This window comes from Bos grunniens, chromosome 1 (genome assembly GCF_055505025.1).
Source record: "Bos grunniens cultivar Pamir isolate PY7600 chromosome 1, Bosgru_T2T1.0, whole genome shotgun sequence".
In the NCBI taxonomy this organism is placed as follows: domain Eukaryota; kingdom Metazoa; phylum Chordata; class Mammalia; order Artiodactyla; family Bovidae; genus Bos; species Bos grunniens.
This window is the reverse complement of record NC_141165.1, coordinates 114,955,281-115,027,369: the sequence shown is the minus strand read 5'-3', so window position 1 is coordinate 115,027,369 and position 72,089 is coordinate 114,955,281. Positions and strand designations below refer to the sequence as shown.

The 72,089-nt window shown below is 37.9% G+C and overlaps 3 protein-coding genes and 2 pseudogenes across 3 annotated transcripts; all 5 read left to right on the top strand.

Moving 5' to 3' along the window:
- Positions 1-17,736: 17,736 nt before the first annotated feature.
- Positions 17,737-18,669, top strand: LOC147380138 (olfactory receptor 5AC1-like). The gene has a single exon (XM_086410861.1). The coding sequence runs from the start codon at positions 17,740-17,742 to the stop codon at positions 18,667-18,669; it is 930 nt and encodes a 309-aa protein (XP_086266987.1). The 5' UTR covers positions 17,737-17,739.
- A 14,487-nt stretch (positions 18,670-33,156) lies between these two features.
- On the top strand, positions 33,157-34,107 carry LOC147380137 (olfactory receptor 5H2-like). Its single transcript, XM_086414401.1, has one exon. It carries the CDS (start codon positions 33,178-33,180, stop codon positions 34,105-34,107), a length of 930 nt encoding a protein of 309 aa, XP_086270527.1. The 5' UTR covers positions 33,157-33,177.
- Positions 34,108-45,503: 11,396 nt separating this feature from the next.
- LOC147380136 (olfactory receptor 5H2-like) lies at positions 45,504-46,424 on the top strand (annotated as a pseudogene).
- An 11,007-nt stretch (positions 46,425-57,431) lies between these two features.
- Positions 57,432-58,373, top strand: LOC147380135 (olfactory receptor 5K1-like). The gene has a single exon (XM_086410845.1). The coding sequence runs from the start codon at positions 57,447-57,449 to the stop codon at positions 58,371-58,373; it is 927 nt and encodes a 308-aa protein (XP_086266971.1). The 5' UTR covers positions 57,432-57,446.
- Positions 58,374-60,789: 2,416 nt separating this feature from the next.
- LOC147380134 (olfactory receptor 5H1-like) lies at positions 60,790-63,989 on the top strand (annotated as a pseudogene).
- Positions 63,990-72,089: the final 8,100 nt, after the last annotated feature.

The following is a 72,089-nucleotide window of genomic DNA, read 5'->3' as shown; positions in this document are numbered from 1 at the left end:
AGACCACAGCCTTCACCACATGGACCTTTGTTGGATAAGTAGTGTCTCTGTTTTTCAATACACTGTTTAGGTTTGCCATTGCTTTCTTGCCAAGAAACAGTTGTCTTATTTCATGGCTGCAGTCAGTCTGATGTGATTTTGGTGCCCAAGAACAATAAATCTATCACTACTTCCACATTTCCCCTTCTATTTGCCATGCATAATGGGGCCAGATGCCATGATCTTAGTTTTTTTAATAGTCTTAAGCTGGCTTTTTCACTCTCCTCCTTCACCCTCATCAAAAGCCTCGTTGGTTCCAGGGAACTATATTCAATATTTTGTAATAAAGTATAATGGAAAAATATCACTGATTCAATGGATATGAATTTGAGCAAACTCTGGGAGATGATGGAGGACCAAGGAGTCTGGTGTGCTGCAGTCCACTGGGCTGAAGAGCTGGACAGAACTTAGCGACTGAACAACAACACAATGGAAAAGAATAATAATAATAATAATAAAAGACTATTTCACTGAGTCACTTTGCTGTACACATGAAACTAACACAATATTGTAAATCTACTATGTGAGTGTTCAGTCACTCAGTTGTGTCTAACTCTCTGTGGCCCCGTGGGTTGTAGCTGACCAGGTTCCTCTGTCCATGGCATTTTCCAGAAAAGAGTACTGGAACAGGTTGCCATTTCCTCTTCCAGGGGATCTTCCTGACCTAGGGATTGAATTCACATCTCCTGCATTGCAGGGGGATTCTTTACCACTGAGCCATCAGGAAACCCCCAAATATTAATAGTTAAATCTTGTCTTTTTTGTCTTTTTGATTCTTTCCTGAGTTTGGTCAACTCTTATCTCATACCTTAATTTTAGTCCATATCTGTTCTTTTTGTCTTAGACTTAAAAAATTTTTAATATATATGTGCTTGTTTAAAAATTTGAGTTGGTGTCCTATGATACTATGTTACAATGATATTCTGTTCTCTGAATGTTTTTAGGTGGAAAATGTAGAAATGCATTGGTTTTCATTTTGTTTTATTCTTGTAATAGCTTACTATGGATATTTGCAATTGCTTTCTGGTCATTTGAAATCTTAAATTTTCCAGGACCATCAATTACAGTTATAGAGAGACAAGTAGGAGGAGTATGAATAGTTTATACTATTTATATATATATATATATGTTCACTATGTTCTTCTTCTTTTAGTCCATAATGTAATGAAAGTTTCAAATCTCTAGGACCTTCCTTGGAGGAGTATTTGAAGTGTCTTCTGATTTTGTGATTCTCTTTTGTTTCTTTTCTTTTTTCTTTTTACTATTTACTTACTTATTTTTATCTATTTGGCTGTGCCGGATCTTAGCAGGTGGGATCTTTTAGTTGCAGCATGTGGGATCTCTTAACAGCTCCCTGAACAGGGATCAAACCTGGGCTCCCTGCATTGGGAACATAGAGTCTTAGCCATTGGTCCACTGGGGAAGTCCCTCTTTTGTTTCTGTAAGACCCTAGTTTCCTTCTCTTTAATGCCTTTCCTTTCTTTTGACAACCAAGCTTGCTAGGAGTTCCTTTTTCTTCCATGTCCCTCCTTCCACAGAGGTGATGCTTTCACTGAGACTACTTATTTTACTCTGCATACTTCCAGGTCCCTTCCTCTCAATACTTCATAGCCTCTGCTATGTTTCAAGATTCTCTAGATAAGTAGGACAGTATGGAAGTGAGTCAAATCTGCTTTAAGATATCAGGATAGAAACTACTATATTCTTCTGAAAGATAAAGATGGTTAGGACATTTTGATCTTTGCAGATCTCCATATTTTTAATATATATTCTTTACAGAAATTTAAGGACTTCTTTACATGCTTGATTATCTGAACAGAAATTATGTTAAGCCCTGGGTTCATTATTTCTCATGTCTGTGTCAACTATGATATTCCATTCACAAAGGCCATGGCCAGAATTTACTTTACCCTTTATAGAATGTTTCTCTTATTAATTGAAGCTCAATTAAAGAGATGTTGAAGTTATGTTGCTATGTGAGAAAATTTTGAACACTTGTCAACTGTTTCTGAATCTAGCTTAAAAATCCACAGTAATAATGTTTATGCAATGTTATGTTAAATACCTCAGACACTGTTAACCAAGAATCATAGAACTAAATCAATATGGTGATTATCCTCTTATTGAAGTGGATAATAGTAGATAGAACTTGGTGTCAGTATGACATTAAAGTCCAAGCTAAGGCCAAAGAAGTCAAGCATGCTAATCTCTACAACCATAAATGTTGAAATTTCAAACACTATCATACTTGGATTCTACAGCAAGGTTGATCCATGTCATCTATAAATTTTATAAATATTTATTCACACTAAACGGCACATAGGGATATCATTTGCTTGCCAGAATTTTTGTGCTGGTTACTGTTTGGCCAATCACAGAGGACTGGTTACCATGAAAGAATAAAAAGCCACCACACTATTTAGGATAACCTGAAAAGGGTGTTAAACAAAAGCAAGAAGGACAGATGGAATACTGAAAATTTGCAACTGTAAATACTTCTTTAGGACAAATTAACTACTACCAGATTTCAGTTCAGTTCAGTCGCTCAGTTGTGTCCGACTCTTTGCGACCCCACGAATCACAGCACGCCAGACCTCCATGTCCATCACCAACTCCCGGAGTTCACTCAGACTCATGTTCATCGAGTCAGTGATGCCATCCAGCCATCTCATCCTCTGTCGTCCTTCTCCTCCCTGTCCCCAATCCCTCCCAGCATCAGAGTCTTTTCCAATGAGTCAACACTTTGCATGAGGTGGCCAAAGTATTGGAGTTTCAGCTTTAGCATCGGTCCTCCCAACGAACACCCAAGACTGATTACCTTTAGAATGGACTGGTTGGATCTGCTTGCAGTCCAAGGGACTCTCAAGAGTCTTCTCTAACACCACAGTTCAAAAGCATCAATTCTTCGGCACTCAGCTTTCTTCGTAGTCCAACTTTCATATCCATACATGACCACTGGAAAAACCACAGCCTTGACTAGATGGACTTTTGTTGGCAAAGTAATGTCTCTGCTTTTCAATGTGCTATCTAGGTTGGTCATAACTTTCCTTCCAAGGAGTAAGCGTCTTTTAATTTCATGGCTGCAGTCACCATCTGCAGTAATTTTGGAGAACCAAAAAATAAAGTCCGACACTGTTTCCACTGTTTCCCCATCTATTTCCCATGAAGTGATGGGACTAGATGCCTTACAGTTACCTGTTTAGTTGTGTGTGACCTTATTTTTGTTTTCTTGAAGTATTGAAGACTGTAAATTATCATGTTTCCAATAAGGGGAATTGAAATAAATTGGGGATAAAAAGGTAAAAACTTTCTGTCTCCTGGTTTAATGGGTTACACAGGTGGAGTTTTAAGCTTGTTTTTAAATGTTTTTAAATTTTGGAGCAAGTCTTTGGGAATAGTTATAAGGCCCTCGGAGGAGGGAATGGCAACCCACTCCAGTATTATTGCCTGGAGAATCTGCATGGACAGAGGAGTCTGGCAGGCTTCAGTCCATGGGGTTGCAAAGAGTGGGACATGACTGAGCGACTAAGCACAACACAGCATAGCTGTCCTCTTAAGAGGCAGTTTTAGATCAATATCCAAGGCGGGTAATTAAGTGAGAAGAGACTGGTCCAGGGAAAAGTCTCTTCACACTTAACTGAGGAGATGTGACACAAGGGAGCTTTCCTTTCAATGTAAACTCATTTAGGGCTTTCAGAAAGCAAGGATCAGGCCAGCTGCGATCTGAAATACGCCCTGTATCAAGTCCTGTGTTACACTTGACTTGGGAGTGATCATCTTTGCTCTTATGAGGAAAAACAAAACAAAGCAAAAACCTAACAAGGTGCCATGAGAATGGTAATTATCTGAGATAATGAGAAACTGCCCAAGGGAAATTAGCAAAAGTTTGGTTTGTTGACAGGAAATTACATGACACTTTCATTAAGTAACTTTCCAATTCTCATATGAGGAGGAATGGGCATTATGAGTAGATGTTTCCATCAGTCCCTAAAATATCTCCTCTAAAGGAGTGCTAATAATGAGAGACTTTAAGATTCGAATTATATAGGGTACTAATTAATTCATCTCTTATTAAATCTGATTCAAATCAAGGCCTTGTCAGGTAGGGATTCTTATTGCTTCTTCCTTTCCAAGCTCCATCAATGCCAGGATCCCTGGCTCTTTAAACTTCACTAATAATATGAATTGGTGGCAATAGGTGACTTATTACCAAAATATATTTGGAAACAAGCTGTTCTCAATTTTTAATATGCACATGCTATTGATCTCTTATTATTGACTTCAGAAAATTTCTTGGTCCTTTGAATCACCAATATTGCTTCCTCTAAAGTTTCAAAAATGAACTTTTTCATAGAGCCACAAGAGACTCCAAATAACCAAAGTAATCTTGAGAAAAAAGAACAAAGTAAGAGTAATTCTCCCTGACATCAGACTATATCTCAAAGACACAATAATCAGAACAACATGGTACTGGCACAAAAACAGAAACATAGATCAATGGAAAAGAATAGAGAGCCTATAAATAAATCCATGCACTTATCATAAATTATCATCCATGACAGAAAAGGCAAGAAGATACAATGGACAAAAGAAAGTCTCTTCATTAAGAAGTGCTGGTAAAACTATATGTGAAAGAGAAGTTAGAACATTTTCTAATAGCATATATAGAAATAAACTCAAAATTAATTAAAGGCCTAAACATAAAACCGGAAACCATAAACCTCTCAGAAGAATACACAGGCAGAACACTCTTTGACATAAATTGTAGTGATATTTTTATCTGTCTCCTAGTGCAAAGGAATCACTTCCCTGGTGGCTCAGACGGTAAAGCATCTGCCTATAATGTGGGAGATCCAAGTTTAATTCCTGTGTCAGGAAGATCCCCTGGAGAAGGAAATAACAACCCACTCCAGTACTCTTGCCTGGAAAATCCCATGGACAGAGGAGTCTGGTTGGCTGTAGTCCATGGCATCACTAAGAGTCAGACACGACTGAACAACTTCACGTTCACTTTCACTTTCATGCATTGGAGAAGGAAATGGCAACCCACTCCAGTGCTCTTGCCTGGAAAATCCCAGGGACAGGGGAGCCTGGTAGGCTGCCGTCTATGGGGTCTCACAGAGTTGGACTCAACTGAAGTGACTTAGCAGCAGCAGCCAGTACTCTTGCCTGGAAAATCCTACAGAGGAAGGAGCCTGGTAGACTATAGTCCATAAGGTCGCAAAGAGTCGGACACGACTCAGCAACTTCACTTTCTTTCAATGCAAAGGAAGCAAAGCCAAAACAAACAGATGAGACCAAATTAAATTTAAGACCTTTTTCATAGAATATAAAACCATTGATAAAATGAAAAGAAAACCTATTGAATAGGAGAAAATATTTGCAAATGATATAAATGATAAGGAGTTAATATCCAAAATATATGAATAGTTCATACAACTCAATATAAAAAATATAGGCGGAAGATCTGAATAAACAGTTTTTCAAAGAAGGTATACAGATGACCAACAGGCACGTGAAAAAACACTTAACATCATTAATTATCCAGTTCAGTTGAGTTCAGTCTCTCAGTCGTGTCTGACTCTTTGCAACACCATGAATCGCAGCTCGCCAGGTCTCCCTGTCCATCACCAACTCCTGGAGTTTACTCAAACTCATGTCCATAGAGTCGCTGATGCCATCCAGCCATCTCATCCTCTGTTGTCCCCTTCTCCTTCTGCCCCCAATCCCTCCCAGCATCAGGGTGTTCTCCAATGAGTCAACTCTTCGAGTGAGGTGGCCAAAGTATTGGAGTTTCAGCTTCAACATCAGTCCTTCCAATGAACACGCAGGACTGATCTTATTTAGGATGGACTGGTTGGATCTTCTTGCAGTCCAAGGGACTCTCAAGACTCTTCTCCAACACCACAGTTCAAAAGCATCAATTCTCCGGCACTCAGCTTGCTTCACAGTCCAACTCTCACATCCATACATGACCACTGGAAAAACCATAGCCTTAGACTAGACGGACCTTTGTTGGCAAAGTAATGTCTCTGCTTTTGAATATGCTGTCTAGGTTGGTCATAACTTTCCTTCCAAGGAGTAAGCGTCTTTTAGTTTCATGGCTGCAGTCACTATCTGCAGTGATTTTGGAGGCCTCCCATATAAAGTCTGACACTGTTTCCACTGTTTCACCATTTTTTTGCCATGAAGTGATGGGACCAGATGCCATGATCTTCGTTTTCTGAATGTTGAGCTTTAAGCCAACTTTTTCACTCTCCTCTTTCACTTTCATCAAGAGGCTTTTTAGTTCCTCTTCACTTTCTGCCATAAGGGTGGTGTCATCTGCATATCTGAGGTTATTGATATTTCTCCCAGCAATCTTGATTCCAGCTTGTGCTTCCACAGCCCAGCATTTCTCATGATGTACTTTGCTGCTAAGTCACTTCAGTCATGTCCAACTCTGTGCGATCCCATAGACGGCAGCCCACCAGGCTCCGCTGTCCCTGGGATTCTCCAGGCAAGAACAGTGGAGTGGGTTGCATATAAGTTAAATAAGCAGGGTAACAATATACAGCCTTGATGTACTCCTTTTCCTATTTGAAAGCAGTCTGTTGTTCTGTGTCCAGTTCTAGCTGTTGCTTCCTGACCTGCATGTAGGTTTCTCAAGAGGCAGGTCAGGTGGTCTGGTATTCCCATCTCTTTCAGAATTTTCCACAGTTGATTGTGATCCACATAGTCAAGGGTTTTGGCATAGTCAATCAAGCAGAAATAGATGTTTTTCTGGAACTCTCTTGCTTTTTCCATGATCCAGCAGATATTGGCAGTTTGATCTCTGGTTCCTCTGCCTTTTCTAAAACAAGCTTGAACATCTGGAAGTTCACAGTTCACGTATTGCTGAAGCCTAGCTTGGAGAATTTTGAGCATTACTTTACTAGCGTGTGAGATGAGTGCAATTGTGTGGTAGTTTGAGCATTCTTTGGCATTGCTTTTCTTTGGGATTGGCATGAAAACTGACCTTTTCCAGTCCTGTGACCACTGATGAGTTTTCCAAATTTGCTGGAATATTGAGTGCAGCACTTTCACAGCATCATCTTCCAGGATTTGAAAAAGCTCAACTGGAATTCTGTCACCTCCACTAGCTTTGTTCATAGTGATGCTTTCTAAGGCCCACTTGACTTCACATTCCAGGATGTCTGGCTCTAGGTCAGTGATCACACCATCGTGATTATCTTGGTCATGAAGATCTTTTTTTTTTACAGTTCTTCTGTGTATTCTTGCCACCTCTTCTTAATATCTTCTGCTTCTGTTAGGTCCATACCATTTCTGTCCTTTATCGAGCCCATCTTTGCATGAAATTTTCCCTTGGTATCTCTAATTTTCTTGAAGAGATCTCTAGTCTTTCCCATTCTGTTGTTTTCCTCTATTTCTTTGCATTGATCACTGAGTAAGGGTTTCTTATCTCTCCTTGCTATTCTTTGGAACTCTGCATTCAGTTGCTTGTATCCTTTTCTCCTTTGCTTTTCGCTTCTTATCTTTTCACAGCTATTTGTAAGGCCTCCTCAGACAGCCATTTTGCTTTTTTGCATTTCTTTTCCATGGGGATGGTCTTGATCCCTGTCTCCTGTATAACATCACGAATCTCTGTCCATAGTTCATCAGGCACTCTGTCTATCAGATCTAGGCCCTTAAATCTATTGCTCACTTCCACTATATAGTCATAAGGGAATTGATTTAGGTCATACCTGAATGGTCTAGTGGTTTCCCTACTTTCTTCAATTTAAGTTTGAATTTGGCAATAAGGAGTTCATGATCTGAGCCACAGTCAGCTTCCGGTCTTGTTTTTGCTGACTGTATAGAACTTCTCCATCTTTGGCTGCAAAGAATATAATCAATCTGATTTCAATGTTGACCATCTGGTGATGTCCATGTGTAGAGTCTTCTCTTGTGTTGTTGGAAGAAGATGTTTGCTATGACCAATGCGTTGTCTTGGCAGAACTCTATTAGTCTTTGCCCTGCTTCATTCTGTACTCCAAGGCCAAATTTGCCTGTTACTCCAGGTGTTTCTTGACTTCCTACTTTTGGGTTCCAGTACCCTATAATGAAAAGGACATCTTTTTTGGGTGTTAGTTCTAGCAGTTCTTGTAGGTCTTCATAGAACCATTCAACTTCAACTTCTTCAGCAGTACTAGTTGGGGCATAGCCTTGCATTACCGTGATATTGAATGGTTTGCCTTGGAAACAAACAGAGATCATTCTGTCATTTCTGAGATTGCATCAGGTACTGCATTTCGGACACTTTTGTTGACCATGATGGCTACTCCATTTCTTCTAAGGAATTCCTGCCCACAGTAGTCGGTATAATGGTCATCTGTGTTAAATTCACCCATTCCAGTCCATTTTAGTTCGCTGATTCCTAGAATGTCGACATTCACTCTTGCCATCTCCTGTTTGACCACTTCTAATTTGCCTTGATTAATGGACCTAACATTCCAGGTTCCTATGCAATATTGCTCTTTATAGGTCAGAGCTTGCTTCTATCACCAGTCACATCCACAACTGGGTATTGTTTTTGCTTTGGTTCCATCCCTTCATTCTTTCTGGAGTTATTTCTCCACTGATCTCCAGTAGACTATTGGGCACCTACCTACCTGGGGAGTTCCTCTTTCAGTATCCTATCATTTTGCCTTTTTATACTGTTCATGGGGTTCTCAAGGCAAGACTACTGAAGTGGTTTGCCATTCCCTTCTCCAGTGGACCACATTCTGTCAGACCTCTTCACCATGACCCTCCCATCTTGGGTGGCCCCACATGGCATGGCTTAGTTTCATTGAGTTAGACAAGACTGTGGTCCATGTCATCAGATTGACTAGTTTTCTGTGATTATGGCTTTAGTGTCTGCCCTCTGATGCCCTCTCGCAACTCCTACCGTCTTACTTGGGTTTCTCTTACCTTGCATTGGACTTGGACCCATCCAAAAGTCTTTATTTTACCTTAACTACTTCTCAACAAGCTCTATGTCTAAACAGAGTCATATTCTGAGGTATTGAAAGTGAGGATTTTTATTTATGATTTTTTTTAGAGGCATAATTAAGGAACAGGATACTGGTAGGAATGAGTATGGGTAGTGACCTAACAAACTTTACATTTAATAAGATTGTTCTTGGGGCAGTGTGGAGAATGAACTGGATGATAATATTAGTGGATGAAGATGGATTCCTTAGGAGGTTATTTTAGTAACTCATGCAAAATTTCAATTGTGTCTATACAGAATGTGAGGAGTGGATGAATATGGGAGACTTTAGGAGACGAAATGTACAACTTAACAGTGGGTGATGCACAGAATCAGAGGGAGAGTGCAGTGTCAAGGATTTCTGCTATATGGTTTGCATAACTGATTGTTTAGTGGTGTTACTCCTCAAGACAGAGAACATTGCAAGGTAACTATACTTGAAGGTGGGACTTACAGAAGACCCTAATTTCAAATTTGGACTTGATGACTCTAAAGAACCTTTGAGACTTTCAAAGGAACATGTAAAGTAGGGTTTTGGATGATGATATCATCAAAAGAGAAGGGAAAACAAATATTTCCTAAAACCTGTTCATTGATGATCTGTGTAGATGATCCACAGTAATCCCTGTGGATTATAAATGTACGTTTGTATGTGTATGTGCTCAGTCACTCAGCCATGTCTGTCTCTTTGCAATCCCATGGACTGTGGCCCACCAGACTCTTCTGTAAATGCAATTTTCTAGGCAAGAACATTGGAGTGGGTTGCCATTCCCTACTCCAGGGGATCAGATTATAAATACAGTTTTTAATTATGACAGCTAGTTGTTGTGGTGAATGAATTTGACTTTATCCTACAGGGAATCCTTTGGAAGTGTTGAAGGAATATATTCATATTGTTTTCCTTTGTTTTTTAGAGAACAAATTTGGAAATAGAGGTAATAAGTATTATCTTCATTCATTTTGAAGTTACTGATGAAAATCAGTGTGCCTGTAATCACTGTCTCACTTCTGCATTTTTTACCTTGGAAACTATCACATTTTCCAATTTTCTAATGTTTTGTAGACAATAGGTGAGAGTTCAGTGATTTCTACATTTTCCATTACTTAAGAGTTTTGCAGTTGTCTTAAGATAACAAAATATCTATGTAAGATATTTATATAAGAAATTAAAATTCCAGTGTGACACTGAGATTTTTCTCAGTCATCAAAATCTGGGTTGGGAAGGATGGCTCACTGTAAAGGAGACACATCTGACACAAAATTTAGTAAATAAGCCTTAATAGAGGAATGAAGTAAATGGAAAAAACAAAGTAACCACAATATGATATAGAGAATTTATTGAACTAAAAGAGCCATGAAGCTTATATATACCTTATTTTTAATTTTGAAGAATGAAGATAACCCTAGTCTTTAAATTTGGTGGCTGTCTATAATATACAGCTTTTAAAGTTTCATGGAATCATAAGAATAAGGGCCTAAGTAATACAGCCTTTTATACTATAAAATAGGACTTCCCTGTAGATCAAACAGTAAAGAATCTGCCTGCAATGCAGGAGACTGGGGTTCCATCCCTGGGTCGGGAAGATGCTCTGGAGAAGGGAATGGCAATCCATTTCAGTATTCTTGCCTGGAGAATCCCATCAACCAAGGAGCCTGGTGGGCTACAGTCTGTGGGGTTGCAAAGAGTCAGACAAGACTGAGTGACTAACACACACATACTATAAAATATATAATATATAGCTAGTGGCAACCCACTCCAGTATTCTTGTCTGGAGAATCCCATGGACGGAGGAACTTGGTAGGCTACAGTCCGTGGGGTCACAAAGAGTCAGACACAACTGAGCGACTTCACTTCACTTCTTCTCAGCACTGTCTCCTTTAATCTGGAGGTGTTTCTTTCCTATTACTTTTGAATAAAAAAAATCCCAAAGCTTTCTACTTCTTGGCTTAATTATGCGGAATTCATGAAGTGAAATTAGAAATGTCTATTATTTGATGATTTGGATTACAAAGAAAGCAAAACACTTTATTTAGGACAAAATCTCCACTTTGGAAAGAAAATGACATTTTCGTAACATTCACATGATCAATTTTCAGCAAATTACTCCAATGAATCTTACTAGGTGTATATATTATAGCAGGGACCGCTGTGGGTATGTGTTTAGTAATTTAAATCTTTTTTTTTTTTTTTTTTAGCTCAGTGAAGATGGAGAATAACAACTTGTTTTCGCCACTGGTTAAACAGTTTTTTTTTTTTTTTAATGCATTTTCATTCAATGTCTTTATGTATTATAAACATCAAGAGGTATTGCTATAAAATTATGAAATGGATTTTTAAAATGTTATTTTCATTTAACTGCTATTATTGTGGTAAACATTTATTTGTTTCCCTTTCAGAGAGCATAGGAGGTTACACTCACTGAAAACATTTGGGAATTTCTATTCTAGATTTTATTTTGGGTATAGTTTATAAGTATAGAAGAAAATCGATCTTATTACTTCATTAAATATCTGATATTATAGTCATAATAGCAGTAAAACCTATAACCGACTTAGGAATAAATAAGAAAAATGCTGAAATTATATGAAGAAAACTGTGAAAGTGACTACTATACTTGGACACCATCTTAAACAATTTCCAAATGCCTTTTGATTATTTCAAAGACTAATGCCTGCTCTCAGTAGTCTGTTATTGAATATTTAAATGGAAAGTATCTTTAATAATTAAACTGTTTTTCTATGAAAAAAGATATTTTCATAGAAAAAATTAAAGATTATTTGTTCCTAACTTTAGTTAAAGTTTTCAGTGTCACATATTTCTTATTAAAAGTAACAACATTTTATTTTTTCTGTTTCTGTTAATATACCATGGACCATCCTTTTCTATATCTGTCTAGGCATATACATGCATACAGACAGATACAGAGGCATAAACACAGACACATATACATACATATATGAGAAAATTGTGTATTAAAGGGTGTCTATGTTTTTATCATAACATTTTTTGTCTGTGTGGGGAGGGGAGTGAAGTATCTCTTCTCTCCTTTTGCTGTTCCTACCATTACATCTACTTCTGCACCAGAAGACCACTGTTAGCAACTTGGTTATTATTCCACATTTATCCATACTCATATTTATTTATATTTATAAACAAAATTTTTTAAATTAATTTATTTTTTATTGAAGTATAATTACTTTACAGAATTTTGCTGTTTTCTGTCAAAACTCAACATGAATCAACCATTGGTATCCATTTTCCCCTCCCTTTTGAACCACCCTTCCATCTCCCTCCCCATCCCACTCCTCTAGGTTGATACAGAGCCCTTGTTTGGGTTTCCTGAGCTATACAGCAAACTCCTGTTAGCTATCTATTTTACATACAGTAATGTAAGTTTCCATATTACTCTTTCCATACGTCTCACCCTCTCTTCCCCCTCCCCATGCCCATAAGTCTATTCTTTATGTCTGCTTCTCCATTGCTACCCTGTAAATAAATTCTTCAGTACCATTTTTCTAGATTCCATATATTTGTGTTAGAATACCATATTTATCTTTCTCTTTCTGACTTACTTTACTCTGTATAATAGGTTCTAGGTTCATCCACCTCATTAGAACTGACTCAAAGCTGTTCCTTTTTATGGCCAAGTAATATTACATTGTGTATATGTACCACAACTTTATCCATTCATCTGTTGATGGATATCTAGGTTGCTTCCATGTTCTAACTATTGTAAATAGTGCCACAATGAACAATGGGATACATGTGACTTTTTCAGTTTTGGTTCCCTCAGGGCATATGCCCAGTGGGATTGCTGGGTCAAATGGTGGTTTTATTCCTAGTGTTTTTAAGGAATCTCCATACTGTCTTCCATAGTGGCTGTATCAATTTACATTCCCACCAACAGTGCATGAGCATTCCCTTTTCCCCATACACTCTCCAGCACTTATTGTTTGTAGACTTTTTGATGATGGCCATTCTGATTGGTGTGAGGTGATATCTTATTGTAGTTTTGATTTGCATTTCTAAAATGGTATGGACCTAACAGAAGCAGGAAATATTAAGAAGAGGCAGCAAGAAGACACAGAAGAATGGTACAGAAAAGATCTTCACAACCCAGATAATCATGATGGTGTGATCACTCACCTAGAGCCAGACATCCTAGAATGTGAAGTCAAGTGGGCCTTAGAAAGCATCACTATGGACAAAGGTAGTGGAGGTGATGGAATTCCAGTTGAGCTATTTCAAATCCTGGAAGATGATGCTGTGAAAGTGCTGCACTCAATATGCCAGCAAATCTGGAAAACTCAGCAGTGGCCATAGGACTGGAAAAGGTCAGTTTTCATTCCAATCCCAAAGAAAGGCAATGCAAAAGAATGCTCAAACTACCGCACAATTGCACTCATCTCACACGCTGGTAAAGTAGTGCTCAAAATTCTCCAAGCCAGGCTTCAGCAATATGTGAACTGTGAACTTCCCGATGTTAAAGCTGGTTTTAGAAAACGCAGAGGAATGAGAGATCAAATTGCCAACATCTGCTGGATCATGGAAAAAGCAAGAGAGTTCCAGAAAAACATCTATTTCTGCTTGATTGACTATGCCAAAGCCTTTGACTGTGTGGATCATGATAAACTGTGGAAAATTCTGAAAGAGATGGGAATACCAGACCACCTGACCTGCCTCTTGAGAGTCCTGTATGCAGGTCAGGAAGCAACAGTTAGAACTGGACATGGAACAACAGACTGGTTCCAAGTAGGAAAAGGAGTACGTCAGGGCTGTATATTGTCACCCTGCTTATTTAACTTATATGCAGAGTACATCATGAGAAACTCTGGGCTGGAAGAATCACAAGCTGTAATCAAGATTGCAGGGAGAAATATCAATAACCTCAGATATGCAGATGACACCACCCTTATGGCAGAAAGTGAAGAGGAATTAAAAAGCCTCTTGATGAAAGTGAAAGAGGAGAGTGAAAAAGTTGGCTTAAAGCTCAACATTCAGAAAATGAAGATCATGGCATCTGGTGCCATCACTTCATGGGAAATAGATGGGGAAACAGTGGAAACAGTGTCAGACTTTACTTTTGGGGGCTCCAAAATCACAGCAGATGGTGATTGCAGCCATGAAACTAAAATACACTTACTCCTTGGAAGGAAAGTTATGACCAACCTAGAGAGCATATTAAAAATCAGAGACATTACTTTGCCAACAAAGTTCCGTCTAGTCAAGGCTATGGTTTTTCCAGTGGTCATGTATGGACGTGAGAGTTGGACTGTGAAGCAAGCTGAGTGCCGGAGAATTGATGCTTTTGAACTGTGGTGTTGGAGAAGAGTCTTGAGAGTCCCTTGGACTGCAAGAAGATCCAACTAGTCCATCCTAAAGGAGATCAGTCCTGGGTGTTCATTGGAAGTACTTATGCTGAAGCTGAAACTCCAATACTTTGGCCACCTCATGTGAAGAGTTGACTCATTGGAAAAGACTCTGATGCTGGAAGGGATTGGGGGCAGAAGGAGAAGGGGACGACAGAGGATGAGATGGCTGGATGGCATCATCGAGTGATGGACGTGAGTTTGCATGAACTCAGGGAGTTGGTGACGGACAGGCGTGCTGTGATTCATGGGGTCGCAAAGAGCTGGACATGACTGAGTGACTGAACTGAACTGAAAAATGCCTCAGAAGCAATTAGCTGCCTACAGAGTAAACTCTAATGACACAAAGTGTGGTTCTAATTGTTACACTTGGGTATGTCTGGGGTGATTTGCTCATGGATTAGCTCATAATGCCCAGCAGAATGACTTTGCCTTCATCCTACAGGGAATCCATTGGTAACTTTCACTGAGGGAATTCCAAGATTCTTTTTGCTTTGTCAGGAACAGATTTGAAAGTGTACAAATAAATATGTTCGTGCAAGTAAGGCTTTCAAGGAAAATCTTTTCACAAGTGAACACTGTTTCATTCTATACCTTCTACTTTCTTTCTTTAAGAAGAGATGAAGCCATACTTGTGAGAATGTGTGCTCAGTCGCATCCGACTCTTTGTGAGCCCACGGACTGTAGCTCACCAGACTTCTTTGTCCAGGAAATTTTAACTTGGTATCTGAAATATATTTTTCCATGCTAAGATGCTTTAGTCATGTCCTACTCTTTGCAAGCCTATGGACTGTAGCTTACCCGGCTTTTCTGTCCATGGGATTCTCCAGGCAAGAATACTAGAATGGGTAGCCATTTCCTTCTCCAGGGATCAAACCCGTATCTCCTGTGTCTCCTGCATTGGCAGACAGATTCTTTACCAATGTGACACCTGGGAAGCCCACATGTGAGAACAGTGGTGGCCTAATCAATTTGGCATTCATAAAGGTGACTCTGACTCTAACATAAAGTATGGTAGAGGGAAATATACATTTTTAAATGTTATTTGAAAAAATCACCATTTTTTCTTAAAGAGCACCATCATTTTCTCATTCTCCCCAAGTCTTACAGAAACTGAATGATGACACCAGGATCTGCCTAATTTTAATTATTTGTAGTTTTCAATCTGTCTATCTGATAAATAAACATCCAGGTAAGCGATCAAAATCCTGGCAATCCTATGAGATTTTCTATTTCTCTTCAAGACAAATAATTCCATATCCCTGTAATAAACACTAGATGTTTTACTGCTGAGAAAATAAACTTAATAAAATTTATTTTTAACAGTAAATTTGAAGAAATAGAAGAATAAACAAATGGGGAAATAATTATAATGTTTCAGATACTATATCAAAGTTTCAGATATTATTTCATCATCTATATAAAATTTTCTAGTCAGGGTATGGACAACTAAACGATGCTGTTCAAACTTGTTAAAAGTTATTCATGGAATCATGAAAAGATGAGATAAAATCACCAAGTGTATCTTTATTCAGATCAGATCAGTCACTCAGTCGTGTCCAACTCTTTGCCACCCCATGAATTGCAGCACACCAGGCCTCCCTGTCCATCACCAACTCCCAGAGTTCACTCAGACTCACGTCCATGGAGTCAGTGATGCCATCCAGCCATCTCATCCTCTGTCGTCCCCTTCTCCTCTTGCCCCCAATCCCTCCCAGCATCACAGTCTCTTCCAATGAGTCAACTCTTCGCATGAGGTGGCCAAAGTATTGGAGTTTCAGCTTTAGCATCATTCCTTCCAAAGAAATCCCAGGGCTGATCTCCTTCAGAATGGACTGGTTGGATCTCCTTGCAGTCCAAGGGACTCTCAAGAGGCTCTTTAATTCCAAATGTATGAGGATTATCTATCTATCTATCCATTCATCTATCTATCATCTATATCTTAAGGTGAAAGATCCAAAATTCTTAATAACTTTTGACCTAACTATGAAATTTGGAAATATCAATTATAGGTTGAGAGTTGATAAGAAATATAGATAGGGTTAGTCAGAACAAAATGTCCACTTTGGAGGTGAAACAATCTGAATCTGTACTCATTGTCCATATGGCCAGTTTTCAGTGGAGACATATCATTCAATCTTCTTGCTATTTGTATTGTGTTTCCATGTCTCTTTGCAGGTATATACTTTAAAAGATATATTCTTAAAACTAATATTTGTTCATGTAAGTGAAGATGGAAAATAACTAAGATCTATCTTAAGATTAAATTAATACAATTTTGGTAAATAGGTAAATTTTTGTATATATCTTAATCAACAAAAATATGTATATAAATTGTGTTATTTATTTCGAGAAACAGCTTAATTTTCACACTAAATTATAGGTGGATTTTCCCCTTCTAAGTAATCTAAGAATCTCTATGTTCACTTCCAAATATCTTAGTATCTTTTTTTTGGATTTACTTTTAGGCAAAATTTATATGTCACAGAAGAAAGTATAGTTATTTAAAGATCATGTCAAATATTTCATTTGCATTATTGACAAAAAATTAAACACATCAATATATCCAAAAAGAAAAGTACTTAGTTATAAAAACAAAACAATAAACTTACTGTACTTTATTTTTTTTTAATTTTATTTTATTTCCAAACTTTACATAATTGTATTAGTTTTGCCAAATATCAAAATGAATCCACCACAGGTATACATGTGCTCCCCATCCCGAACCCTCCTCCCTCCTCCCTCCCCATACCATCCCTCTGGGTCGTCCCAGTGCACTGGCCGCAAGGATCCAGTATCGTGCATCGAACCTGGACTGGCAACTCGTTTCTTACATGATATTTTACATGTTTCAATGTCATTCTCCCAAATCTTCCCACCTCTCCCTCTCCCACAAAGTCCATAAGACTGTTCTATACATCAGTGTCTCTTTTGCTGTCTCATACACCGGGTTATTGTTACCATCTTTCTAAATTCCATATATATGCGTTAGTATACTCTATTTATGTTTTTCCTTCTGGCTTACTTCACTCTGTATAATACTGTACTTTATACCTAATTTTATTCATTTAGAAAATATTTTTTGAGTATTACAAAAGAGAGAGAGAAAGAGAAATCACTCTCAATGGTTGAAGTCAAATATCACTGAAAATATTGAAAAGTGTATCTACATAATCCAAAACAATTACTGAACTGAAGATATATTTTTACAAATGTCCTGATTAAAGGGGATATATAAACAAGGAAGATGCATTTAAAAAAAAATAAAATAGAACTATTTTCATGGTCTTTTATGACTATGTTCTTCACCTACTCTTTTCACCACAGTGATAGTCTGAATGGATATGACGGAGGCAAACAAGACTCTGGTGATGGAGTTTGTTCTCACAGGACTCACAGATCTCCCAGGGCTGCAGGTCCCCCTGTTCCTGGTGTTCCTGGTCATCTATCTCACCACCATGGTGGGCAACCTTGGACTGATTTTTCTCATCTGGAAGGACCCCCATCTTCACACCCCCATGTATTCATTCCTGGGCAGTTTAGCCTTTGCAGATGCTTGTTCTTCCTCTTCTGTGACTCCCAAGATGCTAATTAATTTCTTATCTGTGAATCACACGATATCCCTGGTTGAGTGCATCTCCCAATTTTATATTTTTGCTTCCAGTGCAAACACAGAATGTTTTCTCCTGGTGGTGATGGCCTATGACCGCTATGTAGCCATATGCAATCCCTTGCTTTACCCAATGGTGATGTATAATATCTTCTGCACCCAATTAATAGGTGTTTCGTATATTATTGGGTTTCTTCATCCCATGATGCATGTGGGTTTGTTATTCAGATTAACTTTCTGCAAATCCAATGTAATACATTATTTCTACTGTGAAATTTTACAACTATTTAAGATGTCGTGTACTGACCCTAGAGTTAATATGCTCCTGATCTTTGTATTTTCAGTCTTTATACAGTCTTTCACATTTATGAGTATCATTATCTCTTACACCCATGTTCTCCTTGCCGTCCTGAAAAAGAAGTCTGCAAAGGGCAGGAACAAAGCCTTCTCCACCTGCAGTGCCCACTTGCTGTCTGTTTCCTTGTTCTATGGCACTCTTTTCTTCATGTATGTGCATCCTGGGTCTCGATCAGCTGAAAAGCAAGATAAACTATATTCTTTATTCTATACAATCATAATTCCTCTGCTAAATCCTTTTATTTACAGTCTGAGGAACAAAGAGGTTATAGGTGCTTTGAAGAGAATAATACATAAATAAACAGATTTTAAGGCAAAATTCGAACTGTTCTTTTCAAACTTTGCAAAATCAAGGGGTCTGCCTGCAGTTAAGCAAATTGGCCTTGGCTTTATCATTTAAACAGAGGGTAGTGTCTAGGGCAGTGTCTAAGTACTGTGTGATGAAAGTTAGCTTCAACGGCAAGAGGTGTTCATATCACAGAAAACTAATTTTTAATGAAAAATTAAATCCTTTACATTTGAGTCAGTTCTAATGAGGTGGATGAAACTGGAGCCTATTATACAGAGTGAACTAAGCCAGAAAGAAAAACACCAATACAGTATACTAATGCATATATATGGAATTTAGAAAGATGGTAACGGTAACCCTATATGTGAGACAGCAAAAGAGACACAGATGTATAGAACAGTCTTTTGGACTCTGTGGGAGAGGGGGAGGGTGGGATGATTTGGGAGAATGACATTGAAACATGTATATTATCATTCATGAAACGAATTGCCAGTCCAGGTTTGAAGCATGAGACAGGGTGCTCGGGGCTGGTACACTGGGATGACCCAGAGGGATGGGATGGGGAGAGAGGTGGGAGGGGGGTTCAGGATGGGGAAACATGTACACCTGTGGCGGATTTATGTCAATGCATGGCAAAACCACTACAATACTGTAAAGTAATTGGCCTCCAATTAAATAAATTTATATTAAAAAAATAAAACTAAGGATTTAGGGTTTGCAGTGTTTCACTCTGTAAATTCCATCTAAATTAGATACAGTAGTTTGCAATTTTACTGTGGCAGACATTTGCATGTTTCTTTATTTGAGACTGGAGTGAGTGAGTGAAGCTAATTCTCTAAGCTTGAATATCAAAATTCTGGCTGTTTCTCAACTGTTCAGAGACTCAGATGAAATGACTTCTTGTAGGAGATTGTCCCTGAAGAGGAAAATTTCTTTGAATGAAGAAAAGGTTTAAAAATCACAGAATACAAGAGATTGGTGTATTTTACTGGAGAATAATGGAAGTCAGGATAAAATTAAAAACGGACATTGAATTTGGCTCAAATATATGCAGATATATACTGCATTTTACTGGGAAATTATAGGCAATAGTGATATTCAAGAATTTTCAGATATTACAAGATTTCAGAATATATTTCCTCAGATATTAGTAGTCTACTGTATTAATCTTTACATGTTTAATAAAGTATAAACATAAATTCATATAATTTTCATACTTCTTATATTCTTGTATGTTTACTATTTAAGTAAAAATATATGATGCAATTACACAATGCAACATTTCTTGTGTAAGTGCCACGCTGGAATGAGTCTCATTTCCAAAATGATTGTAAAACCTGTAATATAATATTTATTGTTCTTTCATTGATCACTCTGTATGGAATGTGTAGTGACTTTCTCTATTGGCCATATTCTAAATTTAATGGAATTCTAAAGTAGTAAATGTAAAATTTGTTTTCACTTATAATAATATTGCTAGCTAACCACTGCTGTTGCAAAATCCTCAGGTGATGACCTGGTATTGATGATCAATAAGGAAGAATTAAGAGGAAGAAATATGTAGACAGAAAATCTGATGTGTGGATACAACAGGTATGCAGGGTAGGAGGATGCAAGGCTGAGAACTGAAGCCAGCAATGCAGCTCCTCTGCTCTGTCTTAGACTATCTTCAATCTTTCACAGGGCACCGAGAATAAGTGAGCTTAAAATGATTATGTGAATGTAGTCAGCCATCCAAACAGGCAGTGACAAGAAGAATGAACACACCGAAGGCAAATGAATTAGAAAGTTCTACAAATCAAATCAGTACTGATGGTTAGCATATTCTTTAGTACTACCGTTCTTAGGAACTGGGGTGAGGATTGACCTTTTCCAGTCCTGTGTCCACTGAGGGGTCTTCCAGATTTCCTGACATAATGAATGCAAAACCTGCTTCTTGGCAGGAAACCCATGACAAACCTAGACAGTGTGTTGAAAAACAGAGACATTACCCTGCCAACAAAGGTCTGTGTATTCAAGACTATAGTCTTCCCAGTGGTCATGTACAGTTGTAAAAGTTGGACTGTAAAGGCATAACGCTGAAGAATTGATGCTTTCAAACTGTGGTGCTGGAGAAGGCTCCTGAAAGTCCCTTGGGCAGCAAGGAGATCAAAACAGTCAATCTTAAGGGAGATCAACCCTGAATATTCACTGAAAGGACTGATTCTGAAGCTGAAGCTCTAGTATTTTGGCCATCTGATGTAAACAGACAACTCACTGGAAAAGTCACTGATGCTGGGAAAGATTGAGGGCAGAAGGAGAAGAGGGCATCAGAGGATGAGATGGCTGGACAACATCATCAATGCAACAAACATGAACTTGGGCAAACTCTGGGAGACGGTGAGGGACAGGGGTGTGCTGGCGTCCATAAGGTCGCAGAGTCAGACATGACTGAGTGACTAAACAACGACATTTCCATTTTTACTGTCCTACATATGAATACCAGCCTTCAGTTAAAACTTGTGAGACAAATAAGCAAACAGCAACAACAAACCAAGAAAGAAACAACCCAATATCAAAATAGAAAACACTAAAAATAACTAGTGTCAGATATGACTCAGAAGTTGGGATTATCAATCAGGAAATTTAAAATGGCCATGATTACTATGTCAAAGTTTCTATGCATTAAGAGATTTTAGAGAGAATTTAGAGAGAGAGAGAGATAGCATTTTTTAAAAGTCAAGTGAAAGTGCTAGAAATACATATTTTTTAAAACATGAGAACAAAGGTAAGGATATTTTTGGGGAGCTCATCAGTAAATAAGACATGGACAAATCTATGAACTTGAATATACATCAATGAATATTATCAAAATTAAATATAAATAAGAAAAGAGTAAAAAAAAAAAAAAACAACCCAGGACATTCACATACCATCAAGTTATCTAATATGTGTGTAACTGGAAACTGAGAAGAAAAGAGTAAGAGTGGAGCTAAAGAAATATTTGAAAACATAATTGTCAAGAATTTTTCAAAGATAGTGAAAGTCACCAAACCAAAGATTCAAGAAGCACACAGAACCTGAGACAGAATAACCGAAACAAACAGAAACCAAATCACAGCAAAATAAAAATGCAAAACAACAATTATATTAAAGCAGCTAAAAACTAGAGATAAAAAGAAAAGTTTGAAGGTAGCTAGAGGGGAAGAAAAAGTATGCAGTCAGAAAATAACTGAGTATTGAGTGACATATTTCAAATTGTGGGGGGGGAAAGACCTGCCGACTCAGAATTTTACCTAATAAAAAATAACTTCTAAAAATGAATGTGGTCCCAGTCCCCAGTTTGGGGGAATTTCCTCCCCGCTGAGGGACATGCACGTGCTTTTGAGATCTGCCTCTTTACTCCCACAGATGTAGGGGTAGGTTTAGATGATGGGCCAGGAAGCTTGGAGCTGGGTGGGTTGACCCTCTTACCTGGCTGGGCCTCCAACACCCCTCTTCTGTGTCTCCTTCAATACAAACCAGGAACGGGGCAGGGGAGGACAGTGGCTGACGTTTCTGGGTTCCTGGGTACTCAGTGCTCTGTGAGTTGTGCAGAGGAATGGCATGGTGGGCCCTTTAGGGTGCAATGAAGTTGGAACCTCAAGGCAGCTGGACTTCTCAGCCTGAGGGCTAGTCTGGGGCCAGGGTGAGAGTGACTCTGAAGGGGCCACCCCCAAGCCTTAGGCCGTCTTCTTGGCGCAGCAAACAGGACAAGGTGAAGCTGAGGCAAAACCCAGAGGGGTTCCTGGATATCAGAATTTCTAGAAGCTCGGAAGCAGAAGAGGATCACCCTCTGGGAAGGTGTTTTAGGATCTACTGTCTTGAGACTTTGCAGCTCAGTGTCAGTATCTGTGTAGCTGTGTCCCCTGCTGCAGAAGTAGGTGGGGGAAGCTGACAACAAGAAGGATCTTCAGGGGGAGGCAAAGAGGAGTCCTTCCTGTAGCAGGCTCGACAGGGAGAGCAGATGAGCACTGAGAACTAAGCGGCTTGGCATTGACGAGCACGTGGTCTGAGTGTGGCTGTGTACCTGCTGCTGGAAGGAAAGTCAGTCAAGCAGGAGATATGTCCAGTGAGATGCTGCTGAGTCCCCTTTTATTGGAGCACCAGTATGCTTCCCTGTGCACCAGAGCCCATTGCAGTAGCTTAGACTAGGGGCTCCCACTTCACTATTCCGTACTCCTTGGTCACTTTGACCTTTGGGTGTGAAATGGTCCCCTTTGTCCAGGTCACCACTCTGGGTTTTCCCATACTTTCAAACTGAGGTGGGGAAAGAGGAAAGGCAGGGAAACAGGGAACAAGGCCCTGGGATTTGTGCTAGGGCTTTTGGAGTTAGGTTTTTCATTTTATACATGCTACTGCTGCTAAGTCGCTTCAGTCATGTCTGACTCTGTGTGACCCTATAGACAGCAGCTCACCAGGCTCCGCCATCCCTGGGATTCTCCAAGCAAGAACAGTGGAGTGGGCTGCCATTTCCTTCTTCAAAGCATGAAAGTGAAAAGTGAAAGTGAAGTCACCTAGTCATGTCTGACTCTTTGTGACCCCATGGACCACAGCCTACCAGGCTCCTCCATCCATGGGATTTTCCAGGCAAGAGTACTGGACTGGGGTGCCATTGCCTTCTCTGCATTCAATACATAGGAAACAGTAAATTGGGGACAGGAAGAATGGGGGCAGAGAGTTTTGAGGAAAATGGCTGGAAGGAGGGTAAAATTCATTAACACTCTTGATTTAAAACCCCATGCCAATCATTGCTTTGTTCTTAAACAAAGAAACCTGGGACACAATAAAAAAATAGAATATAAAATAAAAACTTTTGTGACAAAAACTGAAAAAAAATCATTATCTGAAGTCCTAGAGGAAAAGAAAACATTAAAGGAAGTTTTTTAGGCAGAAGGAGTATGATACCTAAGAGAATCTTGGTGGTACACAAAAAAATATTACTGAAAATGGTTAAAATGTTCATATAAAAGGCTCTTTCTTATTTTGGATTAATCTAAGATGTAACTGAATGCCAAAAAAGAGTAGCAATATATCATACTTTTACAGATAAAATATATGACAATATAGCAAAAAGATTGGAGGGAGAATTTGCAAGTATATTCTTGTTAGATTATTACCCTACAAATATAGTGGTATAATAATATTTGAAGGTAGATGTGATTAAAGTAATATATTGTATATCCTAAGAGAATCACAAAAATAGACAATGTATAAATAATCCAAATAAAGATATAAAATGGAGTGATAAAGTTTCTATACTCCAAAAGCAGGCAAGGAAAGAACAGAAGAATAGACGATAGAATAGAACAGAGAATAGAAGGATTGACCTGAATCTCCTGCGGGTCTCACGGTGGCAGGTGGATTCTTTACTACTGAGCCACCCGGGAAGCCTCTTGAGAATAACTAGATAGCCTGAATATTTGTACACTTTAAAACATTTTGAATTTTTAGTTAAAAGTTTTCAGAAAAAATCCAAGTACATATATTTTATATAAAACAGATAAGCAGAAATAGCTAAATCATCTTCTAGGAATTTTTTGAGAGAAGTATCCAAATATTCTTTTAGACATTCTAGGGAAAGATATAAGTGCAGGGAAAGGACAGCAAGGTAAAATATACAGCTGTCTGAGCTTTGGTCAAAATAAGACAATATTGTGGCTTACACTAGAGGTCCCAGGAATTTTTCTCTACTAAGCTCAATGTGAATATTGATTTCCAGTACTGGAAGAGATGGAGTCAAAGGTGTGCAAAAGTTAACCCTTGGTGCACAAAGCTGGCCTGCATTGGCCAGACCAAAGCCTGGTGGCCAATTTGGAAATGAGAGTGAAGTGGAGTTGGCCATGTTTGGAAAGAAAATCCAGGGTGAGCTTATTTCTCTAGTCAGGAAGAAAAGATGACTAGACGTTTTTAAAGGGAGCATGCCCAAGAACTACTTAGCATTGCTATTAAAAAAAGAAAGAGACAAATCAGACTGTCATAATCAAAGTCCACAGTCTGAAGTTTAGATACCCCTTAAGCCCATATTTGTGGTCCCATCAGAATCTTGTCATTTCATACATCACATTAACATCTCCTTACTTTGGGAGAAGGACAAAGGTAAATGAAAAGGGAATCAGAGTAGGAATTTAAACTCCTTTCTCTAGAGTTACTACTCCAAACATATTAAACAGGAAAAGCAGGTTGCAAAACTGCATAATTTTCTTATCTGCAAACATGCAGATGTATGTGTATTTGTATAATACATGATACAAAAATTTTAAAGATTTATACTAAAATATTAAGAAATCTGTATGCAGGTCAGGAAGTAACAGTTAGAACTGGACATGGAACAACAGACTGGTTCCAAATAGGAAAAAGAGTATGTCAAGGCTGTATATTGTCACCCTGCTTATTTAACTTATATGCAGAGAACATCATGAGAAACGCTGGGCTAGAAGAAACACAAGCTGGAATCAAGATTGCTGGGAGAAATATCAATAACCTCAGCTATGCAGACGACACCACCCTTATGGCAGAAAGTGAAGAGGAACTAAAAAGCCTCTTGATGAAAGTGAAAGAGGAGAGTGAAAAAGTTGGCTTAAAGCTCAACATTCAGAAAATGAAGATCATGGCATCCGGTCCCATCACTTCATGGGAAATAGATGGGGAAACAGTGGAAACAGTGTCAGACTTTATTTTTGGGGGCTCCCAAATCACTGCAGATGGTGACTGCAGCCATGAAATTAAAAGACGTTTAGTCCTTGGAAGGAAAGTTATGTCCAACCTAGGTAGCATATTCAAAAGCAGAGACATTACTTTGCCAACAAAGGTCCGTCTAGTCAAGGCTATGGTTTTTCCAGTGGTCATGTATGGATGTGAGAGTTGGACTGTGAAGAAGGCTGAGCGCCGAAGAATTGATGCTTTTGAACTGTGGTGTTGGAGAAGACTCTTGAGAGTCCCTTGGACTGCAAGGAGATCCAACCAGTCCATTCTGAAGGAGATCAGCCCTGGGATTTCTTTGGAGGGAATGATGCTGAAGCTGAAACTCCAGTACTTTGGCCACCTCATGTGAAGAGTTGACTCATTGGAAAAGACTCTGATGCTGGGAGGGATTGGGGGCAGGAGGAGAAGGGGATGACAAAGGATGAGATGGCTGGATGGCATCACTGCCTCAATGGATGTGAATCTGAGTGAACTCCGGGAGATGGTGATGGACAGGGAGGCCTGGCGTGCTGCGATTCATGGCGTCACAAAGAGTCGGACACGGACTGAGCGACTGAACTAAACTGATTAGTCGTATATATTTTTGTGCTGTAGTGTGCTTAGTCGCTCAGGTCGTGTCTGACTCTTCGCGACCCCATGGCCTGTAGCCCGCCAGGCTCCTCTGTCCATGGGGATTCTCCAGGCAAGAATACTGTAGTGGGTTGCTCTGCTCTCCTCCAGGGGATTTTCTCAACCCAGGGATGGAACCCAGGTCTCCTGCATTGCAGGCAGATTCTTTACTGTCTGAGCCACCAGGGAAGCCAGTATATATTTATAGATGATTATAAAATATTTTATTTTCCTATGTTTATCAACATTTTCAAATATTTCTGCAATGGACAGCTGTATTTGTGAAATAAAATAATTTCAGAGTGAGTGAATGAAAGATACTGATAACGAGTCTGTCATTGACCAAACTCTATTCAGTTTACTTTGAGTTCTTTTTCAACCAGGCTTGATTTTTGAACTTTCATGTTCATCCCTGAATTGTCCAGTTTTAGCAAGAATCCTGCTAAGTCAGTTGGACCAGTACCGCCCCTACCCTTGATATCTGATCATCCTTGATACATAGTTAGGTTCCTTATCCTCCACCATCCCCCAGGTGAAGTCTGATCACTCTAATCTGCCTTCAGCAATACTGTGAAATAGCTTCAGCCAAAATTCCCCTTATTCCTGATGTTTCCTCTTGGTAATTTTTCACCCACTGCCTCCCTCCCCACTCCTTGGCTGTAAGTACTCACTTGCTTATGCTATATTCAGAGATGAGCTCAACATTTCTCCCCTATTGCATGATCCCATTGAAGTGGTCCCTGTATCTATTAAAATGTGCTGTTTCTTAGTTACTAAGTCATGTCCAACTCTTTGCAACCCTATGGACTGTAGCCTGTCAGGCCTCTCTGTCCATGGGATCCCCCAGGCAAGAATACTGGAGTGGGTTGCCATTTCCTTCTCTAGTGCATCTTCCCAACCCAAGGATTGAACCTATGTCTCCTGCATTGGCAGGCGGATTTTTACTTCTGAGCCGCCCAGCCACCCACATATCAACTAAAATATTCTACCCTTGAATAAGGTCTTCCTTATCAGCTTCAGCAAGTGTCATTAAATTATTTTTTCTTCATAGCATCCAGATTGGAGAAGAAGAAATAAATATATTTTAAACAGATGGTTTTTCTTTACTTCTTTGCCTTTCACTAGCAAAATTCTAAGAAAGCAGAATATGGATTAGTGAGTCTATCAAACAATATGCCTTTTTCCCTCCTATGTTGCCAGCCACATTTGAGTTTTTTTAACCTTTTAGATATAAAACCAAGATGTCACAAGTAAGTAAATTAAGGTTTATTATATAATATATAAATGTTCATGGATAATTCTCTCTGTTAATGCACAAAAAGAAAATCTGAACTTGTTACCACTTTGTTTAAACTCCTTTAATAGTCACTGTTTAAGTTGGGGGTGAAGAACAAAGTCCCTCACCTTCCCTCCAAGGCCACATGTTACCTACATGTACCGGCCTCTCTGACCCCACGTGGCTCCTCCTCGCTTCTCTTTTTGTAAACCACATTTGCCATGTTGTGATTGTCCAATTATCTAGGCTCTTTGATAACCTGACAGTCCCTCCAATGATGAAGGCACTGTGGACGGCACCTGTCTACAAGCAATAATCACCTTGCTGCAGATGAATATCCCTAGGCCCCACACAAACCTACTGAAACAAAATCTGCATTTTAACCAGATTTCCAGGAGATTCACAGGCAATAAAGTTTGAAAAGTACTGTCTAGGTCTCCTCCCACTGTGGTCTTTTGTTTTGTTTTTCTTTTGCTTCTCCTCTGAACATTGCTTTGTAAGATTTCTCATCAAATTCCAGCTTAAAGCTAGAGGTTAGGTGTGATTCTGGAATGTGAGCTACAGTTAACACGAGGAGGACAACTTGGGGTTTGCCCCTTAATGGAATCTAGAACTTCAGAATCATTAAAATCATATCTGATTAGCTCAGACAACAGGATACTAAGCAGAGCATCAAAATTTATAGATAAATGGAAATTTTCATAAACGTATCAGAAGCGTTACCTGTGGTGGAAGGTAATGGCATAAAGTATGATTTTTATTGTTAAAACTAGAGCTATCTACAATGATTGACGTTTGTAATTGTAAGGCCTACAATGCTCCATGGGACAACTGTATTTCTCATACATGTCCATGTCCACCATACACAGTAAATGCTTTGTCCTAAAGGAAATCCTTGGGTGGTATCAGGGGAATTTTAGTCCTTCATTCCTCCTTCTTCTGGCAAAAACATACACCTGTATAATTGGTTGACCGTTCTGACCAGAGAAATTAATATCAACCATAATTTCTTGAGCTTGGGAAGTGAAGTATTCAAAATGAATCAGTGTGCAAAGAATTGCTGTCTGTGTTATTGTCATTTCTGTGCTGTTGTAGATTTTTCTACTCTAGAAAGCCAAAGTATTGAAAGGATATCTACAATTTCTCGTAATTTATGGGTAAGAGAGCAATGATTTGTATAATAATAGCTATTCTTTGTATAAAAATACTGTTTAATTTATAATCATTTCAGATTGGGTTCAAAAGATGTCCAAGTAGCCAGGTAGAGAGGAAAAAAATTAGTGAATTAATTGTGTATTTTTGTGACTAAAAGTTAGATATGTAAAATAGCTCTTAGAATTGTTCCTTTTAAATTAAATGTTTTATTATTTTTTAACTATAAAGATTTTATAAGGTAAATTTTGGTGAGCCAGAAAGTTAAATAATTTAAAATTAGGTTTAATGTTTCAGGTCATATGTTTCTTATATAAGAAATCATTTTAATGATTCCGACAAAAAGAATCACTCTGATTAATTAAATGCTGATTAAAACTTTTAAGGTAAATCACTTAAACATTAATTCCTCTATTCCTTCACCTACTTATAAGAATAATTTTAATATATATAGTATAGAAATATATATGTATTCAAATACAAATGAAAAATATATATCATATATGTATGTTATAAAATATACATAAATATATGTAAAATGTTTTTACATATGAAAACATATGTAAAACATGTCTTCATATGAAAAATATAAGTAAATCATATATAAGTATGTTATAAAATACATAGACAAAATTTCCCCATTGTGTTTTCTAGTATTTATGAATTAATAAGTACTTGTGGGATGATTCAATGGTAAAAAATCTGCCTGCAATGCAGGAGACACGGGTTCAGTCCCTGGGTTGCAAAGATCCCCTGGAGTAGAAAATGGCAACCTGCTCCAGTATTCTAGCATGGAGAATTCCATGGACAGAGGAGCCTGGCGGGCTGCAGTCCATGGGGTTGCAGAGTTGGACATGACTGTGAGGCTGAGCAAGCATGCAAAGTACCCCCACACATATTAAATTTGATAATTCTCAATTACTTATTGATTAGGATTGAACGAGGAAGGAAATTTTGTATACAAATCTACTTAACTGAAATTATTGGTGATCATTATATTGCCTGTATTCAAGATCCAGTTTTTTGGCTGTTTTTGATTCCCTCTCAAAACTAAATACCCCACAACTGATAGAGAGTAAAGTGCTCTCAAGTTAAATAAACAGGATTTCTAGATAAGGTCAGTTCTAATCACCCTAATAACAAAGAGAAAGCAATTTTCAATATGGAATTTTCTGACAGTACCAATATATTTATGATCAATACAAAATTTGTAAAATAAAATACAAAATTTGTAAAATAAAATTTAAAATTGAAGTCTCTTTTTCATACACAAAGTCTATAGGAAAATAAACTTTGAATAAAAATAGGTTTTCAGGACAGATAGCCTCAGGGCACACCAGTTAAAACACTCACTCCTGAGTCTCTGAACCTTTCTCTTTACAACTTCCCCTCGCTATCCGAAAGTTGAACATTCCTATGAAACCTTTTAAAAGCTGAAATGGCATAAACAGAAGAAGCTATTACCTTAGGACCTAAGATGGACAAAATAAATCAAGATAAAGTACAGATGTTCACAAACACAGTTCAGAGCTATGATGACTTGATGATAAACAGATAAATATAGTTCCCTGAGGAAGGAGCTTGGTGGCATCACTGGCTGCTGGGGGTATGTGTTGTCTCTATAATTGCTTGCTGCAAAAGAAATGCTGAGCACTGCTTTTGCCTTTTTATTGGTAATAGCAAAATTCCTCTTCAGATCTCACTCGGTTATTAATATGGTTCTTTCACACAAGAGAAGTGGCAGTAAAGCAAACTTTTGAATAGAGAGGCATACCTGTATTTCCTCTTTGGTCTTTCTTGGATACTGCCTCTCTCAGATACTTCCTTGTCAGCTCTTTGGGTTGTCTTTCCTATACTTATCCATCTATGTCTCTGATATTTTCCATCTATTACCACCTCTCTGCTGTTTTCCTTTCATCAATATATACTGCCTTCCCACTTTTCCTGTTTCTTTTCTCCTCTCAATTCCTTCCTTTCCCATTTTTGGAAAACTTTCATTAAAATGTTCTAGAGAAAAAAGAAAACCCTGTAAGTGTCTAGAAGTACAGAAAAGCCAATGGTTCTCTACCTTTCTTGGGGTACTCCGTACCCTTCCCAGAGAAGGCAATGGCACCCCACTCCAGTACTCTTGCCTGGAAAATCCCATGGACGGAGGAGCCTGGTAGGCTGCAGTCCATGGGGTCATGAAGAGTCGGACACAACTGAGCGACTTCACTTTCACTTTTCACCTTCATGCATTGGAAAAGGAAATGGCAACCCACTCCAGTGTTCTTGCCTGGAGAATCCCGGGGACATGGGAGCCTGGTGGGCTGCCGTCTATGGGGTCGCACAGAGTCGGACACGACTGAAGCGGCTTAGCAGTAGCAGTCTGTCCTTCATGTAGTTCTCTTTGAGTATCTTTTCTCTCTTTAAGTTCACAACACTCAGCTTTCCAGTTTCCATCCTGCTTTTCGGCTTAGAACTCTTTTCTGGTCTCTCCCTAGTCTTTCTCTGTTGTGAACTAGGACTCTTGGTTACCACAGGAAGTGAGTTAATTGAATGGAAACGGCTCCAGCATAGCAATGCAAGAGAGAATGGAGAAATTGGGTGAAAAAACAATCTGGAACAGAAGGAAGGAAGCAAAGGAGCCAATCGACAGCCAAAATCATGTCCCAACACCAGCTCAATGAGACCTGCTGTCACGACTGTTGAATTTGGAATGCCAGCTGACACAATGCCACGGCCATGGATGCAGGATGCATTTGCTGGAGTCTTGATATTGCTCTTTGCAACCAATATTCTCTTTTGTTCCTGTACCTTTTCTCTTTTATTTCCATATTCTAAATGGAAGTTTTGTGGATTTGGTTTGCCAAATCTAGATCAAGTTCCCTCACTCTGTGTGCAACAGGAATGGAAAAGTCAGATTCTAGCTCTGTTGGCTTCTATTTTAAAATTAAAATTAAGTTTTACACATAGTTGGTTTACAATGTTGTGTTAGTTTCTGCTGTACAGCAAAGTGAATCAGTTATACATATACATAGGCATATACCTAGTCTTTTTAAATTCTTTTCCCATATAGGTCATTATGGCCATCATCTTTTGTCTTCTTGAATGGGTGATACCTCTACCAGCCACCAAGACTATGTGGCAGAAAAATAGATCAGATGTTGGCTATCAAATATATGCTGTGTATCCACTGTGCAACCTCTTTAATATAACTTCCTCAAGTTTCTTTCCATGTCCTTCTTTATGCACACTCTTCAATTGATAGGTTATTAATAAATATACTTTCAGCTACTCCCCAAACTCCTAAGACATTACTTATATTAAGGTATAGTAAGAAAGTTATGACCAACCTAGATAGCATATTAAAAAGCAGAGACATTACTTTGCCAACAAAGGTCCGTCTAGTCAAGGCTATGGTTTTTCCAGTGGTCATGTAGGGATGTGAGAGTTGGACTGTGAAGAAAGCTGAGCACCAAAGAATTGATGCTTTTGAACTGTGGTGCTGGATAAGACTCATGAGAGTCCCTTGGACTGCAAGGAGATCCAACCAGTCCATTCTAAAGGAGATCAGTCCTGGGTGTTCTTTGGAAGGACTGATGCTAAAGCTGAAACTCCAATACTTTGGCCACCTCATGCGAAGAGTTGACTCATTGGAAAAGACTCTGATGCTGGGAGGGGTTGGAGGCAGGAGGAGAAGGGGATGACAGAGGATGAGATGGCTGGATGGCATCACTGACTCGATGGACGTGGGTCTGAGTGAACTCCGGGAGTTGGTGATGGACAGGGAGGCCTGGCGTGCTGTGATTCATGGGGTCGCAATGAGTTGGACATGATTGAGCGACTGAACTGAACTTAACTGAGGCTCATATTACTAAGTACATCTCCTCTTAATGTTCAGAGGATGCTCGCTCCACAAACTGGCCTCTGCAGCTGAGATCTTGATTTCAATTTTTGATGATTATCTAGTCATCAGGACCTAGTGTCTGCACTTTGAATTCTTTTGCATCTATCTCTTTGTCTCTCTCATAACTACCAAAGTTATATTGCCAATGGACTAGGCACTATACATGCATTTGAATCACTTGTGCAGCATTTTTAAAAGTACAGATTGTTAGAACTCCATCTTGATCCACTGAATTAATTTCTACAGTAATATCTCACAATATATATCCTGCATAAAAAGCTCCACAAACAATTCTGGTGGATAATCTGGTTAGAAATCCCCTGGACAATAGCAACTTTTTCCTGAAGAGTATCCCTGACCCCAGCTTCTCCTCCATGACATCTATTTTCTGCACTAATGAAAAACTAAATTAAAATACTCTCCAGTGTCTTTCCCTGTCTTGAAAACTTTCACTACATACATATTACCTGAGGCAAAGAGTTCAAGATCCTTCACATGGTATTCAATTTATTTTATAATCCTGCTTCTTTTAAACATCTGTTCCCTTGACTGATAATCCATATCCCAGACTCAGAATTTCCCTACCACAGTCTATCAAGTCCCCACAAATTTAGCAAATAGTTAGAATGTCTCTTTTATGTAAATGTATTAATTTCCGCACATTATTTGAACTGAAATTATTGTACTGACTGGCATCTCTTCAGATCCCCCAAATAGTTTACTATAGTAATATTTTATGAAAGTAAAAGGACATTCTGGTAGACGTATGATTTATTTTGACTCCACTTTCCAAGCTTTCATTTCATGAAACCGTAGTGAATGTTCTTTCTACATTTTTTGCATTTTATTTCAGGAGACTTCCAGTGAAGATATGGAAAAGGAAAATATAACATTGCTGACAGAGTTTGTTCTCACAGGACTAAAGTATCAACCACAGTGGCAAATCCCCTTGTTCCTGGTATTCTTGGTGATGTACCTCATCACCACTGTGGGGAACCTTGGCCTTATTGCTCTCATCTGGAATGACTCTCAGCTTCACATCCCCATGTACTTATTCCTTGGGAGTTTGGCACTTGTGGATACTTCCATATCATCCACAGTGACTCCCAAGATGCTGGTCAACTTCTTCATCAAAAGCAAGACAATATCTCTCTCTGAATGCATGGTACAATTTTTTTCCTTTACAGTCAGTGCAACCACAGAATGCTTTCTCTTGGCAAGTATGGCATATGATCGCTATGTGGCCATATGCAATCCTTTACTTTATCCAGTGATTATGACGAATAGACTATGCATGCGACTGTTGGTCTCATCATTTGTAGGTGGTGTTCTTCATGCCTTTATTCATATAGGATTTTTATTTAGATTAACCTTCTGCAGTTACAACACAATACATAACTTTTACTGTGATATTATGCCACTGTTCAAAATTTCTTGTACTGACCCTTTTATTAATATTCTTATGGTTTTTATTTTCTCTGGTTCAATACAGGTGTTCACCATTCTGATTGTGCTTATTTCTTATACACTAGTTCTCTTAACAATTTTAAAAAAGAAGTCTGTTCAAGGTATAAGGAAGGCCTTCTCCACCTGTGGAGCCCACCTCCTGTCTGTCTCTTTATACTATGGGCCTCTTCTCTCCATGTATATTCGTCCTGGATCCACACAATCAGATGATCATGATATGATGGACTCTCTCTTTTACACTGTCATAATCCCTTTGTTAAATCCAATTATCTATAGCCTGAGAAATAAGAAAGTCATAGACTCATTGACGAAAATTTTAAAGAGGAATATTTAGGTCTCATAATATCTGTTCTCTTTCCATTAAAACAGTCATAAAACTGCAGATCAGATTTTGTTATGTGTCGACTAGTGTCCAATTTTTTGTAGTTATAACTGTCATTATTTTAATGACCTAAAATGTTAGTTTATAATAAATTCCTTAAAATGTCTATAGTTTTTTCAAAAACACAAAGGAATTTTAATTAGGTGTTCATATAATACTAAAATAACTAAAGCAGAAAACACATGAAAACATTTTACATGCTTGTATATTCTTCAATATAATTTTATAAGTGAATTTATTAAGTATAGTTTAAGCACTAAACTAGTGCTGTACCATTGAAAATTACTTGAGCATGATGTCTTTGATACAATATAGCTGTATGAAAGTGAAAGTGAAAGTCAGTTGTTCAGTTGTGTCTGACTCTTTGCAACCCCAAGGAATGCAGCCTGTCAGCCTCCCCTGTCCATGGAATTCTCCAGGCAAGAACATTGGAGTGGGTAGCCATTCCCTTCTTCCCTTCTCAAGGGGATCTTCCCAACCCAGAGATCGAACCCAGTTTCCCACATTGCAGGTGGATTCTTTACCGTCTGAGCCAGCAGGGAAGCCCAATATATACAATATAGTTGTATAGCCTGGAGACACATATCACATTTAACTCCACAGCAGAGGTGGGCTTGTGTTTGAGTGAACAGAGGCAAATCCCAGGAGTTCTGCTAGCCATCAAAAAGTCTTTTACTCCACTTTATTTGAAATATGTTGAATCTCACTTCTTGTGGGGACCAATTCACCAATTTCATCAATTCCAACCTAATCAGGAACACCCTCACAGAAACACCCCCAAATAATGTTTAAGTAGATATCTGGACAGCCCATGGATTAGTTGACACATAAAATTAACAACTACAAGTTCACTTGCTGTCAGCTTAGTGGCCATACACATATCTTAAAATTATAATCTATTTCTAAATAATGATAATAACAAGGAATAATTCCACCTAACATGATACAACTCTGCTGTGTACAACCAAAATGTATTACCTCTTCCCAAGAGTGGAGGTAAAATCTTTGAGTGAGGTTTACTATTCATTTTCTTTGATATCAGGTAATACAATGTCAAATTAACAACACTTAATTATGATAATATAAAGTCAGTACATCTTATGTCTCATGATAAGGGAATAAGAATGGAAAGAAAACAAACACAAGTGCTGTACAGACACAAATGTATTCATATAAACTAAGAAGGAAATCTCTTGGCAATTACAATCCTCCCATCTATAACTGGACGTGTCATTGTTGTTGGTATTTTAACTAACTTCTTTTACTACCCATTCTGTGTTCTCTTTGCCTTCAGCAAGCACCTGACTCAGGTGGTCATTGTTCTTCACTTGGTTCAGTTCAGTTCAGTTCAGTCGCTCAGTTGGGTCCGACTCTTTGCGACCTCATGAATTGCAGCACGCCAGGCCTCCCATCGATTACCAACTCCCGGAGTTCACTCAAACTCACGTCCATTGAGTCGGTGATGCCATCCAGCCATCTCATCCTTTGTTGTCCCCTTCTCCTCCTGCCCCCAATCTGTCGCAGCAACAGAGTCTTTTCCAAAGAGTCAACTTTTCGCATGAAGTGGCCAAAGTACTGGAGTTTCAGCTTTAGCATCAGTCCTTCCAAAGAACACCCAGGACTGATCTCCTTTAGGATAGACTGGTTGGATCTCCTTGCAGTCCAGGGACTCTCAAGAGTCTTATCCAGCACCACAGTTCAAAAGCTTCAATTCTTCAGCGCTCAGCTTTCTTCACAGTCCAACTCTCACATCCATACATGACCCTGGAAAAACCATAATCTTGACTAGACAGACCTTTGTTGGCAAAGTAATGTCTCTGCTTTTTAATATGTTATCTAGGCCGGTCATAACTTTCCTTTCAAGGAGTAAGTGTCTTTTAATTTTATGGCTGTAATCACCATCTGCAGTGATTTTGGAGTCCCGAAAAATAAAGTCTGACACTCTTTCCACTGTTTCCCCATCTATTTCCCATGAAGTGATGGGCCTGGATGCCATGATCTTAGTTTTCTGAATGTTGAGCTTTAAGCCAACTTTTTCACTCTCCTCTTTCACTTTCATCAAGAGGCTCTTCAGTTCCTCTTCACTTTCTACCATAAGGGTGTTGTCATCTGCATATCTGAGGTTATTGATATTTCTAAGGGCAATCTTGATTCCAGCTTGTGCTTCTTCCAGCCCAGCGTTTCTCATGATGTTCTCTGCATATAAGTTAAATAAGCAGGGTGACAATATACAGCCTTGATGTACTCCTTTTCCTATTTGGAACCAGTCTGTTGCTCCATATCCAGTTCTAACTGTTGCTTCCTGACCTGCATATAGGTTTCTCAAGAGGCAGGTCAGGTGGTCTGGTATTCCCATCTCTTTCAGAACACACAGTCAAATGCTTTGGCATAGTCAATAAAGCAGAAATAGATGTTTTTCTGCAACTCTCTTGCTTTTTTGATGATCCAGCAGATGTTGGCAATTTGATCTCTGGTTCCTCTGCCTTTTCTAAAACCAGCTTGAACATCTGGAAGTTCACGGTTCACGTATTGCTGAAGCCTGGCTGGAGAATTTTGAACATTACTTTACTAACGTGTGAGATGAGTGCAATTGTGCAGTAGTTTGAGCATTCTTTGGCATTGCCTTTCTTTGGGATTGGAATGAAAACTGACCTTTTCCAGTCCTGTGGCCACTGCTGAGCTTTCCAAATGGTGAATGACATTCACCACATGAATGTCAACATTCATCAATACCACCATTAATGTCAACAGTACCAACATTCTTCACTTGGTAGAATGACCCAAATTTCTAAAGAGTCTGGGCCATTAGAACTATTGTGTGGTTTGGCCTCAAAGTTTTTCATTGACCATAATCATGAGAATAACAATGCTAAGAGATACCCTAGAGGGTGTTGTGTATTCCAGACATACTTTTTATTACCTTTTTGTGGAGGAGTCCAGTTTCCTCTTGTTACTTGCTATCAATCACCTCACCCAACATAGCAACTCATTTCTTTGTCTCATGATTCAAAGAAATGGAAAGTCAAAGGGCCTGAGTGGTAGTCTACTTTCAGACCAATGGAAGCATTGCTGTCTGTCTTGGTGGAACCAGGCTGTCCCGCTAGAAGTTTTTCCCTTCACCATTGTCCTTCCTGAATGTCACAGAGAGGAGCTGCGTGCAGCAGCTCTCCGCTTTCTGATGGTGCCCGCATACCATGCAGAACCATCTGTAGGTCAGGCCCCAGACTTCTTGGCCAACTAATTATAAGGACACAGGCCCCAGCTGGGACACAGAAGCCTTTGCGGCAGGATTGGAGGCCAATAGCATTGGAACCACTTCTTCAAGTAACGTTATTTGTGCCTTCAGGGCCTTTCCTGCTTGATCAAGTATATGCTGTTTCTATTTGATGAAGGAATGCTTCTGTGCACACTGAAATTTATGGTTAGTGGGTCAGATAACATCCAATTTGTCAAGGGAAGCTCCAGTATCATAGCAAATTAGTGGTCCATGGTTAAACATTCATTTTTTTACCAAGGTTAACTATCAGGCCTACAGCTGTTTCTCTACAGTAGAGTAGTTTCCACAGAGGATGGCAGTGCTTTGCTCAAAATTCTAAGGGCTTGCATTTCGATCTCCCTCCAGAGGCTGATTAAAGGCTCCAAGGAGCTGTCACTGCTGATTCAGGCTCCACTGGATCTGCTGGATATGGCCCGAGAGGCAGAACAGCGTGCACAACGGCCTACACACGGTACAAACAAATCCTTCTTTTGCTCCGAGCTCCACTCAAAACTAGCAATTGGTAACTGGCTGGAATAACACACCCAAATAAGGATATTACTGCCTCCACAGTTCACAGAGGCACATTATGCATTGTGCTTCTCTTTTGGTTTCAACAAGGGCCAGATATAACAACTTACCCTTAACCTTAGAAGGTTTTTTTTTTGACAAGCTCTGTATCACTAAAAGTGAAGTCGCTCAGTCGTGTCCGACTCTTTGCAACCCTGTGGACTGTAGCCCACCAGGCTCCTCCGTCCATGGGATTCTCCAGGCAAGAATCCTGGAGTGGGTTGTCATTTCCTTCTCCAGGGGATCTTCCTGACCCAGGGATCGAACCCCAGTCTCCCACATTGCAGGCAGACGCTTTAACCTCTGAGCCTCCAGGGAAGCCACCAGGTGTCTGTATCACTGGACACCTACAAATTTCACTGAAACAGAAGACCCCTGAACTGTCGTTATATTTATTTTCTACCCTTGTCCTGCAAGTGGCTTCCTACTAAATACTACTTCTTACTAAGACTGATAAGCACAATGTTATTCAGGTAACAGACTAAAATGATATAATATTTACAAATCATACATTTTATAAAAGTCTTGTATCCATAATAGATGAAACAGTCCCAATACTCATAATAAAGACAAATAAAATCAACCTAAAATGGGTGAGATATTTGAACAAACACTCCATCAAAAAAAGATATAGAGATGTCAAAGAAAGATGCAAAAAGACACTATAAAAATTAGTTACTAGGGAAATGCAAATAAAAGTAAAATAAGCTATTATCAAAATGACTAAAATTGAAAAGACCGTCCATACTGGAAGCGGTAATACAGGTATTTGTGCTCAAGGATAGACAACCAAATAAGTTAGGAAGTAATGACCCCAAAATAAAGAAGACAGCATACTGAGGGCAAGTGTTGGTTGTGTTGAAGCTACCACTACACATCACATACCCCACTCTATTCCTCTATGCATTTTTCACATGACTCCTCTCTTCTATGATATTTTTCTCCTCTATTTTGGCTTTCGTCAGCAAAATTCTAAGGAAGCAGATCAATAAGTCTATGATGCTGTTTGCTTCCCCTCATCCAAGTCCGAAGTGGAGATTAAGCATTTTCTTTTGTTACTCAGATGTCACATCAAATTATCAAAAATAAGTAAGTTAACGTTTATCGAATGAATTACACTGACAACTTTCTCTGTTGATGCAAAAAAGGAAAATCTGATCATTGTACAACTATTTAAAAATCCCATAAGAGTTTTCCTTTAAATTGGGATATAGAACAAAGTCTCTGACCTGGTCTTCAAGGTCCTGTGTTACCCACATAAGCTGGCCTCCCTGACCCTATTTGGTTTCTCCTTGTATCCCTCTTTTCAGCTATAATAATTTTGACTTGATTTACAAAATGTCAAATTGTCAGCTGAAAAATGGAAAAAAAAAAGTGAGTAATCTGCATATTTTATTTTTGAGGGTAAAATCTGGATAAGCAAAATAGCTCTAAGAACATAATATACTCTTTATTTAATTATCTGGTTAACATATTTTGGTGAACTAGAACTACAAACAAATGAACGATAGTTTAAGGATTTAGGTCATAATGTTTTCTGGATAAGAAATCTTTCTGATAATTGTGTTCAAAATGTTTATTTGATTTAATTACCCGCATTCTCTAAATCACTTACATAGTAATCTCTATTCTTTCACCCACTTCTGACAATAATTTCGTAAAATATACCTGTACACACACAGACAGAAAAATGCAGAAAATGTTTCTCCAGTGCTTTTCTCAGATTTATGACTTAATAAGTACCCACATTTCAAATTGAGAATTTTTTAATGTTTAGTGATTTGGGATTGAGTGGAAGGATGTTTACTCATAATAAATGTACATTTAACAACTTAAATTGTTAGCACAGGATATTTATATTGCCTTTATTCAGTTCCAGTCTTTGCTCAATTTTATTTCACTAATAAAACCTGTGGAGACGCAAATGCTGTGCATGTAAACCAGAAGGATTTCTAGAGAAAGTCAGCTCTAATCACAATAATAACAAAGTAAAAGCATCTTTTAAAAATGAAAATATTTGTAGACTTTTGGATCGCAGCCATTCTGACTGGTGTGAAATGGTACCTCATAGTGGTTTTGATTTGCATTTCTCTGATAATGAGTGATGTTGAGCATCTTTTCATGTGTTTGTTAGCCATCTGTATGTCTTCTTTGGAGAAATGTCTATTTAGTTCTTTGGCCCATTTTTTGATTGGGTCGTTTATTTTTCTGGAGTTGAGCTGTAGGAGTTGCTTGTATATTTTTGAGATTAGTTGTTTGTCGGTTGCTTCATTTGCTATTATTTTCTCCCATTCTGAAGGCTGTCTTTTCACCTTGCTAATAGTTTCCTTTGATGTGCAGAAGCTTTTAAGGTTAATTAGGTCCCATTTGTTTATTTTTGCTTTTATTTCCAATATTCTGGGAGGTGGGTCATAGAGGATCCTGCTGTGATGTATGTCGGAGAGTGTTTTGCCTATGTTCTCCTCTAGGAGTTTTATAGTTTCTGGTCTTACATTTAGATCTTTAATCCATTTTGAGTTTATTTTTGTGTGTGGTGTTAGAAAGTGGTCCAGTTTCATTCTTTTACAAGTGGTTGACCAGATTTCCCAGCACCACTTGTTAAAGAGATTGTCTTTAATCCATTGTATATTCTTGCCTCCTTTGTCAAAGATAAGGTGTCCATATGTGCGTGGATTTATCTCTGGGCTTTCTATTTTATTCCATTGATCAATATTTCTGTCTTTGTGCCAGTACCATACTGTCTTGATAACTGTGGCTTTGTAGATAACTGTTGGTGGGAATGCAAACTAGTACAGCCACTATGGAGAACAGTGTGGAGATTCCTTAAAAAAACTGAAAATAGAACTGCCTTATGATCCAGCAATCCCACTGCTGGGCATACACACTGAGGAAACCAGAAGGGAAAGAGACACGTGTACCCCAATGTTCATCGCAGCACTGTTTATAATAGCCAAGACATGGAAGCAACCTAGATGTCCATCAGCAGATGAATGGATAAGAAAGCTGTGGTACATACACACAATGGAGTATTACTCAGCCATTAAAAAGAATACATTTGAATCAGTTCTAATGAGGTGGATGAAACTGGAGCCTATTATACAGAGTGAAGTAAGCCAGAAGGAAAAACATAAATACAGTATACTAACGCATATATATGGAATTTAGAAAGATGGTAACAATAACCCGGTGTACGAGACAGCAAAAGAGACACTGATGTATAGAACAGTCTCATGGACTCTGTGGGAGAGGGAGAGGGTGGGAAGATTTGGAAGAATGGCAATGAAACATGTAAAATATCATGTAGGAAACGAGTTGCCAGTCCAGGTTCGATGTACGATGCTGGATGCTTGGGGCTGGTGCACTGGGACGGCCCAGAGGGATGGTATGGGGAGGGAGGAGGGAGGAGGGTTCGGGATGGGGAACACATGTATACCTGTGGTGGATTCATTTTGATATTTGGCAAAACTAATACAATTATGTAAAGTTTAAAAATAAAATAAAATTAGAAAAAAAATAAAAATGAAAATAACTTTGAGGCAATGCTAGTATATTTATAAACTAAAAGTAAAATTACAATGAAAGTCTCTAATTCATACACAAATTCCATAGGAAAAAAAACTCGGAATTTTGAGTAAAAGGAAAAAGAAATGTTTCCCTGTGCTGACAATCTTTGTTAAAACCAGAGTTGATAGATATTTACCCCTCAAACCACTGAGACTTTCCTCTTATCTCATCTTCAGGTCTTCTGTGATACTTCCTTTCTTCATTGCTTGTCTTTGCTACAGTTACTGTCTATGCTCCTTAGTCTCTTCCTGTTTATTGTTGTTCCTTGTTTTCATCCACTCAAATTTCCCATTCCACTTCTCTACCCACTCTCTTCTCAATTCCCTCCTCTCTCTCTCTTTTCAAAACTTTCATAATATTGCTCTATAAGGAAAAAATGCATTTGCCTGTGGGTGGTAAACAAATGTCAACTGTTGTCCACATCTTAAATACTTTATTCCATTCTCCTCACTGCTGTGTCACTTGCTTCCCATTCCCTTCTTATTATTCTCTGATCTCAACTCTATCCCCAAATGGAGACTGCTCCCACTAAAAATCTCTTAATTCTCACACTCAGTGACTTCTGTTCACTCCTTATCCTCCCAGAGAAGTTGTTTTGCTTTAGACACTCTATTTTGCTTTGTCCTTCTTGAGTATTTTCCTCTCTCTAAGTTACCAACACTCAGCTTTCCAATTCCCACCTTCTCTGTTCACTCTGCTCAGCATCCTTTTCTTGTCTTTCCTTTTTTCCTCCTTTGTGAGCCAGAGCTCTTGGTTGCAAGATGAAATGAGTTAACTGAATAAAAACTGGCTTAAACACAGAAATGTTAGGGGAATTGGAGAAATCCACTGGAGAAATTGGCAAGATACAAAGAAAGAAGTCAGACAGTCAATAGCCAAAAATATGTCCCAGCTCTAGCTCAATAAGATCACTTGTCATTGCCGCTGAACTTGAATTCCACGACTCACTATCGATGGCACTGCTATGTGCACAGGATTCATGTTCTGGTTCCTCAGTTGATTTTGCAATCAAAGCAACCAAAATTCTCTTTGTCCCATGTTTGACCTCTGTCCCCCCTCTCCAAATCCCAAATCCAGGGTAAATGAGTTTTTTTTTTTTTTTTTTTCCCCAGCTATACCAAGTCCCCTCCCTCTAGGTACCATGGATGGGAAAGTTAGTTTCCAGAAATTTTGGCTTCTAGAAAGGATGAGAGCTTTAGTCTCCACCAAGACTAATTTGGTAGAAAAGAGAATCAGATGTCATCCATCCAATAAATTATGTATATTCATCTTTAATCTCTTTATATAACTTCTTCAAATTTATTTTCATTCCTTCCATTTTTTACTTTATGCACACTGTTCAACGTATCAGCCATAGTAACTGCTTTCATTCACCTCAATGACACCCAAGTCATTATTTCTATTAAACACTTGTAGAATCACACTGCTATGTTTATCTCACTCAGATATTCAGAAGATGCCCCTTGCAAAAACTAGCTACTGCATCTGAGTCTTCAGTCTCAGTTTTTAATGAACACCTAATCAGTCACCAAGTGACCCTCTTACTAACCACTCCTTCACATTTAATCTGTCACCGAATCTCATTGATTCTATATTCTGATTTATTTTTAATAATTGTATTTACTTATTTATTTTTGGCTGTCCTGGTTCTTTGTTGATGTGTGGGCTTTTCTCTAGTTGCAGAGAGCAGAGGCTGCTCTGTAGTTGCAGCGTGTGGGCTTCTCATTGAGGGGGCTTCAGTAGCTGTGGCTCCTGGCCTCAGTAGCTGTGGTTCCCAGGCTTTAGAACACAGGCCCAACAGTGGTGGGTCATGGGCTTAGTTACTTGGTGGCACGTGGTATCTCAATTTGTCCCACCCTCTCTTTTCCCTGCTGTGCCCACAAGTCCACTCTCTATGGTATCTTCCTGGCCCAGAGATTGAACCAAGGTTTTCTGCATTGGCAGGTGGATTCTTTACCATTGAGCCACCAGGGAAGCCGTGGTTTATTTTGATCTATGTCTCTGTCAGATGTTCAAGCTGGATTTAGAAAAGGCAGAGAAACCAGAGATTAAATTACCAACATCCATTGTATCATCAAAAAAGCAAGAGAGTTTCAGAAAAACATCTATTTCTGCTTTATTGACTATGCCAAAGCCTTTGATTGTGTGGGTCACAACAAACTGTGGAAAATTCTTAAAGACATAGGAATACCAGACCACCTTCCCTGACTCCTGAGAAATATGTATGCAGGTCAAGAAGCAACAGTTAGAACTGGACATGGAACAAAAGACTGGTTCCAAATCAGGAAAGGAGTATGTCAAGGCTGTATATTGTCACCCTGATTATTTAACTTATATGCAGAGTACATCATGAGAAATGCTAAACTGGATGAAGCACAAGCTGGAGTGCTTGTTCAAGATTACTGGGAGAAATATCAATAACCTCAGATATGCAGATGACACCATGCTTATGGCAGAAAGAGAAAAAGAACTAAAGAGCCTCTTGATGAAAGTGAAAGAGGGGAGTGAAAAAGTTGGCTTAAAACTCAACATTCAGGAAACTAAGATCATGGCATCCAGTCCCATCACTCTTGGCAAATAGATGGGGAAACAATGGAAACAGTGACAAACTTTCTTTTTGGGGGCTCCAAAATCACTGCAGATAGTGATTGCAGCCATGAAATAAAAAGACGCTTGCTCCTTGGAAGAAAAGTTATGACCAATCTAGACAGCATATTAAAAAGCAGAGACATTATTTTGCCAAGAAAGGTCTGTCTAGTCAAAGCTATGGTTTTTCCAATAGTCATGCATGGATATGAGAGGTGGACTGTAAAGAAGGCTGAGTGCCAAAGAATTGATGCTTTTGAACTGTGGTGTTGGACAAGACGCTTGAGAGTCACATGGACAACAAGGAGATCCAACCAGTTCATCCTAAGGGAAATCAGTCCTGAATATTCATTGGAAGGACTTACGCTGAAGCTGAAACTCCAATACTTTGGCCATATGATGTGAAAAATTGACTCATTTGCAAAGACCCTGATGCTGGGAAAGATAGAGGGTGAGAGGAGAAGGGGACAACAGAAGATAAGATGGTTGGATGGCCTCACCAACTCAATGGACATGAGTTTGAGTAAGCCCTGGGAGTTGGTGATGGACAGGGAAGCCTGGCATTCTGCAGTCCACTGGGTTGCAGAGTTGGACACAACTGGGCTACTGAACTGAACTGAAGTGACATCTCTGTCTTCTCCCTCATCACCCCAATCACATCACACATGAAGAAGAACTTCACATACTTTTAATCACCTGGGGAGTACTGAAAAATACATGTTATTTGACCACATTCATGATCTTTTGGATCAATTTCTAAAATAGTATCTCAGACAATATTCTGCATGAAAAATTACCCCAAACAATTTGGACATGTAATCTAATTTGGGAATAACTGGACAAGAGTCATAGCTTACTAAAGAGTATTTATGACACAAGACTCTTCTTCCTACATTCTGTTTTCTGCAACCAAATATTTAATTTCAAAAATAACCATTGATGACACGCCACATCTTAAAAGTTTTCAGTGCTTGCCTGATGATTAATGAATAAAATTGAAGATTATTCTTATGATATTCAATTCACTTGATAACCTAGGCCTTTCCAACATTTTTAAAACCTGCATTTATCTCAAACACACGGAATTTCCATATCTCATTAAATAGTTTCCCCATACATTTGTTCATGTTTAGAATTTCCTTTTTCTAAATAAGTTTATTCCTGTACATATTTTGAACTAAAATAATCACATTTTCCAAATATAACAATTTTCCCTAATACTTTTCTCATATTAAAGTACGAGTAAATAAAATCATATTCAGGCTAGTTTATGGTTTTGTTTAAATTAGCCTAACTGTTTTTTTTAATCTTCTGATATATAATCTTCTTTTCACATTTACTGCATTGTTTTTCGAGGCCATCTATTAAGGATATGGAAATGAAAAAAGCAACATTGCTGATGGAATTTTTTCTCACAGGACTTAAGTATCAACTATGGTGATAAATCCCCTTGTTCTTATTCTTGGTGATATACTTCATCACCATTGTGGGAAATCTTGGTCTGATTGTTCTCTTCTGCAATGACCCTAACCTTTACATTCCCGTCTTAATCCTTGGAAAATTGGCCTTTGTTGATGCCTGGATATCCTCCATAGTGACTCCAAAGATGCTGGTCAACTTCTGTACCAAGAGCAAAATTATCTCTCTCACTGAATGCAAGTTACACATTTTTTCCCCTTGCAATCAGTGTAACCACAGAATGCTTTTTGCTGGCAACAATGGCATATGATTGCTATGTGGCCATAGGTAAACTATTATATTATCCAGTGATTATGACAGATAGACTGTGCATCTGGCTATTAGCTTTGTCATTTTTAGGTGGCCTTTCTCATGCCACACTTCATAACACTTTTTAATTCAAATTAACCTTTTGTAATTCCATCATAGTATAGCACTTTTACTGTGATATTATACCATTGTTTAAGATGTCCTGTACTGACCCTTCCATTAATTTTCTGATAGTATTTATTTTCTCTGGATCAATACATGTATTCACCTTTCTCATGTTCTTGTGTCTTATTTGCTTGTTCTCTTTACAATTTTAAAAAAGAAGTCTGTTGAAGGCGTGAGGAAGACCTTCTCCACCTGTGGCACCCACCTGCTATCTGTCTGTTTATATTATGTGCCTCTTTTCATGTATGTGTGCCGTGGATCTGCACAAGCAGATGATCAGGATATGATGGACTCTCTATTTTACATTGTTATAATTCCTTTGTTAAATCCAATTATCTACAGATTGAGAAATAAGAAAGTCATAGATTCACTGACAAAAATGTTAAAAAGAAAAGAGTAGATATCATACTAATAAATGTTCTTTTTTCATTAAAACAACACAAAATGTTACAGGTTAGATGTTGTGACATGCTGATTAGTGTTCAAAGTTTTCTACATTTATAATTGTCCTATTATTTTAATAACTTAAGATGTTAGTGCCTAATAAATTCTTTAAAGCATTTGTTCATCTTATTCTAAAATATATAAGGTATTTAATCAATTGTTTATGTCATAGAAAAGTAATTAAAGTAGAAAACAAATGGAAATATTTCATGTTTGAATGTTCTTCAATGTGTGACTTTATAAATGCATTAAGTACTAAGCTAGTGGAGTTCCTCTGAATAGTTTATCATGTATTTGATACTCACACAACTGTAGAGCCTCATATCACATGTAACTCCACAAGTAGGCAGGTTTGTGTTTGAATGAACAGAAGTATTCCCAGAATTCTGCCTGCCATCAAAAGGTATTACTTTCTACTTTATCTGACTCATTACAAATCTTTAGTAGGGATGAACTCTCATATCACATAGAGAAATAAACAGAAATTAGAAAATAATGAGGAAAAATGGCATTAGAAGTAAGATATTAAGTCAGAGCTACAGTGTAAAAGATGCCCTTAGCTAGTATGCTTTTTAGAGACAGGCAAAGAGTCAAGTTGTGTCTCACTGTCTATGATGCTTTCTAAGGACCTTTCTAGCTTTGTTTGTATTTGAAGGTCAGTCTGAAAAACTTCACTAATTTAGAAAACTAACAGATTACAATGATGGTTTAAGTTGGATAGGCATAGAAAAGAAGAAAAAAAATGGAAAAATAGAAAGAAAATGGTCAATTTTTCTAGAATTAAAAATAGGCAAAAGATTAAGATTTGAAGAACAGTAGTATATTGTTAACAGTTAACAATAACAGTAATTGTTGTTGGAGTGTGTTGTTGACAATGAGGGGCTGTAAATGTATATTTGTTGTTGTCATTGTTCAGGTGCTAAGTCGTATCTGAATCTTTGTGACCCCGTGGACTGAAGCATGCCAGGCTTCCCTGTCCTTCACTATCTCCTAGGCATGTTCACTGAGTTGGTGATGCTATCTAATCATCTCATCCTCTGTTGCCCTCTTCTCCTTTTGCCTTCAATCTTTCCTAGCATCAGGGTCTTTTTCAATGAGTCAGGTCTTCGCATCAAGTGGCCAAAATACTGGAACTTCAGCTTTAGCATTAGTCCTTCCAATGAATAGTCAGGATTGATTTCCTTTAGGATTGACTGGTTTGATCTCCATGCAGTCCAAGGGACTCTCAAGAGTCTTCTCCAGCACCACAATTCAAAAGCATCAATTCTTCGGTGCTCAGCTTCTTTATGGCCCAACTCTGACATCCAGACATGACTACTGGAAAAACCATAGCTTTGGTTATATGCACCTCTGTCGGCAAAGTGATGTCTCTGCTTTTAAATATGCTGTCTAGGTTTGTCAAGCACCTTTTAATTTCATGGCTTCAGTAATCATGTGCAGTGATTTTGGAGCCCAAGAAAATCAAATCTGTTACTGCTTTTACTTCTTCCCTTTTATTTGCCATAAAGTGATTGTATCAGATGCAATTATCTTAGTTTTCAGAATTTTGAGTTTTAAGCCAGCTTTTCACTCTTCTCTTTTAGCTTCATCAAGAGGCTCTTTAGTCCCTTTTTAGTTTCTGCCATTAGAGTGGTATCATCTACATATCTGAGGTTGTTGCTATTTCTCCAAGCAATCCTGATCCCAGCTTGTGAGTCATCCAGCCTGGCATTTCACATGATGTACTCTGGCTTCTCTGATGGCTCAGATGGTAAAGAAACTTCCTGCAATGCAAGAGACCCAAGTTCTATCCCTGGGTTGGGAAGATTCCCTGGAGAAGGGGATGGCTACTGGCTCCAGTATTCTTGTCTGGAGAATTCCATGGACAGAGGGGCCTGGTGGGCTACAGTCTGCAGGGTCACAAAGAGCTGGATATGACTGAGAAATTAACACACACTCTGTGTATAGGTTAAATAAACGGGTGACAATATATGGTCTTGTTGCACTCCTTTCCCAATTGTGAACCACTCAGTTGTTCCATGTAAGGTTCTAACCATTGCTTTTTGACATGCATACAGGTTTCTCAGAAGAAGGTAAGGTGGTCTGGTATTCCCATGTCTTTAAGAATTTTCCACAGTTTGCTGTGATCCACACAGTAAAAGCCTTTCATGTAGTCAATGAAGCAGAAGTAGATGTTTTTCTGGAATTCCTTGCTTTCTCTATGATCCAATGAATGTCAAAGATCAAATAACTTTGAGATGATACAAGGTTATGTAGCTCAGTGAGCGGATGGGAAGAACATGGAAATAAACAAGAATTTGGATGTTTGTGCCTTCAAGTCCTTAAATGTCCATTTTATCCCACTACATACTCTAAGAATAATAAGTTATTCATCTTCAGCTCCACCTTTCTCTTCATCTCACCACTGACTCTATGTATATTCTTTCTGATACCACTGAGACCTTCACCTTCATAACTACATATCTTTTTGATTTACAAAACTCAAGTTACTTTTCCTCCCATTCTGGGGATCCTGTCTTACTTCCCAAACACAGCTGCCAAATTATTCTTTGTATGCAGAACTCGGAGCAAATCATATATTAGACATTATAAATGTTGTCAGAATATGATTTTTTTAACTTCTGAGAAGATATTAATACCATTTAAATGACACTTATTTGAATGAAATGATTAACAGATTGTCATGATATTTCCTTCTACTTTTCGATATAAAGCAAGAAACTTGCTAAATGTACTGTATTTGTGTTAACATAGGGTTTTCCAGTTAACAGAACCAATATGATATAAATATATAATTTATATATACATATAGATATCTATCTAAATGTTTACCATATAAAGAGTTTTATTATAAGATATTGGCACATATAATTATAGAGACTGAGAATCTGCCCTCTGCAAGCAGGAGACCCAAGGCAATAGATGTTCATAGTTCAAAGGCCCGAGACAGTAGAATCAATGGTATAGATTTCTGTCCGAGTCTGAAATCTTAAGAACCAAAACCATCAAAGACATGAAAGAGCAATGTCTGAGACAAGTAGAGAGAAAATTCAATGATCCACTGCTTTTTTTGCTGTTGTTGTTAAATTAGGGAGAGGCATCTGCTTTACTCAGTCTATTGCTGCTGCTGGTAAGTTGCTTCAGTCGTGTCTGACTCTGTGAGACCCCACAGACAGCAGACCACCAGGCACCTCCATCCATGGGATTTTCCAGGCAAGAGTACTGGAGTGGGGTGCCACTGCCTTCTCTACTCAGTCTACTAACTCCAAACTAATCAGGTCTGGAAACACCCTCACAGACACACATCCATAGGTAATATTTTTCAAGATATCTGGATATCCCATGGCCCAGAGAAGCTGATACATAAAGTGAGCCATCACAAGTTTACCTGTTATCAATTTGGCATCTATACATAATTCCTTACCATATTTAATCTTCAAATAAAGACAACAAGGTCATAATTCTGCCTAACATGATACAACTATGCTGTGTACAACTGAAAATGCACTAAGTCTTTCCCCAGATAAGAAGGTAAAATCCTTAAGTGATGTTTACTCTTCTCCTCAATATCTGGGGACTTAATACTATGATGTCTAATTAACAATGCTTAATTACAATGATATATAGTCAATACATCTTATGTTATGTGACAAGGGATAAGGAATAATAGTGGAAAGAAAACAAATATATTATCTGTATATGTATAAACATACACACACACGTATTCTTACCAAAACAGAAAGAAAATACATACATGCCAGAGTCCAGCTCCAGCAGCCAGGGGATCAGCCTGAAGGGATGAGGTGTTGGCAGGAAACGATATAGCCTGACAGGAGGTAGGGGACTACATGTTTATTTCAGGCATCAGGTTCTCTTTTATACTTTTTCAAAAGCATTAGGTCAGATGTTTGACATTTTTAGTTCCCCCTCACCCAGATTATTGTTTCATTGTTGCCCTTCCTGCTTCAGCGATTCTCTCAGAATCCTGTTTACTTGTGATTACATTGTAACTCATGCTTATGTCTGGGCTGCATACCACATTCCTCAGTTTATTTCTTATCTTTCTAAATCCTGCTTGCCCCTAGTATCTGAAGCTCACTATCTCCTAAAAAGGCTTCTAGCTATTCTTAATTATTCCTAAACCAAGCTCAGCAAACTTCCTTTGCCATAAACATATCCCTCACAAACAGGTCTTAGATAATAGTCCTTCCCATGGCCTCAAGCTGTGGCCTACCTGCTCATTCTGGGACATTCTTTGTAAAAATTCTTAAACAAATGTCAATGGTTACTTTATAGATTATTTTCTGGGCACAACTGCAGAAGGCTTTGTGCTTTCTCAAGCTTCTCTCAAGAACAATAAGCATCTTAACATTCTTTCCAACCAACTCAACTGAAGAAAGGAAGAAACAAGTCAGAATCACAAGAGCTAACTCCTTCATCCCAGTCTGTGCCTGCGGAATGAGGAGAGTAGGCTGGGGCCGTGCCTCCATTTTGTCAGTAATGCCTAAGGTGGCTCCTGACACATACAGCAGCATTACTGTCTTCATATCTGTAACTAATGACATGGCATTTAAAACTTTATACATTTATACATTCTTCCACTACCAGTCATATTCCCATTGACTTCAGGAAGTACTGAAGCTAATTATTGCTATTTACCTGGTGGGGTGACACAAATCTAATGACCCAAAGTAGCCTGAGGCATTAGAACTCCTGCCCAACTGGTTTGTTAAAGTTTGCCACTGAGCTTAATCATAGGAAAGAACCTCTAAGAGAGGTGCTATAAAATTTTTTATAAGAGCAATAATAATTTAAAAGAAATTTCAATATCTAATATGATCTAAAATCTTAAAATCTAGTATCATTTCTATCATTTAGTCTTATTGTTTTGATTTCCATTTTTATGTTTTATAATATGCATAATATTTTAGCAGTGTGGTATGTCTATCTAATTTATAAATAAAATTTTTATGTTTAGAAATATACCAAATGACTTTACTGACATGAATGTACACCAAAAATGGTTTGGAATCTCTCATATTGTGAAGCAACCAGAAGTTGGAAAATAGGTGAAATACACGAGGAGATGAGACAATCTGGGGGAAATTCTAGAATGAAAGAAGAATGAGATCAAGTATAGAACTCAGGGGAACATTAGTATAATTAAGGAAAAAGAAAGAACCACAACTCAGCATATAATCTGTTCCAGCAGATGGAACAATCAGGAAGATTGAAGCAGTGAGTGTTATCACAGAAGCCAAAAGTTAAGATTTTCAATAGAGTCAAAGCCTACAGTTTGGTTAGAAAGGTAATTAGATGTTCTTTGGAGCAGGCATTTAGAGTTAGTTGTGACTTTACTGAGAAACAGGGTTTGGTAAATTGGAAAGGACAGAAAAAATCAATGGAAAGGAACCAAAACTTCCAATCTAATTCTCCATTCCCTTTATATTACCTGTTCTCTTTATATTATGTATAAGTAAACTTCTACCACTCTAGTTTGCTATTAATATTTTAATTAGGTCTTGCTTTTTCAAGTTTCTAGGCTTTTAACATTTGATTCCCTCATGCTAATTCTTTCCTCATGTGCTTTGCTTATAAAATCCTAATTTATCTTCAAGGTTCATCAGGAATGACAATTCCACTTAGAAATCTTTTTTTTTTTTTTTAATTTGTCCAGGTCACAGTTAACTTTGTTCACTATATTTTAATACAGCTTATTTATACTTTTTTATATCACAACCTAAATTGCACGGTAGTTAGCAATGTAAGTGTCTCTGTCATCACTAGGAGATTTTTATCAGAAGCATTTGTAAAACTTGAGAAAGTCTTATCCCCCATGCTCATATTCTGTGCTCACTTTACCCACCATCTTTTCCAACACCATGTCTATTGCAAGCACTTGATTAAGGTTAAACTGAACTGAAATTTTAAAAATAAAAAAGCACATACTGAGGATCTAGCTCAGTTTGTGAATGCAGGTTCCAATTACATATGACACAGTCAGTGACTTGCTGACTTAAGCATATATAGTCAAGACTTAAAATCAAGACACATACAAGTTGTACTTGATCAAGTAGCAAATGCAATATAAAAACAAGTACCATGTATACTTTGGTCACCTGATATGAAGAGCCAACTCATTAGAAAATACTCTGATGCTGGGAAAGATTGAAGGCAGGAAGAGAAGCAAATGACAGAGGACGAGATGGTTGGTTGGCATCACCAACTCAATGGACATGAGTTTGAGCAAGCTCTGGGAGATGGTAAAGGACAAGGAAGCCTGGCGTGCTGCAGTCCATGGGGTAGCAAAGAGTGGAAAAGACTGAGAGACTGAACAGCAACATTCTTGTATATTAGGAAATGAAAAAATAAATTTAAGGACCTAGGAAAGTCCTTAAGGAGGAGATTTGATTTGAGATGAGGATGGTGTAGTTCTTGGAGTAGAGAGGAAGACAGTGTTTTAGATGAGGGAAGCATAAGCAAATTAATTAAACAGGTGCACGGAACAATGAAGGGAGGCACATGGCCGAATGCCCTGAGGTGAGAGGAATAAAGAAAGGTGACAGGGAAAATACAGACAGACTGTGTAGCATCTGAAAAGACAAAAATTTTTAAAAAATGGACTTGTGTGAAAAACCAATGGAAGACCTTGCAACTTCTTGAGTAGGAGAGTATAATTTTTTCATTCACTGGACAAATATTTGTTGAGCACCACAAAATGTCACATATTGTTTAAGATGTTAGAAATATACAGGGATGAACATAACAGAGAAATCCCTTTCCTTTTAAGTCTATATGCTAATGGTGATTGGGTGGAAGGAGTGACCGACTGACTCCTTGTGATGCAATAACAAATAAATACGTAGCATATCGAAGGTAATTAATGGAATGAAGGTTCTTGAGAGTCCCTTGGACTGCAAGGAGATCAAACGAGTCAATCCTAAAGGAAATTAACCCTGAATACTCATTGGTAGGACTGATGCTGAAGCTGAAGCTCCAATACTTTGGGCACGTGATGTGAAGAACCAACACATTGGAAAAGACCCTGATGTTGGGAAAAACTGAAGGCAGGAGAAGAAGGGGATGAGAGAGGATGAGATGGCTGGATGGCATCACTGACTCAATGGACATGAGTTTGAGCAAACTCTGGGAAATAGTTAAGGACAGGGAAGACTGGTATGCTGCAGTCCACGGGGCTCGCAAAGAGTCGACACAATTTAGTGACTGAACAACAGCAAAGTGGAAGGAAGGGGAAAAAATAAGGTAAAAAAGATAATAGCAGCTGAGGGAAACTGAAAAGGTAGGAGAAACATCTCAGTAATTCATATGTAGGAATAAATAATGATATTACAGTTTTCAAAGAGGTTTTTAAAAGATATTGGGACAAATGTAAATAACAGAGTAAAGTTAATGACCCTGGCTGAACCTATCACATCTTTTAGTCTCCTTTCAAAATTCTAATAATCTTTCATAAGGCATATTAATTGTTTCAGTAAAAGGTAAAATTAATATTAGATTGTTTTCAGCTCATTTAAAATTTATGCAGATAATAAACAGCATTTAATAAGAATATATATAATAATTATCAAGGTGATCATCAAACAACTTTAGTCTTATAAGGCATTTATTTATGTGTAGGGGATTGAATCTCCCCACAGAAATACTCTCATGTCTGTGCAAGGAAATCCCTTAGGATTTGATGGAAAATTTTAACTTTGCATTGTAAGGAACATAATTATTGACTCTGACCTCTTTGCAGTCTCCTGATTTTCATTCTTTTAATCCCAAATGTTTTAGAGACCAAAGCTTATATTCTGAAATTCTGTAAGACCTAAGCCAAGAAGGAAACGTGAGGTGCTACAAAACATTCTTAGTGAAATTTAGGTAAGGGGGATATTCTAATTTATTTTTACTTTTAGTATTAACATCCATTTATATATTTATCTGCAATTATTAAGCATTTTTGGTTGTTACTAGGTTTCAACTATGCCATTATCTTTCCAGCTCTTTTCAAAACTGAATTGTGGAAAATTCAGGATGAGATTCAAACTGTTATTCACAATAACTTTTTCAGACTCAGGTAGAACTTCAAAATATACAGGTAAAGATAAGAACTCTATTAAATAATTCAGGCACTCACATTGAACACTTCTAACTTAGCTGAATAATTAAGTGGATTATTTTTAGTACTTTAAAACAAATAACCAAAATTTTCAGTTGGTGTTTTTACTTTGATGTTTTGATTATGGAAAAATAAAACTATTTTGACCAAAGAATTCATATTAGTAAACCTAACAGTTAACAGTGTTAGTGGATAACTAAATGATAGCTTTTTAAGAAGAAAACAAAATTTGTCCTCAAAAATTACATTAAGATTTAAAGGGTTTTCTCTTCTAAGTTTTTGAAAAACTAAAGTATAAAAGCAAGCTTACTATTATTTATTAGCTTTTATTCCACTGTGATATACTTCAGAAAATCTTACACAATTTTTTTAGAGTCCGAAAAATAGCTGATGAGTAGATTCAAATGAAAGGATACCTTCTTTTAAATTAAATATGTATATGGTATTTATCATAAAAACATTATTTAACATATATAACATTCTGATTTGATACGTTTGTATATGGTAATATGATTGTCACTGTAACATTTAGGACTCTGTCATGTCACATAATTGTCATTTCTGTGGTGGGAATAATTAAGATCTAGTCTCAGTACTTTTGATGATTATGGTAAATATTTTTGTCTACATTCACTATACTGTGCATTAGATTCCAGGACTTATTTATCTATTAGTTGCAAATTTGTACCCTTAAACATTACTCCTATTCTCTTACTCCTTATCCCCTAGTAATACCATTTTACTCTGTTTTATAAGTTTTGCTTTTTTAGATCCACATGTGAATTATACCATGCAGTATTTGTCTTTCTAATCACTTAGCATAAGGTCCTCCAGGTCCGTTCATGTTTTCACAAATGGCAGAGTATCATTCTTCCTCGTGGCTGAATAATATTCAATTGTGTGTGTGTGTGGGTGTATGTACACATACATACACACACCACACTATCCACCTTGTCTTCTTTATCCATCCATCCTATGATGGACACTAGGTGTCTTGTCTATTGTGGATAATGTTGCAATAAATATTACAGTGCTGCTGCTGCTAAGTCCCTTCAGTCGTGTCCAACTCTGTGCTACCCCATAGACGGCAGCCCACCAGGGTCCCCCATCCCTGGGATTCTCCAAGCAAGAACACTGGAGTGGGTTGCCATTTCCTTCTCCAATGCATGAAAGTGAAAAGTGAAAGTGAAGTCGCTCAATCGTGTCTGACCCTTAGCGACCCCATGGACTTCAGCCTTCCAGGCTCCTCCATCCATGGGATTTTCCAGGCAAGAGTACTGGAGTGGGGTGCCATTGCCTTCTCCGATTACAGTGCAGATATCCCTTTTATAACTTGTTTTCATTTCCTTTTGATTATACACCCGGATGTGGAACTTAGGGATCATATGAAAGTTTTATTTTTAATTTTTTGAGGAAAATCAATCTTATTTGTAATGGTTGAACCAATTTACATTCCCACCAATAGTGCATAATGGTTCTCTTTTCTTCACATCTTTGCCAATACTTCTTATTTCTTGCCTTCTTGATGACAGGCATTCTGAGAGGTATAGGGTAATTTCTTGTGTTTTTGACTTGCATTTTCCTAAGGATTAGTGATACTAAATACCTTTTCATGTGCTGTTGATTACTTGAATGTCTTCTGGAAGAATACCCTTTTAGTTCCTCTGCCCACTTTTAAATCAGATTTACTTTTACTATTGAGTTGTATGAGTTCCTTATATATTTTGGATATTATTCCCCAATTTTTGAATGATGAGGTTTGAAAATTTTTCTTTGTAGACTCTTCTTCAAAATTAATAGACTCAACTTGCAGGAGAGGTCACTAAGGATCACTGATAGGATTCTGAAAACAACTTCACCCCTTCTAGGTCACTGGGATGGAGGTAGGGCTGAAATCAATACTGTTTTCTCCTTGTAGCACAGCACAGCTGTCATAAGTACAAGTCACAGTTAACTTCAAAATGTCTATAATTTAATAAGCAAATTGTGCCTTCAAATATAAAAAGGTAGATTATACATAAGACATTCTAGATTGTGTTGCATATACAAGACATGAGAGCAGACAAAATGGAGATCAGTATGATCTGGGGCATTTAGTTAAAACTTTCTTAAATAGCCTTACATGTAAATTATGCTTTATATAAAAAGAGTAAATGATTCAGATACATGGGTAAAAGCACCAGAAATAATCATGGACAGAGTCAGTATTTATGGAAATAGGTATGACACTGGGAAAAGGAATAAAAGACATGCTAATCAATGGATATATAATTCCTTAGCTACCAAAGAATACTGTTGTTTTTTTTTTTAAGAATACTGTTTTTAAAACTGAATAGGGAATAGTCCTCCCCTTAATCTTAGTAATCTTCATGCAACTCCTAAGGTAAAACTTTAACCTGTCTATTGTATTTTTTTTTTCAAACAGGCACTCCATGGGGAGATTGTATGAAAACTTTTGCTCAATGAAAAACATATATATAAAGAAAAATTGATTTAAAATTTATTCTAAAAAATTTTAAATACTAACATTGAACTTATTTGAGGACACTGAAGCAAATATGGATACTTTAAATTTGCACACTGTACTTGTACAATTTCATAAAGACAAACTTTTCCCACTGTAAGCATCCTCCCTGGAATTATCAATACATTCTCATGAACCTGAGGTTTAGATTTGAGGTCATAGAGGCTGACATGTTAGAAGTCTGTGTGCCTGTATCACAGAGACAGTAGGAGAATCTGAAGAAGAAGCTCTTCTCTTTGCTGTAAAAATAAAAATTTTGAAGATAAAATAATACATGCTCTAAATTAGAATCTTATATTTCCATAATTCTTATCTCAACAAATAAGGTAGAGATGGCTGAGAATAACTGCTCCTTGGCAACTGAATTTATCCTCATAGGATTTACAGAACACCCAGATCTGAGGATTCTTCTGTTTCTGGTGTTCTTTATCATCTTTCTGATCACCATGGTGGGGAATCTTGGTCTCGTGGCATTGATAGTAACAGAGCAATGTCTTCATACACCAATGTACATCTTCTTGGGTAATCTTGCTCTGATGGATTCCTGTTGTTCCTGTGCCATCACCCCCAAAATGTTGGAGAACTTCTTTTCTAAGGACAAGATGATTTCTCTCTATGAATGCATGGTACAATTTTATTTTCTCTGTCTTGCTGAAAGTGCAGACTCCTTTCTCCTGGCAGCAATGGCTTGTGATCGCTTTGTGGCCATCTGCAAACCACTGCAGTACCACATCATGATGTCACAGAAACTCTGCATTCAGATGACCACAGGGGCATACGTAGCTGGAAACCTGCATTCCATGATTCACGTAGGGTTTCTGTTTAGGTTAACTTTCCGTGGGTCTCATCAAATCAATCACTTTTTTTGTGATGTTCTTCCACTATACAGACTCTCCTGTGTGGACCCTTATATCAATGAATTAATGATATTTATCTTTGGAGGATCAGTTCAAATATTCACTATTACCATAGTAATAATTTCTTACCTTTATATCATTTTCACAATTTTCAAGATGAAATCTAAAGAAGGAAGAAAGAAAGCTTTATCTACTTGTGCATCCCACTTTCTCTCTGTTTCAATATTCTATGGTTCTCTTCTCTTCACGTACATTCAACCGAATTCAGTTAATGAAGAAGACAAAGATTTACCTGTTGCTATTTTTTATACTCTAGTGATTCCTTTATTAAACCCTTTTATTTATAGTTTAAGAAATAAGGAAGTAATAAATGTTATGAAAAAAATTATGAACATATCATAACATTCTGAAACAATTACCATGCCATGTGGACAGCTGATTGCAATTTGAGAAAACTTTTTTCAAAATCAAAGAATATTGAGAAAATGGGAAATGACAACTTTCAATATAAAATATTAAATTAGTAAAATATGATTAGTTTCTGAGATGAATAAACAAGTTCAGAAATGAGACTTTCTGCTAAAATGCACTCCAAAATATAAGCTACTAGTTTTCATCAGGGATAAACTAAATAATGCTCCTGAGTAACACAAAACTGTGTTCCATTACGATTAGTTCCAACAGTTACGATTAGTTTCAGAGTATAATAGTTACAATATTGCTGGCAAATTTCTGCAATTGGAAGCCATAATCTAACGAACTCCTCATACCTCAAGTTCTCAAAAATTAACTCCTTCTTAGGCAATACTGTGTGACAGAAGTAAGCTATATATTTCCATTTGAATATAAATTTTGAATTTAAGATATTATATTTGAATACGAATTCACATAAAACATGCAATTCATGGGGTCGCAAAGAGTCAGACACAACTGAGCGACTGAACTGAATTGAACTGAACACATATATATGGAATCTAGAAAGATGGTACTAATGAAATTATTTGCAGGGCAGCAGTGGATACACAGACATAGAGAACAGACTTATGGGCATGGAGGTGGTGGAGAAAGGAGAGGGTGAGATGTATGGAGAGAGTAACAAGGAAACCTTCATTATCATATGTAAAATAGATAGACATATAGTAAACAGGAATTTGCTGTATGACTCAGGAAACTCAAACAGGGGCTCTATAAAAGCCTATAGGGGATGGGATGGGAGGGAGGTTCAAGAGGGAGGAACATAAGTGAATCTATAGTTGATTACCAACAAAATTCTGTAAAGCAATTATTATTCAATTAAAAAATAAATTGAAAAAAAGAGGGACAGACTCAGCTCAAAGCCCAGTCCTCCTGGTTCTGATTCAGCAACTTGGGATTATATACCCCTCCCTACCCCCAGAAATTGAGCAAAGAGCAAGTTCAATCTCACAACCAGTGTAGGCTCTAGAAACTACATCTTTAGCCCCACCTTGTACAAAATTACTACTCTGCTTATTTAATTATATGCAGAGTTCATCATATGAAACGCTGGGCTGGATGAATCACAAGATGGAATCAAGATGGCTAGGAGAAATATCAACAGCCTCAGATATGTAGATAATATCATTCTAATGGCAGAAAGTGAAGAGGAACTAAAAAGCCTCCTGATGAGACTCAGAGAGGAGAGTGAAAAAGCTGACTTAAAACTCAACATTCAAAAAACAAAGATCATGGCATGTGATCCCATCACCTCATGGTAAATAGCAAAAAAGTGGAAACAGTAACAGATTTTATTTTCTTTGACTCCAAAAAACTGAAGACTGTGATTGCAGCCATGAAATGAAAAGATGCTTGCTCCTTGGAAGGAAAGCTATGATAAACCTAGACAGTGTATGAAAAACCAGAAACATCATTTTGCTAACAAAGGTGCATATATATAGTCAAAGCTACGTTTTTTCCAATAGTCATGTATGGATGTGACAGTAGGACCATAAAGAAGACTGAGTGCTTAAGAATTGATGCTTTCAAATTGTGGTCCTGGAGAAGTCTCTTGAAAGTCCCTAGGACTGCAAGAAGATCAAACCGGTCAATCCTAAAGGAAATCGATCCTGATTATTCACTGGAAGGATTGTCGCTGAAGCTGAAGCTCCAATACAATGGCTAGCTGATGTGAAAAGTCGACTCATTAGAAAAGACCCTGATGTTGGGAAAGACCGAGGAGAGGTGGGGAAGGGGGCAACAGAGAATGAGATGGCTGGATAGCATTACCAATTCAATGGACAGGAATTTGAGCAAATGCCAGGAGATAGTTGGAGGACAGAGGAACCTGGCATGTTACAGTCCCTGGAGTCTCAAAGGGTTAGACAGGACTTAGTGACTGAACACCAATAGCAAAATTTATTTCCACCCTCCAAAACAGACCCCTTTTATTATATTAAGGAGGAAATAAAATTAAGAGAACTCTTAAGTGCAAGGTTTCATTTCAACTCTCTTCCCCCATAATATCACTTTATAATTTCTGACTGCTAGAAGGCAATGGCACCCCACTCCAGTACTCTTGCCTGGAAAAGCCCATGGATGGAGGAGCCTGGTAGGCTTCAGTCCATGGGGTCACTGAGTTGGACATGACTGAGCGACTTCACTTTCACTTTTCACTTTCATGCATTGGAGAAGGAAATGGCAACCCACTCCAATGTTCTTGCCTGGAGAATCCCAGAAACAGGGGAGCCTGCTGGGCTGCTGTCTATGGGGTCTCACAGAGTCGGACACAACTGACTGACTTAGCAGTAGTAGCAGCATTCTTTTCATTTACTCCATGGATCAGACACCACCCAGTGAGGATATGGAAAAAGAAAATGCAATATTACTGACAGTTTATTTTTATTTTCACAGGACTTACATACCAACCAAATGGCAGATCCTCTTGTCATTGGTGTTCTTTGTGATATATCTCGCCACTATTGCGAGGACCTTTGATCTGACTGCTCTGTTATGGAATGACCCCCCACCTTCACATGCCTATGTACTTATTCCTTGAGAATCTGGCCTTTGCAGATTTCTAGATATCATCCACAGTGACCATCCTGCCCCCAGCCAGTTGCTAGAGAATCTCTTTGCCAAGAGCAAAATGATCTCTCTCACTTAATGCAAGATACAATTTTTTCCTTTGCAATCAGAGCAACCACAGAATGGTTTTTGCAAGCAACTATGACGTATGATCACTACGTGGCCATATGCAAACCATTACTTTATGCAGTAAATATGATCAATAGACTATGTAACCGGCTGCTACTTTTGTCATTTTTAGGTAGCCTTGTTCATGCCATACTTCATCGTGTTTTTAAATTCAGATTGTGTGTGTTAGTTGCTCAGTTGTGTCTTGATTCTTTGCAACCCCATGGGACTGTAGCCCACCAGGCTCTTCTGTTCATGGGACTCTCCAGGCAAGAAGACTGGAGTGGGTTGCCGTTTCCTCCACCAGGGAATCTTCCTGACCCAGGGATCAATGTCTCCTGCATTGACAGGCAGATTTTTACCATTAGCACCAAAGTCAGATTAACCTTCTGTAATTCTATAATGTAGTACATATACTGTGACATTGTTTAAGATTTCATGTTCTGACCTCTGCATTAATTTTCTGATTGTATTTATTTTCTCTGGATCAATACAGGTGTGCATCATTCTGACTGTTCTTTTCCCTTATAAAGTTGTTCTGTTTACAATATTAAAGAAGAATTCTGTACAATGCATGTGTGAATCTGTGTGAGTGCACACCCAGTTGTGTCTGACTCTGCGACCCCATGGACAGTAGCCTGCCAGGCTCTTCTGTCCATGGAATTTTTGCTGTTTCCTTCTCCAGGGGATCTTCCTGAACCACAAATCCAATGAGCATCTCTTGCATCTCCTGCATTGGCAGGCAGGTTCTTTACCAGCTGAGCCACCAGGGAAGCCTGTACAAAGCATAAGGAAAGCCTTTTACACATCTCCTAACTATCTCTTTATACTCTGACCCTCTATTCTCCATGTGTGTGCTCCCTGGATCTGCAGAAGCAGATGTTCAAGATACCATGGACACTCTATTTGTGAACTGTCATAATTCCTTTGTTAAATACAGTCATCTAGTCTGAGCAATAAGAAAATCATAGATTCTCTGGCAAAATGTTAAAGAAAAATGTTTAGATCTCATACTAATGTGTTCTTCATTCATTAGAAGTCACATAAGTGTGCAGATTAGATATGTATTGATTAGTGTTCAAAGTTTTTCATTTATAATTGCCCTAGAATTTTAATGACTGAAAGACAGAGTATTAATAAATATATTAAAATATATGAATGTGTGCATGCGTGCATGCTAAGTTGCTCCAGTTGTGTCCGACGGTTTGCGACCCTAGGGACCATAGCCCCCCAGGCTCCTCTGTTTATGGAATTCTCCAGGTGAGAATACTGGAGTGAGTTGCCATGCCCTTCTCCAGGGGATCTTCCCGACCCAGGAATCAAACCTGAGTCTCTTACATCTAACCTGCATTGGTCGGTAGGTTCTTTACCACTAGTGCCACCCGGAAAGACCAAATTATCCCAAAATATCAAAGCCATAGAAAAACTTAATTGAGTGTTCGAGTTAAATTAAAGTAATTAAAGAGGAAAACAACATATTATACACAGATGTTCTCAATGTGGCTTCATAAATGCGTTATGCACTACAATAGTGCAATTGCTCTAGACTCAATTCTCATATTACACAGATAAATCAGCAGAAATGAGAAGATAAAAAGAAAAAATGAGAAAGGAGTTAAATAAATGAAAGTCAGAACAAATTATAAGAGGATGTTTTTAGCCCAGTGGGTGTCCATAAATAATGAGAAGAGGGGAGCTGCCTCTCATTGTCCATGATACCTTGAAAGACACTGTCTAGTTTTCTTGTGTGTTATACAGTAATCTGAAAAGCTTCACTAATTCAGAAAGCTAAGAGATGAAGTTTCAGATTTAATTGATGGGCATAGAGAAGAAAAGTGAAGTGGCAGAATAGGAAGGAAATGGGCTCAACCTTCCTACAATTTAGAAATGATGAAACTGATAAGAAAAAGGAAGTAATATGGAAAAGTTATTGGAATATATTGTTGAGTAACAGAGGCTTCAAATGCATATTACCGAAGTTCAAATAATTGTAAGATGATATGATATCATCTTATCATATCATATGAGTAGCTGGGAAAGATAAAATGAACCAGGAGCTTGCATGATTTGTGCCCCTGAAGTGCTTAAATGTCATCTTTTGTCCGACTTTATACTCTGATAATATGTGATTTATCTTCAGGTCCATTTCTTTCCTTCCAATCTCACCACTGAATCCATACACATTCCTATTGACACCACTGAGGACCTAAAATTACTCACATTTGTCATTTGTAACAGTTTTGTTACTTCTTTTATGTCATGTTGATATTCTCTTACTTCCCAAACATTACTGTTAGATTATTCTTTATAAACAGAATTCTGATTAAATAATATTCCTCTTCAATAACTTTTGATGGATTGCCATTGCCACCAGACTATGCATGTATATATGGTATACATATGCAGAACTTCATATATGAATGTTCAATTTGTTAAGATCTATGCAAAGAGTCGGACATGACTGAGTGACTGAACTGAACTGAACTGAATGTATAGATAACATGATAAACACACACACACACTACTCTGAATTTGCTGATATTATTTGAGCATTTTTCTTCCAAATTTAACTCTGAAATCTCTGCTTCCACAGTTTTCCTAATGGACCATATGTTATACCAAAATTAATTATTGAAAGTCTCAGGACAAAACTTTCTTTCTGGTACATGTTTTATTTTCATACAGGTCTCTCCACTGAGAATGCTCCCTCTAGGTGTCTATCTTCATCTCCAATTGAAATGGTCCTTCCTTCAAAGTTTAAATGTTACAGTTTTGTTTCCACAAATGATCTTGTGTAATAGTGTAATACTTATTTTTAGCCTATATGTTTTTTTTAGATTACAGTTTACAAGTCTCGCTATTCTTTAATCTTTTGTGGTGCTTATTAGCACAACTGTTTACATACATGAAGTCCTAAATAAGCATTTAAGAAATATATGTAAAATTGAAATAAATATTACTTTCAGTTCAGTTCAGTCACTCAGTCATGTCTGACTCTGCGACCCCATGAACTGCAGCACGCCAGACCTCCCTGTCCATCACCAAATCCCAGAGTCCACCCAAATCCATGCCCATTGAGTCAGTGATGCCATCCAACCATCTCATCCTCTGTTGTCCCCTTCTCCTCCTGTCCTCAATCTTTACCAGCATCAGGGTCTTTTCCAATGAGTCAGCTCTTTGCATCAGGTGGCCAAAGTATTAGAGTTTCAGCTTCAACATCAGTCCTTCCAAGGAACACCCAGGCCTCATCTCCTTTAGGATGCACTGGTTGGATCTCCTTGCAGTCCAAGGGACTCTCAAGAGTCTTCTCCAACACCACAGTTCAAAAGCATCAATTCTTTGAAACTCAGCTTTCTTTATAGTCCAACTCTCACATCCATACATGACCACTGGAAAAACCATAGCCTTGACTAGACGGACCTTTGTTGGCAAAGTGTCTCTGCTTTTGAATACGCTGTCTAGGTTGGTCATAACTTTCCTTCCAAGGAGTAAGCATCTTTTAATTTCATGACTGCAATCACCACCTGTAGTGATTTTGGAGCCCCCAAAAATAAAGTCAGCCACTGTTCCCACTGTTTCCCCATCTATTTCCCATGAAGTGATGGGCCCGGATACCATGATTTAGTTTTCTGAATGTTGAGCTTTAAGCCAACTTTTTCACTCTCCTCTTTCACTCTCATCAAGAGGCTCTTTAGTTCTTCTTCACTTTCTCCCATAAAGGTGGTGTCATCTGCATATCTGAGGTTATTGATATTTCTCCCGGCAATCTTGATTCCAGCTTGTGCTTCCTCCAGCCTAGCGTTTCTCATGATGTACTCTGCATATAAGTTAAATAAGCAGGGTGACAATATACAGCCTTGACGTACTCCTTTCCCAATTTGGAACCAGCCTGTTGTTCCATGTCTAGTCCTAACTGCTGCTTCCTGGCCTGCATACAGGTTTCTCAGAGGAAAGTCAGGTGGTCTGGTATTCCCATCTCTTTCAGAATTTTCCACAGTTTATTGTGATCCACACAGTCAAAGGCTTTGGTATAGTCAAAAAAGCAGAAATAGATGTTTTTCTGGAACTCTCTTGCTTTTTCAATGATCCAGCAGATGTTGGCCATTTGATCTCTGGTTCCTCTGCCTTTTCTAAAACCAGCTTGAACATCTGGAAGTTCACGGTTCACGTATTGCTGAAGCCTGGCTTGGAGAATTTTGAGCATTACTTTACTAGCATGTGAGATGAGTGCAATTGTGCGGTAGTTTGAGCATTCTTTTGCATTGCCTTTCTTTGTGGTTGGAATGAAAACTGACCTTTTCCAGTCCTGTGGCCACTGCTGAGTTTTCCAAATTTGCTGACATATTGAGTGCAGCACTTTCACAGCATCATCTTTAAAATACTTCAAATGAAGTTAGAGTCTTTTACTTGATATCAATTTTGTAATGAGTTCAGGGGGATCACTTGCCCTGGGATGACTACTGCATGTCAGTTTACCACTCTAAGTTTCTTTCAAGACAGTCACAAGTATCATACACCTAAAGTGAATTAAATATTTTTCTTTTTATCATGAGGATTATTTCCTGGGATATATCAGGAGAAGCTCTTAAGTTAGATGTTTGCATCAAAATATTTACAATAATATTATTGTTACATATTTCTGGAGGTACTCACAAAGTTAAACCAGGTCAACTTCCAAGAGAGACACATTTGTTATCACTGGAAAAAAATTACTTGTCGGGATTATATGATTTTTGGACCATAATTCTCAAAGAAATTTCATATGCAAGCTATTCCTTATGCTGTAATAATATGATGAGAAGGGATGTAAGTCAGCCTCATTTGAGGGTTACAGTTAACAACTGTATCATGATATTTCCATTTATTTTTCAGTATTAAGGAAGAGGTTCACTAAATATACAGTCTTTATATCAATCAGAATTATCCAGGGTAGTACCAACGGTAGGTACACATATATGAAGACAAATATAGAAATGACTTTATATCACTCTCTTCGTAAACCTATATCTACACATACATCTATATCTAAGTATATATATTATTAGATTTTGGTCACCATATTATGGAGGCTGAGAATACCTGTGATCTGTTATCTGCATGGTAGAAATCCAGGAGAGCTGAGGCAGTTATCAGGTTTGAAATCAAAGAACTGATGGTATACATTCTAGACCACGTATGAAAAGCTGAGAACCAATAGCATGGAGGGCAAAATAAGATTCATGTTCTGTCATGAATCAGATTCAGTCAGCCTTCCTCTGCCTTTCTGTTCCATACAGGCCCAGAATGGATGAGATTTCACTCACATACAAAGGGTGCTGTAATCCACTTTACTAAGTCTACTAAGTCAATACTAATCTCTTCTAGAAACACACAGACACACACAAAAATAATGATAACTGGATATCTGGGCAATCTAGATCAAGTCAACGTGACACAAAATATGAACCACCACAAGTTCACCTGTTGTCAGCTTAGTTACCACACATAGCTGATGGTAAAGAATCCGACTGCCAATGCAGGAGATGCAAGAGAAACAGGTATGATCTACAGGTTGAGAAGATTCTTTGGAGAAAAAATGGCAACCCATAACAAACTGTGGAAAATTCTGAGAGAGATGGGAATACCAGACCACCTGACCTGCCTCCTGAGAAATCTGTATGCAGGTTAAGAAGCAACAGTTAGAACTGGACATGGAACAATAGACTGGTTTCAAATTGTGAAAGGAGTACATCAAGGCTGTATATTGTCACCATGCTTATTTAATTTATATGCAGAATACATCATGTGAAATGTCAGGCTGAATGAAGCACAAGCTGGAATTAAGATTACAGGGAGAAATACCAATAATCTCAGATATGCAGATGACACCACCCTATGACAGAAAGCAAAGAGGAACTAAGGAGCCTCTTGAAGAAAGTGAAAGAGAAGAGTGAAAAAGCTGGATTAAAACTCAACATTAAAAAAAAAAAGATCATGGCATTGGTCCCATCACTTCATGGCAGAGAGTTGGGGAAACAATGGAAATAGTGACAGACTTTATTTTTTGGGGCTCCCAAATCACTGCAGAAGGTGATGGCAGCCATGAAATTAAAAGACATTTGCTCCTTGGAAGAAAAGCTATGACAAAACTAGACAGCATATTAAAAAGAGGAGATGTTACTCTGCCAACAAAGGTCTATATAGTCAAAGCTATGGTTTTCCCAGGAGTGATATAGATTTGTAAGAGCTGGACCATAAAGAAAGCTGAGCACCAAAAAATTGATGCTTCTGAACTGTGGTGTTGGAGAACACTCTTGAGAGCTCCTTGGCTGCAAGGAGATAAAACCAATTATCCTAAAGAAAATCAATCCTGAATATTCATTGGAAGCTCTGATACTTTGGTCACCTGATGCGAAGAACTGACTCATTAGAAAAGACCCTGTTCTGGGAAAGACTGAAGGCAGGAGGAGAATGTGATGACAGAGGATGAGATGGTCAGATGGCATCACCCACTCGATGCACATGAGTTTGAGCAAACTCTGGGAGTAGGTGATGGATGGGGAAGCCCAGCGTGCTGCAGTCTATGGGGTCACAGACTCGGATATGACTGAGCATCTGAACTAATATTCCAATATAGACTGCTATGTATAAACCTAATGGCAACCACAAACCAAAAATCATAATAGATACAACACATAAAAAGTAGAAAGAAATACAAGCCATAAGGTTATCAAGTCAGAAGGGAAGAAATCAAAGAAGAAGAAAACATAAAAAAAGAAGTACAAAACAACTAATAAAATGGCATTAAGTACATACTATCAATAATTATTTTAAATGTAAAAAGACTGAATGCTTCAACCAAAACATACAGAAAGGCTGAAGGGATACAAAAACAATACCCATCTTTATCCCACAGATACTCACTTCAGATCTAAAGACCCACAGAGACTGAAAATGGAGGGATGAAAGTTATTCCATATAAATGGAAATCAGAATAAAGCTAGGGTGAAGTGAAAGTGAAAGTTGCTCAATTGTGTCTGCCTCTTTGCTACCTGGACTATACAGTCCATGGAATTCTCTAGGCCAGATTACTGGAGTGGGTAGCCTTTCCCTTCTCCAGGGATCAAACCCATGTCTCTAACACTGCAGGCAGATTCTTTACCAGCTGAGCCACAAGGTAGCAATACTTATATTAAATGAAATAGACTTTAGAACAAAGACAGGAACAGGAGACATAGAAACACACTACATAATGATCAAGGGATCATCCAAGAAGATATAACCATTGTAAATATTTATATACTCCACATAGAAGCACAATACAGAAAGCAAATATTGATGAACATAAAGGAAGATGTTGACAATAATGCAATCATAGTAGGGGACATTAACACTCCTCTTACATCAGTGGATGGATCATCCACACAGAAAATCAGTAAGGAAACTGGGCTTAATATATATGTATACAGGACATTCCGCCCCACAACAGCAAGAGCACACTGTTTCAAATGCACATGGAACACTCTCCAGGATACATCACGAATGGCAGCACCCAAAAACAAGCCTTAGGAAATTTAAGAAAATTAAAATCAGATCAAGCATTCTGACCACAATGTTTTGAGACTAAAAATCAATAATGAGAAAAACAAATCCCTGCAGAAAACACAAACATGTGGAAGCTAAATAACACACTACTAAAAATTCAACGGATCAATGAAGAAATCAAAGAAGACATTGTTTTAAAAAAGGGGGAAAAAATGAAAACACAATGATCCTGTAAAGGCAGTTATTAGACGAAAGTTTACAGCTAAACAAGTCTACCTAAGAAATAAGAAAAATCTCATTCCTGAGTAAAAGGAAATAAAACATACAGGTCAAAGCAGAAATAAATGAAAGATATTAAAAGAAAAAAATATAAAAGATTAATGAAACTAAGAACTGGTTCTTTGAAAGATAAACAAAACTGTTAAACCTTTAGCCAGACTCATCAAAAGAAAGAGGATCTGAATCAAAAAAATAAGAAATGGAAAAGAATAAATGACAACCAGCACTACAGAATTACAAAGGATCATAAGAGATTACTATGAACAAACTATATGTCAATAAAAGGGACAACCTAGAAGAAAAGGATAAATACCAAGATATGTACAGTCTCTCAAGACAGACCAGAAAGAAACAGAAAATATGAACAGACCGATTACCAGCAGAGAAATTGAATCAGTAAAGTAACAACAACAACAAACACAACAAAACCCCCAAAAAACAAAAGTCCAATACAAGGTAGCGTCACAGGTGAATTCTATCCAACATTTAGAGAAAAGTTAACACCCATCCTTCTCAAAGTATTCTAAAAATTACAGAGGAAGGAAAGCTTCCAAACTCATTTTACATTGCCAGGATTACCCTGATATAAAAGCTAGAAATACATATATCACAAAAAATTATAGGCCAATATCTATGATGAACACCAAAGCAAAAATCTTCAAATGAATATTAGCAAACCAATTTCAACAATATATTTAAAAGATCACACATGATTAAGTGGGTTTTACACCAAGTATGCAAAGATGGTTCTACAAGTCAATCAATGTGATACACCACAGCAAAAAAATTGAAGAATAAAAATCATATGATCATTTCAATACATGCAGAAAAACCTTTTGAAAAAATTCAACATCAATAAAGTTGCAAGATACAAAATTAATATGCAGAAATCGGATGCATTTCTATGAATTAACAATGAACTATCAGAAACAGATATTAAGGAGACATCTTATTTATAATTAGATTAAAAAATAAAATACCTAGCAATAAACCTACCTAAGGACATAAAATAACTAAGAAAAGTATAAGACACTGATAAAGACATGAAAGCATACACAAATAGATGAAAAGACACTGTGTTCTCTGATTGGAAGAATCAACCTTGTTATAATGACATACTACCCAAGGTAATCTACAGATTCAGTTCAATCCTATCAAAGTATCATGACATTTTTCATGATAGAACAAACAGTACTAAAATTTGTATTGAAAAACAAAATAATTCAAATAGCCAAAACAATCCTGAGACAAAATCACAGAGCTGGAGGTATATATACTCCCTGATTTGAGAATATACTACAAATTAAAGTCATCAAGACAATATGGCACTGGGACAAAAACAGGTGTACAGATAAATGGAACACAAAGGAGAGCCAGGACATAAACCCATAAACTTATCATTATTTAATCTACAGTAAAATAGGAATGACATACAATGAGAAAATTCAGTCTCTTCGGTAAGTGCTGCTGGCCATAAACAGGAGTGAATCTGAGTTAGCTGAACTGAGGTGGATGAACCTAGAGCCTGTTATACAGGGTGAAGTAAATTAGAAAGAGAAAAACAAATATCATGTATGAACACGTATTTATGGAATCTAGAAAAATGGTACTGATGTACCTATTTGTACGGCAGGAATAGAGATGTAGACATAGAGAGTGGACTTGTGGGCACAGCAGGGAAAAGAGAGGGTAGGACAAAATGAGAGAACAGCATTGAAACATATACGTTATCATGTGTAAAATAGATAGCTAGTGGGAAGCTGCTGTATAACACAGGGAGCTCAATCTGCTGCTCTGTGATGACCTAGAGAAGTGGGAGGTCCAAGAGGGAGGAGACAAGCGTGTACCCATGACTGATTCATATTATTGTATGGCAGAAACTAATACAACATTGCAATTATCCAGCAATTCAAAATAAATTAAAAAAATAAGTGCTGCTGGGAAAACTGGATGCTACATATAAAAGAATGAAATTAGAACACTTTCTCACATCATATACAAAAATAAACTCAAAATGGCTTAAAGACCAAAATGTAAGGCCATAAATTCTTAAAGTGGCTTCCCAGGTAGCACTGCTGCTGCTGCTGCTGCTAAGTCACTTCAGTCGTGTCCAACTCTGTGTGACCCCATAGACGGCAGCCCACCAGGCTCCGCCATCCCTAGGATTCTCCAGGCAAGAATACTGGAGTGGGTTGCCATTGCCTTCTCTAATGCATGAAAGCGAAAAGTGAAATTGAAGTCACTCAGTCGTGTCCGACTCTTTGCAACCCCATGGACTGCAGCCTACCAGGCTCCTCTGCCTATGGGATTTCCTAGGCAAGAGTACTGGAGTGGATCACCATTGCCTAATCCTCAGGTAGCACTGGTGGTAAATAATTCACCTGCTAATGCAGCAGACATAAGAGATGTAGGTTTGATCCCTGGGTTGAGAATATCCCCTGGAGTAGGAAATGGGAACCCAAACCAAAATTCTTGCCTGGAGAATCCCATGGACAGAGAGCCTAGTAGGCCCCAGTCTATAGGGTGGCAAAGAGTCAGACACAACTGAAGTGACTTAGCATGCACAAATCCTTACAAGAAAACATACTTGAACATTATTTGACATAAATCATAGTAATATCTTTTTGGATTTATTTCGTAAGACAGAATAAACATTTTCAATATGATTTGTCATTGGAGGAAATGCAAATTAAGACCATAGTGAGATATCATGACCTACCTACTGAAATGATAAAATTGGAAAGACTGCTTATACTGGAAGCAACAATGCAGACACCTGTTAAATTTAAAAGAAAAAAAAACCAAACTGATAGATTAAAAAAAAAAAGAGTGAAAAGATAGTTACACAATATTGAAGTGGGCAGTATGTTTAAGGCAAGGGTGGGTTATCTTGAAGCCTCATATTATGTGTGTTGATGCACATTTGTTACTTCATCTGTCTGCTGAGTTTTCACAGTGACTTCTCTTTATCTATATTTTCTTTTTCACCTCCTTTTTAGCTTTCACTAGCAGAATTTGACTGAAGTGACTTTGCAGTAGCAGCAGCAGAATTCTAATTACATAGAAGAATTGAAAAATGACCCAAAAAATGTCCTTTGCTTTACCTCTAATTTCCAATCAAATCCCAAGTAGAGGTTAAACATGCCTTGTACACTTCAGATATAA

What these genes read in the sequence shown, in the direction of transcription:
- LOC147380138 (XM_086410861.1), top strand. Translation starts at nt 17,740, where the DNA reads ATGGATATGACGGAGGCAAACAAGACTCTGGTGATGGAGTTTGTTCTC.
- LOC147380137 (XM_086414401.1), top strand. Translation starts at nt 33,178, where the DNA reads ATGGAAAAGGAAAATATAACATTGCTGACAGAGTTTGTTCTCACAGGA.
- LOC147380135 (XM_086410845.1), top strand. Translation starts at nt 57,447, where the DNA reads ATGGCTGAGAATAACTGCTCCTTGGCAACTGAATTTATCCTCATAGGA.